Source organism: Eleutherodactylus coqui, chromosome 4, assembly GCF_035609145.1.
Source record: "Eleutherodactylus coqui strain aEleCoq1 chromosome 4, aEleCoq1.hap1, whole genome shotgun sequence".
Classification (NCBI taxonomy): domain Eukaryota; kingdom Metazoa; phylum Chordata; class Amphibia; order Anura; family Eleutherodactylidae; genus Eleutherodactylus; species Eleutherodactylus coqui.
Genome location: NC_089840.1, coordinates 229,940,965 through 230,013,053, shown reverse-complemented (window position 1 = coordinate 230,013,053; position 72,089 = coordinate 229,940,965). Strand labels below are relative to the sequence as shown.

The following is a 72,089-nucleotide window of genomic DNA, read 5'->3' as shown; positions in this document are numbered from 1 at the left end:
GCAACGCCGCGGATTTCCGCCGTGTCATACGCGGCAGAAATCCGCCCGTGAGAATTAGGCCTAAAGATGTAATGGTAGTGTTGGAGAGATTGTATAGGCTGTATCTGATTATGTAATGCTATGTTGATGCATCATGGTATTGCTGTGAAAGGGAAAGCAACATTAACATGGAGCCTGCACTGCATGGAAGCAGAGGCATAACTTGAAGTTCCTGGGCCCCAATGCAAAACCTGGAACGGGGCCCCCAACTATAATGCTTTATTCATTGTACTGGGCTCCCTATATGGAGAAGAAAAGCCTCATGGGTCCCCCAAGGCTCCTGGGCCCGGGTGCAACCGCATCCCCTGCATCCTCTATAGTTACGCCCCTGCATGGAAGTCATTACAATATACATAGGAAATGACCAGAGTGTGACAAGCAATCTAGTGATGGGAGCAGAGATGGAAAAATATGCTTTAGCCAGAATGGCCCTTTAATTGTAGTAGATAATTGTTATGTAGCAGAAGTGCATCCTTTGTGCCTTAGAACTTATTTGACTTACGGCTTGATTCAGAGGCCACAGCTGGGGATTCCTGGTTTTCATCCATTCACCCCACCAATCGGGATTTGGCCTTCGATGTGTGGAACCCCAGACCGTTACTTTAGAACAGGGGTGTCAAACTGATTTGCATCGAGGGCCACATCAGGCTTATGGTGACCTTCAGGACTCAGTCACACGAGGCATCCGGGCGCCGATGAGTTCGTCGTCCTGCATGAAGAAGACGGCCGCACTGCAGGTGCGGACGACTCGCCGCAGTGCTGGAAGAAAGAACACATGACCGGCAATGGAGTCGGTCATGTGTTCTTTCTCCGAACCTGTGGTGTGGCCGTCTTATCCTGCAGGAAGACGGGCGCATCGGCGCCCTAATGCGCCCGTGTGACTGAGCCCTTAAAGGGCTGATTGTAAGTCAGTATAGTAATGGCCTGTTCACACAAGCGTATTTGCGCACAGAATATGCAGTGAATAGAAGCCATTGATTTCAATGAGTTAATTCACATGAATGTATCTTTCACACAGCATGACCTATTTTGTTGCATACTAAGCACTCCAATGGGCCATTGAAGTGAATGGGACGCACAAATATGCAGTGAATGTGCGGGAAACCTATGTATTCACTGCATATTTGTGCACTATTTCAGTGGGCCCATCTGCGTTCTTTTTTTGCGTGCCAAAATATGCAGGCATAAGCGATTTTCAATTGCGCAAATACACAGCGTATTTGTGCGACCAAAATACGATTACGCCTGTGTGAACGAGCCCTAATAGTGACCTCTATAGTGGTTTCAGTAGTAATAGTGACCACTATAGTGGTCGCAGTAGTAATAGTGACTCTCAAAGTGGCCCCAGTAAAAAATACTGATTCTCATAGTAGACCCAGTAAAAATAGTGACTCTCATAGTGGCTCCAGTAATAATAGTGACCCTCATAGTTGCCTCAGTAATAATATGGACACCCATAGTGGGCCAATTAGTAATAGCGACCCCCACAGTGGCCCAATTAGCAATAGCGACCCCCACAGTGGCCAAATTAGTAATAGTGACCCCCACAGTGGCCCCAGTAGTAATAACGACCCCCACAGTGGCCCCCGTAGTAATAGCGACCCCAAGAGTAATAATAATAACCCCCTCAGTAGTAATAACCCCATATTAATATTAACCCCCCTCAGTAATAGTATTATCCCCGTCAGTAATAATAACCCCATAGCAATAAGAACCCCCCTCGGTAATATTAACCTCCACAGTATTATTAACCCCCCTGAGTAATATTAACCCCACTCAGTAATATTAACCCCCTCTCAGTAATAATAGTTCCCCTCCAACCCATATACTTACCCCCTCCTTACTGTCAGCGCTGGTCCCCCTCTGCTCGTGCTGAGCCCGGATGCACTCTGACGTCAGAGTGTGCACCCAGCACGCTTCCTCCCTGAGTCCTCTTCTGCGGCACTGAGGAGCAAGGACCTCAGGGGAGGAGGATCCTGGCTGCACACTGACATCAAAGTGTGTGTCGGGATCAGCGTTGCCAGCGTGATTACCAGTGAGGAGCTGTGGCACCCCAGCTGGTAATCGCTACAGTGGTGGGCGTTGTCGGCACGCCACGGGCCACATAAAATGAGGCAGTAGGCCTGCGGGCCTTGTGTTTGACACAAGTGCTTTAGAAATAGTCTACGTCAAGGGCATAACTAAAGGCTCAGGGGCCCGGGTGCAAAAGTTCACCTCGCCCCCCCTCCACTCCTGTACAGGTGCTCATACCTAAATTGTGCTGCATACAGCTGCAAAATGAATTTACATACATGATCTAACCTCTTGGCACAAGCTTTCCAAACATGGCTCATTTCCTGGACTACATGAAAATTTGCTTGTAGCCCCTTAGGCTACGTTCATGCTTTTTGTTGTATTTTTGAACCACGATTAAAAAACACATTAAAAACTGCATACGATATTCAAAAACCACATTTGTTTATAAGAAACTGCATAAACTACTAACAAAAAAACCCCACATGTTTTTGATACGTTTTTTAATTGTTTGCATTTATATACAAGAGATACCCAGGTTATACCAGCATACTCCATATCACTATGTACAGGGAGATGTATAACTTACTGTATATCAACTGTATTTATATAATTATATACAGGAGATACCCAGGTTATACCTTCCAGTAAGGTCTCTATAATTATATACAGGGAGATGTATAACTTATACCAGCTGTATATTGTGAGGGCTTAGCGTTAGGATAGGTAGTGATCTGGGCGCTAACAGTCAGAGACAGTGACACTCTGGATAAAGTTCGTAGTCCAGGCTTCGCCTGGGTTTATTTCAGCACAAAACAAAGAAAAACAGGCTTTACCACCAGGCCAACATGAAGTAACTCCTGCTCGTCTGAGCACTTACTAGACATAGACCAACCCTGACTACTCACTTGCAAAAACAAACACTTGCTGCGCACAGCTAGCCTGGCTCTCAGAGCTGCAGACGTCTCAGCACACCTCTCAAAGGACCGGCAGGTCCAGGCTTTATAAGGCCTGGTACCAGCCTCACCTGGTACGTGGGAGTGGCCATCCCACCCTTCACTTTGACCACTCCAGGAAAAGCCGGCCCGGATTATGCGGCTTGGAGCCACTTACCAACTACAACGTGTCAGTAACTTAATGCTACTGACACACAACTGCCGGCTTCCTCCACCGAGCCCAGGCTGCTCGGTGGCACGTATCTGCCCACGTGCTCGCTAAAACCTCATAGGAGAGCATCCTAGGCGAAATATATCTGCCCTCCAGTACTTTGCTCGTCACTGTCTCACATACCCTCCCCCTCTGTTCGAGCCTGTGGGGTCGGACACCTTTAGCTGCCATACAAGGCGTCCTAGACAAGGCATCGGCATTGCCCTGTAGCTTTCCTGCCCTGTGTTCGACAGAGAAACTGAAGTTTTGAAGCGTCAGGAACCACCTAGTGACTCTGGCGTTTCTCTCTTTTGCCTGTGACATCCAGGTTAAAAGAAAGCGGTCTGTGATCAGCCTGAAGTGCCGACCTAGAAGGTAGTATTTTAGGGATTCAAGGGCCCACTTGATGGCTAGGCACTCCTGCTCAACAATACTGTAATTTTTTTCGGGTGGCGTGAGCTTCCTGCTCAGATAAATTACGGGATGTTCTTCTCCCTCTACTTCTTGGGACAGAACTGCTCCCAGTCCCACATCGGACACATCTGTTTGAACCATAAATTCCCTTTTAAAGTTGGGTGTGACCAACACAGGACGTCTACAGAGTGCCCGTTTTAACTCCTGAAACGCCTTTTCTGCGTCAGGGTTCCACTTGACCACGACTGACTTATTGTTCTTGGTCAAGTCTGTTAGGGGCGCTGCTACGCTAGCAAAGTTTTGCACGAACCGCCGATAGTACCCTACAATGCCTAAAAAGGCTCTCACCTGCCTTTTAGTTGTGGGTTGTGGCCAGTCCTGAACTGCTTCAATTTTATTAACCTGGGGTTTTATAATACCCCTGCCTATTATATACCCCAGGTATCGTGCTTCTTAGAGGCCTATGGCGCACTTCTTTGGGTTTGCTGTGAGCCCCACTTTTCTAAGGGAGTTGAGTACTGCCTGTACCTTAGGTAGATGGCTGTCCCAGTCCTCGCTAAAGATCATGATATCATCTAAATACGCTGACGCATACTGACGATGGGGTTTGAGTATGACATCCATCAATCTTTGGAAGGTTGCTGGAGCTCCATGCAAACCAAAGGGTAAGCAGATGTACTGAAACAGCCCGTCGGGTGTGGCAAACGCCGTCTTTTCTTTCGCCCCTTTCTGTAAGGGGAACCTGCCAGTAACCTTTAGTAAGGTTGAGAGTGGAAAAGTATCTGGCATGACCCAGTCTCTCAATTAACTCGTCCACTCTTGGCATTGGGTATGCATCAAATTTTGATACGTCATTTAACTTCTGGAAGTCATTACAGAAGCGCAGAGAGCCATCAGGTTTTGGTATCAGCATGATAGGGCTGGACCATTCACTTTTCGACTCTTCAATTACCCCAAGGTCTAGCATTTTCTTGACCTCCTTAGAAATGGCTCGTCTGTGGGCTTCTGGAATCCTGTACGGTTTCAAATGCACCTTTACCTCTGGCTCAGTTACAATGTTGTGTTTTATGACGCCAGTACGCCCTGGTATATCGCAGAACACGTCCGAATTATGTTGGATCAATTCCCTAGACACTTGCTGTTGAGATTTAGACAGGGACCCTGATACACACACCTCTGGGACCCCGCCATGGGGGGCGCTCACTGCAGTCAGGGTTTCTCTGTCCTTCCATGGCTTAATTAGATTTGCATGGTACAACTGTTCTGGCTTCCGCCTGCCCGGCTGGTACACCTTATAGTTTACCTCTCCGACTTTCTCGATTATTTCATAGGGCCCTTGCCATTTCACTAGGAACTTACTTTCTAGGGTGAGCACCAACACTAGTACCCGATCCCCAGGGTTGAAGCTTCTCACCTTGGCGGACCTGTTATATACCCTGCTTTGGGCTTCTTGAGCCTGCTGTAAATGTAACAATAGGCATGACCGCCACAATTCGATGTTGCATGAGTGAGATGTGTTCAATAACACTCCAGTATGGAGTGGATTCGTGCTCCAAGGTCTCCTTGGCTATATCAAGGAGCCCCCGTGGATGTCTACCATAAACTAACTCAAAGGGAGAGAACCCAGTAGAGGATTGTGGGACTTCCCGGATTGAAAACATTAAATATGGCAGCAGACAGTCCCAATCCTTCCCATCCCTATTGACTACCCTTTTTAGCATGCTTTTTAGGGTCTTATTGAATCTCTCAACAAGACCATCTGTCTGTGGGTGGTACACAGATGTCCGTAAGTGCTTAATATTCAGCAGCTTACACAGTTCCTTCATGACCTTTGACATAAAGGGGGTTCCTTGGTCCGTCAGGATCTCTTTTGGTATACCCGTGCGGGAGAACATATGAAGTAGTTCCTTTGCAATACCCTTTGATGAAGTATTGTGCAAAGGAACTGCTTCAGGGTAGCGGGTGGCATAATCTACAACCACTAACATATGTTGGTGACCCCGGGCAGACCTCACCAAGGGACCGACTAGGTCCATAGAGATCTGCTCAAACGGCACCTTTATAATGGGCAGGGGCACTAAGGGACTCCGGTAATGGGGCATAGGAGCTGTTATTTGACACTCCTGGCATGACTCGCAGTAACATTTTACATCCCCATCTACCCCGGGCCAGTAAAACCGCTGAAGGACGCGTTCCCTAGTTTTTTCGCTCCCGAGATGACCTCCTAGCACATGCTTGTGCGCCAGGTCTAAGACCATCCTACGATAAGACTGAGGTACCACCAGCTGTTCTACCATCTCCCCACGGACCTTGTCAACCTGATACAACAAGTCTTGATTGACTGCCATGTGTGGGAACTCTGCCTCAGCCCCTGGGAATTGAGGCTCCCCATTGATCACTTTAACACTTTCCCTGGCTTTTACTAAGGTGGGGTCTCGGAGCTGCTCCGTTCCGAAATTGGCACGTGAGACCTCTAAGTCAGGCATGGCAACCACTTCGTCCTGCACCTCCGTCTCACCTGCCAGTACCGTTAAGGGAAAGTTATCCCCATTCTCTTGGGTAACAGCGACTGCTGGAACCGTACCCTCAGGGTCAAATGGTTCGGGACACACATCATACATATTTGCATCATCATGAACCTTACTTGTAGACGACCCTTGGCTTTGCCACAAGTCCCAAAATAGGGGAAAGTCTCTCCCGAAGATCACGGTGTGCAATAAGGACCTTACGACGCCCACCTCATGAGTGGCAAGTCCACACGGAATCTCAAGTCTTACAGGGGCAATAGGAAACTCCTTGGTGTCCCAATGCACACACACAACGCTCATGCGATGGCTGGTGACGGTTGTGGGATCGACCAAGCTGGAGTGCACCAGCGTAACCAAGCTCCCCGAGTCCAATAGAGTTGTTCACCTTTATGTGGCATAAGGGGCGATCAATCTCTGACACCGTTCCTGCAGAGCATACTGGCCGTGCGAACATCGGCCTCCGCCGGGCAGAGTCACAGTCCATTGGCTCCACGGTGAGTGGACAGTTGGCGGCAATATGCCCGGGCTCATGACAGCGCCAACACAGTATGGGGGCTCGGTCACCTTGGGGTTCTACCCGGGACCAGACTGTCCATTTGGGACTCCTCTTTTGTCCCAAACGATCCCCCTCTGAGCCGCCTCCCCTGGGACACTTTTGACACCCTTTACATAGGGAACAGTCTTACCAGGTGCTCCGGTCGACTTGCTGTTCCCAGGGTTGGAGCTTCCAGGAGGCACGGCTTGCAATAAGTCCTCCGTGGCTTTATACCTCTCGACGAGGCTCACGAGTTGTTCCATGTCCTGGGGGCCCCCTTGTCCCACCCAGCGCTGAATGGCGGGGGGCAACGAGCGGATAAATTTGCATGATCTCTGCCGGGGTCGACTCCTCCGGTTGCAGCAACTTTCTCAACAGGTGGAACAGGTTGTACATCTGGGAGTGAACTGGCAGGTTGTCAGCGAAAGTCCAGGCGTGTACACGTCGGGCCCGCACATTGGTGTCCACGCCCAAGCGTGCCAGGATCTCACCCTTGAGCTTAGTATAGTCCTTGGCATCCTGCTCACCGAAGTCAAAATAGGCCTTTTGGGGTTCCCCCGTCAGGAAAGGCGCTACTACCTCAGCCCACTGATGCGCCGGTAACTTCTCCCTTTCTGTCGCTCTTTCAAGGACAGGCCTGAATGTCATCGGTGGGCGTCATCTTTTGTAAGGACGCCTGTACCGCGGTACGGGTGGTGGAGAGTGAACCAGACGACCTCTGCACACTTTGCGCCACCGCCAGGACTTGCTCTTACAGCTGCTGGTTAACCCGTTGTTGCTCCTGCAAGGCTACACGATTGGCTTCCGCCAGGAGAGCATTAGTTTCGGCCTGAGCTCTCATGACCTCCTCATGGACCTTTTGCTGGGTCGCCGTCATCAGCGTCAACTGTTTCATTAGGTCCTCCATCTTGGCCGTATCTGCTTGCTGCGCCATGCAGCTTTCACCCAGGACATGGGGGGTTACAGCACTCTCCAGTAAATCCCTTGGGCAGTTGCCCTTAGCAACGGTTCTCCAGCTGCTGCAGCATAATGTCCATTAATAGGTGTATGTCTCTTTAAGACCGTTTGCCCGCATCCAAACACCATATGTGAGGGCTTAGAATTAGGATAGGTAGTGATCTGGGCATTAACAGTCAGAGACAGTGACACTCTGGATAAAGTTCGTAGTCCAGGCTTCGCCTGGGTTTATTTCAGCACAAAACAAAGAAAAACAGGCCTTACCACCAGGCAAACATAAAGTAACTCCTGCTCGTCTGAGCACTTACTAGACATAGACCGACCCTGACTACTCACTTGCAAAAACAAACGCTTGCTGCCCACAGCCAGCCTGGCTCTCAGAGCTGCAGAGGTCTCAGCACACCTCTCCTAGGACCGGCAGGTCCAGGCTTTATAAGGCCTGGTACTAGCCTCACCTGGTACATGGGAGTGGCCATCCCACCCTTCACTTTTACCACTCCAGGAAAAGCCGGCCAGGATTATGCGGCTTGGAGCCACTTACCAACTACAACGTGTCAGTAACTTAATGCTACTGACACACAACTGCCGGCTTCCTCCACTGAGCCCAGCCTGCTCGGTGGCACGTATCTGCCCACGTGCTCCCTAAAACCTCATAGGAGAGCATCCTAGGCGAAATATATCTGCCCTCCAGTACTTTGCTCGTCACTGTCTCACAATATATATAATACAACTGCTGTATACAGTGATATCGATCTTGCTGGTGTAAGGCCTGTTTCAAATCTGTGTCGGAACCTCTGATTGAAGGCCCATAAGCCTCCTCTCTGCAGGCCAGAACCACGGCCAGGGAGAGGAGACACAGTTCAGGTGCAGGTTGCCTTGTTAGAGTGCCCTGGGTGGCACCATTATGCCTGAGCTTTAATGAGGCACCCCCAGTGATGATGCAGGCAGTGATGCCCAGTAGTTTCATCCCCAACGATAGGGGATGTGAAGAGGGCTACCCCTCTACTTGCCCAGAGAGCTTAGGAAATGATTCAGCGTGCCTAACATTCTTTCATGTGAACTTTTCTATAGGAACATATTGGTTCCTATTAGAAGACTAATAGCGCGAAAACAGCACTCGTCTGAACGAGTCCTAAGGGAAAAGTACCATGGCAGTTCGTTAGCTGTGATCAAGAAAGAAGTGTCTTTTGAAACATGTATGAAGGTAGACATGGCGTTACACGGTACCTACCATTTGTGATTTATAGATTTTTTAAGTCGGCTTTTCTTGTAGAACAGTCTTACGGTCTCATTCCCATAAACTTATAGCTTGGGTACCAGGTCTTTTTCAGAGTCTCTGATGGAAGAGTTTGGCCTACCTGCAATGGACAATCTTCCCCCCTGAACGATTAAGGGAAACTGGGGTGAACCTACGGAGTTGACCAACTCTGATCTTTATGCAGTAGTAGTACAGCAACAACTTCTGCTATGCCCGTAAGGCAATCGGACCTTCCTTGCAGAGCCGCTCCGCATACGTCTCACTCTCTCAACAACCTTGCTCACTCTGCCCACTTTCCAAATTCTGGTCCATGGTTGCAGGCCAGAACAGCCATTGCTTGGGTCTCCGTGACTCTTAAGGATACAGGAACAAACATAACATGTAAAAGCAAAAACATTGCCCTGACTGGCTACCCTTTACATACCGTAAATATTATTGCAGACCAAGTATGTGACCTCCATTTGCAACCTTTGGACTGCCTATGAATCCTGTACAGTTGCTTTTTTTAATGGACTACAAGTTTACTGAGGAACTACTCAGATAGTCATTAGTTGTGCCATGTAGATCTACCCCTGTATGTTGTGTGGAACAGCAAGTTGGCTGGATGACAGGCCTAGTGCCCTGCAATGTCATAGTATATATTGTGCTTTAGCTGGACTAGGAATGAGAGCCTTCTGAGGACCAGTTACATGAGAGGTATGGAGGAATCACTAAGCTAGGGGATAAGTATTTGATTGGTGGGGGTCCGATCACTTGGACCCCCACCGATCATAAGAACAGTGATCCTATGTACCTACAAATGACTGTAGTGGCAGTCTAGTATATGTGCTGCCCCCTATTAATTTAAATTAGACTACTGGAGATAGAATTGGCTGAATGTGTCTAGAGATTTTAGCTCTTCCAGACACACCCATGCAGCTGTCCCTGCTGATTAGCATTCAGTATACAGATGGCCTGTTTACAGCCCCCTTCAGGTCATTCTATGCACAATCTTGCCAATTTCTCTTCCCAAACTCTAAATGGATAAAAATGAGTTCATCATCTTTCCCTACATTGCTCCCTGTCCTTCAAACCATACTTACAAGCTATCACCACTTCCTGCCGCCTTCAACTCAAAAACATCTCTTGGATGTGATTAGAGATGAGCGAGCACACTCATCTGAGCTTGATGCTCGATCGAGTATTAGGCTACTCAAGATGCTCGCTACTCGAGTCGAGCACAACGCAGTACTCAAATACATTTCATTTCCCCTCCCCGCATGTTTACTGCCATTTTTTAGCCACTAAGCATGCAGGGAAGGCATTACCACTTCCTGCTGTGACGTGCCAACCCTGTGCACGTCTACAGCAGTGAGTGGCTAGCGGGATCATGTGACCACCAAATACTTAAAATGGTGCCGCCAGCGGCTCGCCTCAGACGCATGCTGGCAGAGGTTAGGGAAAGAGCTGCTGAGATAGGGAAAGTGTTAGTGTAGTCCTTCTTAGGACTACTCCTCATTTTGTGAATTATCATTTTAGCTGGCTGGGACCAGTAGTGCATCAATTTTTTTTTCAAGCATCCCGGCTGTATTCTGCCCACTGGTAGAGGTTTTATGCAGTGTACTGCCAGGGGTGTACACACAGAACGTAGGAATTTACCATTTTTAATTTACATTTTTTCTGGCCTTGCTCAGAGTCTATAAAAGCTAACAGTCTCTGTGTGCAGAGAATTAGCCATAGTTCTCATTGCTAAACAGTGGGTTCATTTTTCTGGCCTTGCTCACAGTCTGAAAAAGCTAACAGTCTCTGCATGCGGTGAATTAGCCGAAGTTCTCATCACTATACAGTGAGTTGATTTTTTCTGGCCTTGCTCACAGTCAATAAAAGCTAAGAGTCTCTGTGTGCGGTGAATTAGCCATAGTTCTCATCGCTATACAGTGGATTAATTTTTTATGGCCCTGTGCAGAGTCTGTCACATCTACCATTCTCTGTATGCAGTGAATTAGCCGTAGTTTTCATCGCTATACAGTGGGTTAATTTTTTCTGGTCTTGCTCAAAGTTTATAAAAGCTAACAGTCTCTGTGTGTGGTAAATTAGCCATAGCGCTCATCGCTATACAGTGGGTTAACTTTTTCTGGTCTTGCTCAGAGTCTGTAAAAGCTAACAGTCTCTGTGTGCGGTGAATTAGCCGCAGTTCTCATCGCTATACAGTGGGTTAATTTTTTCTGGCCTTACTCACAGTCTATAAAAGCTACCATTCCCTGTTTGCGGTGAATTAGCCGTAGTTTGCATTGCTATACAGTGGGTTAATTTTTTCTGGCCTTGCTCAGAGTCTATAAAAGCGACCATTTTCTCTGTGCGGTGAATTAGCCGTAGTTCTGATCACTATATAGTGGGTTAATTTTTTCTGGCCTTGCTCAGAGTCTATAAAAGCGACCATTTTCTCTGTGCGGTGAATTAGCCATAGTTCTCATCGCTATACAGTGGGTTAATTTTTTCTGGCCTTGCTCAGAGTCTCTCAAATCTACCAGTCTCTGTGGACGGTGATTTAGGCCTAGGTCTCAGCGTTATAAACTGGTTAAATTTATTCTGGCCCTGATCAGAGTCTCTCAAATCTACCAGTCTTTGTAGATGGTGAATTAGCCCCAGGGATCAGCGGTATCCACTGGTTAAATTTTTTCTGGCCCTGCTCTATGCTTTATTCTTCATGATGAAGAATAGGGGTAAGGGTCGAGGCCGAGGACGTGGGCCTCCCAATGAGCGTGTGGGCAGAGACCGAGGTCCTTGGCGGGGTGAAACAGTGCCCTGCTGCAGAGAGATTAGTAGAGCACCGAGTATCTCCACTCCCCAGCTTCATGTCACATTTTGCAGGTCCGCGTGGTAGACCATTCATTATTAAAAGCACAGCAGTGCAATCAGCTGCTGACGTGGATAGCGGATAACACCTCCACTACTTTATCCAACACCCAGTCTTCCACGCAGTCCACTCACGCCACCCAAGGGAATGCATCTCTGAATCCTCAGGCTGCTCCTCCTTCCTCCCAGCCTGGTCACTCTAGGAAAAGGAGAGATTATGATGAACAGGCATGCACCCAAGAATTCTTCTCGGGTCCCTGCCCTGAGTGTAAAAAAACAGTTCAACAGCCACGTGAGGAGTTTTCCATGACCGATGCCGAAAATGTGGAACTTTCACAGACTCGGGGTGATGAGGGTGGGGACTTCGAATTACTTTCTCAAGATCTATTTGTGGATGATGAGGATGAGACACAGTTGTCTGTCAGCGAGGTGGTTGTTAGGGTAGTAAGTCTAAGGGAGGAGCAGACTGAGGAGTCAGAGGAAGAGCTGGTGGACGATGAGATGACTGACCCCACCTGGCTTGCAAAGCTTCCTGAAGACAGGGCTTCAGAGGGGGAGGCAAGTGCTGCAACAGAACAGGTTGAAAGAGGCAGTGGGGTGGCCAGGGGGAGAAGCAGGGCCAGAGCAAATATTCCACCAACTGTTTCCCAGAGCAATCCCTCGCGGCAAGCCTCCGTGCAGAGGGCTAGGTGTTCGAAGGTCTGGTGGTTTATTAGTGAGAACACGGAAGACCGACAAACAGTGTTGTGCAACGTGTGCCGCACCAAGATCAGCCGGGGAGCCACCACTACCAGCTTGACCACCACCAGCATGCACAGGCATATGATGGCTAAGCACCCCATGAGGTGGAACGAAAGCCATTCACCGCCTGCGGGTCACACCACTGCCACTTCCCCCGTGTCACAACCTGGCACAGAGGTACATTCCCCCTCCCAGGATGCAGGCACGAGCGCCTCCCAGCCTACACCCACACCCTCACCTCTACGGTCCTCCACTGCCTCTACCAATGTGTCCCAGCGCAGCGCTCCACTGTCGCTAACCCAATCGTTGGAACAAAAGCAGAAATACACGGCCACCAACCCGCATGCACAATTTTTAAACGTGCATATCGCTAAACTACTCAGCCTGGAGATGCTGACATACAGGCTATTACAAATGGAGGCTTTCCGCAACATGATGGCGGCAGCTGTCCCTCGGTACTCGGTCCCCAGTTGCCACTATTTTTCCCGCAGTACTGTCCCTGCCCTACACCAGCACGTCTCACACAACATAAACCGTTTCATCACCTATGTGGTTACAGGGAAGGTCCACTTAACAACAGACACGTGGACAAGTGCTGGCGGGCAGGGACACTAAATCTCCCTGACGGCACATTGGGTGAACTTGGTGGAGGCTGGGACCGAGTCTGACCCTGGGTCTGCTCACAAGCTACCCACACCGAGGATTGCGGGTTCTACCTCAGTGAAGGTTTCACCGGAGAATTATGCCACCTCCTCCAAACACCCTCCCTCCTCCTCCACACCCTCCACCTTTCTATTACCACGTGTGAGCACATCGCCGGCAGTCGGTAGCTCGAGGTGCTGTAGCACTGCGGTGGGCAAGCATCAGCAGGCCATGCTGAAACTACTCAGCTTGGGAGAGAAGAGGCACACCGCCCAAGAGCTGTTACAGGGTTTGACAGAGCAGACCGAGCAGTGGCTTTCGCCGCTGAACCTCCAACCAGGCATGGTCGTGTGTGATAATGGGCGTAACCTGGTGGCAGCTCTGCATCTTGGCAGGCTAACACACGTGCCATGCCTGGCCCACATGTTCAATCTGGTGGTTCACTTTCTGAAAAACTACCCCCCATTTGTCTGACCTGCTTACCAAGGTGCGTTGTGTGTGCGCCCATTTCAGGAAGTCCACCACAGGTGCTGCCACCCTCAGGACACTGCAAAAGCGCTTCCAGCTGACAGTGCACTGACTGCTGTGTGACGTGCCCACGCACTGGAATTCTACATTGCACATGTTGGCCAGGCTGTACGAGCAGTGTAAAGCCATTGTAGAATACCAGCTGCAACATGGCCAGCGAAGTGGTAGTCAGCCTCCACAGTTCTTCACAGAGGAGTGAGTATAGATAGCAGACATCTGTCAGGTCCTAGGAAACTTTGAGGAGTCTACACAAATGGTGAGTGATGACGCGGCCATTATCTGCATAACCATCCCGCTGCTTTGACTGCTGAGAAGTTTGCTGCTAAGCATAAAGGCTGACGCTTTGCGGTTAGAATAGGAGATGGGGATGACAGTATGTCGCTTGATAGCCAGACCACCTCCACGCCTGTTTCTCAGTGTGTATGGGAAGAGGAGGAGGGGGATGAGGAGGAGGAGGGGGAAGAGACTGCTTCCCACACTGCAAAGGGTACCTATACTACTTCCCTCACATTTGTTTAGCGTGTATGGGCTGAAGAGGAGGAGAAGGATTATGAAAGTCATCCTCCTAGTGGGGACAGCGATGTGTTGCATACTGGGACTCTGGCACACATTGCTAACTTCATGTTAAGCTGCCTTTCCCCTGACCCTCAAGTTAGACGCATTCTGGTTAACAAGGATTACTGGGTGTTCATCCTTCTCAACCCACGGTATAAGGAGAACCTTTCCACTCTCATTCCCGAAGAGGAAAGGAGTATGAAAGTGATGCAATACCACAAGACCCTGGTGGGAAAGCTGAGGCTAAGGTTCCCATCTGACAACGCTGACAACGCTAGTGGTACAGGACGTACGTCAGTGGGCCAACTAGCAGGGCACACGCAGGAATCAGGCAGCATGTCCAGCGCAGGCAAGGGAACACTCTCCAAGGCCTTTGCCAGTTTTATGGCTCCCCAGCCAGACTGTGTCATCACTCCCCAGTCTAGGCTGAGTCGGAGGGAACAGTGTAAAAAGATGGTGAGGGAGTACATAGCCTACCGTACCAACGTCCTCCATAATCCCTCTGCTCCATACAATTATTGGGTGTCAAAGCTGGACACGTGGCACGAACTTGCGCTGTATGCCTTGGAGGTGCTAGCCTGCCCTGTCACTAGCGTCTTATCAGAGAGGGTGTTTAGTGCTGCTGGGGGGATCATCACGGATAAGCGTACCCGCCTGTCAACTGTCAGCGCCGACAGGCTTACACTTATTAAGATGAACAAAGGCTGGATTTCCCCAGACTTCTCTTCTCCACCGGTGGAATGCAGCGGAACATAAAGGTTCTTTCAGCTGGAACAAGAGAACCATTCATCCTATATCACCCAAGAAAGGGGAGAAATTGCTTGGTCTATCCCTTTCTGATCTTCCTCCTCCTCCTCTTCTTAAACCAGCATGTCATCATGCTGAACAGCCAATTTTTCTGAGGGCCAAAAGGCTCCGTTAAAACAATTTTTTTTCCGAGGGCTGCCTCCAGGTATTGTTAGCAAATTAAGCAACTATGAGTTGTATCTTTAAAATATGTTTCTGGGTTTCACCTGCACCATGGGTAAACCAATTTTTCAGGGGTACACCTGTACTCTTGGTACACACATTTTTACGCGCTTCGTCTATACTCAGAGCAAAACAATTTTTTCTGGGCTTTGTCCAAACTCATAGCAAACCAACTTTTCCGGGCTTCGCCTATACTGTTAGTAAATAAATGTTGGAGGTGTTTGCCTATACTCTTGGTACAACAATTCTTCAGGGGTTCACCTATACTCTTGGTACAGGAATTTTTCCGGGCTTCGTCCAAACTCATAGCAAACTAATTGTTCTGGGCTTCGCCTATACTCACAGCAAACCAATTTTTTAGGCCTTCGCCTATACCCTTAGTAAATAAATGTTTGAGGTGTTTGCCTATACTCTTGGTACACCAATTTTAGAGGGGTTCACCTATACTCTTGCTACACCAATTTTTCCGGGAGTCAGCTATACTCTTTGTACAGAAATGTTTCAGGGGCTCGCCTATACTCTTGGTATAGAAAGGTTTCAGGGGTTCGCCTTTAATCTTGCTACTGAAAGGTTTCAGGGGTTCACCTATACTCTTGGTACAGAAATGTTTCAGAGGGTTACCTATACTCTTGCTATAGAAATGTTTCAAGGGTTCGCCTATACTCTTGCAACAGAAAGGTTGCAGGGGTACGCCTACACTCTTTCTACAGAAATGTTTCAGGGGTTCGCCTATACTCTTGCTTCAGAATGGTTTCAGGGGTTTGCCAATACTCTTGCTACAGAAAAGTTTCAGGGGTTTGCCTATACTCTTGCTACAGAAAGGTTTCAGGGGTTCGCCTATGCTCTTGCTACAGAAAGGTTTCAGGGGTTTGCCTATACTCTTGCTACAGAAAGGTTTCAGGGGTTCGCCTATACTCTTGCTACAGAAATATTTCAGGGGTTTGCCTATACTCTTGCTTCAGAAAGGTTCAGGGGTTCGCCTATACTCTTGCTACAGAAAGGTTTCAGGAGTTCGTCTATACTCTTGCTACAGAAATGTTTTAGGGGTTTGCCTATACTCTTGCTGCAGAAAGGTTTCAGGGGTTTGCCTATACTCTTGCTACAGAAATGTTTTAGGGGTTCACCTATACTCTTGCTACAGAAAGGTTTCAGGGGTTCGCCTATACTCTTGCTACAGAAAGGTTTCAGGGGTTCGCCTATACTCTTGCTACAGAAAGGTTTCAGGGGTTCGTCTATACTGTGGGTACACAAGGGTTTCCCATAGCAGTGTTCAACTATCTGACACATACACAGAATAAATTGTATGGGTACACAAGGGTTTCCCATTGCTGTGTTCAGCTATCTGACACATACACAGAATTAATTGTCTGGGTACAGAAGGGTTTCCCATTGAGATGTTCAGATATCAGACACATACACAGAATGAATTGTGTGGGTACACAAGGGTTTTCCATTACAGTGTTCAGCTATCTGACACATACACAGAATGAATTGTGTGTGTACACAAGGGTTTTCCATAGTGGTGTTCAGCTATCTGACACATACACAGAATGAATTGTGTGGGTACACAAGGGTTTCCTAGCGCGGTGTTCAGCTATCTGACACATACACAGAATTGTGTGGGTACACAAGGGTTTCCCATTGCGGTGTTCAAATATCTGACACATACACAGAAGGAATTGTGTGGGTACACCAGAGTTTCACATTGCGGTGTTCAGCTATCTGACACATACACAGAATGAATTGTGTGGGTACACAAGGATTTCCCATAGCGGTGTTCAGCTATCTGACACATACACAGAATGAATTGCCCTGCTTTGTCCACGCCAACTTCTTCACGGTTCATACAGTCTTTGGAGCGATCAAAGGAACCATAATTGATTTAATGAGACTTTTACAGGGTCACTGTATTGCTGTGGTGACAACTTTGGAATACCTCCTGCCTAAAAGAAATCTTCCATTTTCGAAAGGATTGCTGAATTTTGCTGATGCTTGGAAGTACTAGCATTCGAGTCTGCTTTATGCCCACGATTGTTGGAGATGTGGGCAGAGGCCGAGGTCCTGGGTGAGGTACAACTGTGCCAGGTGTGACCAGTGGAATTTCTTTGTGGTTGATCCAGTCTTTGGAGCAATGAAAGGAACCGTAACTGATTTAATGAGACATTCACAGCAGTACTAGCATCCGAGTCCGCTTTATGCCCACGATTGTTGAGTATGTGGGCAGAGGCCGAGGTCCTGGGGAGGTGGGGGTGCAACTGTGCCAGGTTTGGCCGTAACTGACGGCACATTGGGTCAACCAGGTGGAGGCTGGGACCAAGTCTGACCCTGGGCCTGCTCACATGCTTCTCACACAGAGGATTGCGGGTCCTACCTCGGTCACAGTTTCTCGGGCTTATTATGCAACCTCCTCCTCCAGCTTGGGGTCTGGGGATCAGCGCTGGTCGACATGTATTTGCTCTCGTGTTACCACAGTTATCCGAGACACTGGTTTGGACCAATCAAAAGAAGCGTATCTGAATTAATGAGATGTTCACAGCAGTACTATCATCCGAGTTTGCTTCATGCCCACGCTTGTTGTGTCTAGTAGTGCGCACTAGGCTTTTGCAAGCATTCCGGCTGTTTAACAGGTCAACTCATTGTACATTGCCTGTCCCTGACAAGCCTGTTTTTGGGTGTCCGCTGACGTATAATGCCATGAGTTGTAAACTGCCGGATTGGTTTAGGTGTGATAAACGCACGCATCCCTAGGAGTCAGCATTGGTCGGCATGTATTATCTCTCGTGTTACAACTTACCACAGTTATCTGAGATACTGGATTGGAGCGTTCACAGGAAGCGTAACTGATTTAACTCTTTGCAATCCAATTTTGGATTCAGGGTTTCCTAGGGGGCTTTCTCTTTTTGCCATTATACAATGGCACCATCTGCTGGCTAAAGCCAGTACTGCGGTATGGGACATGCTGGAGAGGCCCCCGACAACAGAGCGGCCAGTAATATACAGTAAGAATACACTGCCGGATATCTTTTGACATCGGAGCTGTACAGCCTTCAATCAGAATGTCTTCAGACATCAGACAGGGGATTGGAAAGGGGTAATGAGACATTTACAGGGTCACAGTATACCTGTGGTGGCTACTTTTGTGACACCTCCTGTTTCAAACCAATCTTTGGTCTTAGTATGCGCTGCCAGGCACTGCCAACCCTCTGCATTGTGTGTCTCCGGTTCCTCCTCATCCAAGACGCACTTACAAATAGACATGAGGGTAGTGTGGCTATCAAGCGAGCATGTGGCATGAGGCTGAGCCCTGGCTGCTGAAGGCAGGTGGGTATCATTTTTTTTATTTTTTAAACTGTTCTTCATGGTTTTTCAGGGAAGGGCTTATATTTAAAACCCTTCGCTGAAAAACCATCAACTGCCGGGGCTCAGCCACGTCTTAGCCGCGCTGACCCCGGCTCTGTAGCGCCGTTGATCTTTCAGCAGGTGGGGATTCGAAATCCCCGCCTGCTGATAGATCAGGACTACAGAGCTGGGGACAGGGTGGAGAAGATGTGACTGAGCCCCAGCAGCTGAAGGGAGGTGAGTATCATTTAAAGCCCTTCCCTGAAATCCAATAACGGGTGCAGGCAGCAGAATCCTCTACCGCAGCTGTCATGTGTGACAGCTGTGGTAGGGAATTGAAGAATTCATCTGCTGCATCTGTCACAGATGTGGCAGATATAGCAGCAGGGAATTGTTCTTACTAGCAGGGATGAAGGAAACATCTGATGCATGCGATAGATGTGTTCTTCATTCCAGCGGGGGACGCGGCGGCGGGTTCATTTTTAAAATTTTTTTTCTCTTTTTACACTAAAACTATTGCTTTTCAGGGAAGGGCTTATATGAAAATCCCTTCCGTGAAAAACAATTTAGGGGTGCCAGCAGACCATTGTTTTCAATGGAGCCACTGGCAGCAGCCGCGGCTCCTTTGAAAATAATGCACGCTCCGCCCGGATCATCGGTCACCCTGAAAAGTGCTCGACTCTCCCATTGACTTCAATGGGGTTCGTTACTCGAAACGAGCTCTCGAGCATTACAAAAAGCTTGTCTCGAGTAACAAGCACCCGAGCATTTTGGTGCTCACTCATCTCTACCCAGGTGTAATAGCATCCAACACAGTAACTCAGTAGCAATAGTGACCCCCACAGTTTCCCCAGTAGTAATATTATCCCCCACAGTTGTCGCAGTACTAACAGTGACCCCCTCATTAGACTCAATAGTAATAGTGTCCCTTCACAGTAGTATCAGTAGCAATAGTGACACCCACAGTGGCCCCAGTAGTAATAGTATCCCCTACAGTTGCATCAGTTGTAAGAATGACCCGCACATTGGCCTCAAAAGCAAAAGTGTCCCCCACAGTAGCCTCAGTAGCAATAATGACACCCACAGTGGCCCCAGTAGTAATAGTATCCCCCACAGTTGCATCACTTGTAAGAATGACCCGCACAGTGGCCTCAAAAGCAAAAGTGTCCCCCACAGTAGCCTCAGTAGCAATAATGACACCCACAGTGGCCCCAGTAGTAATAGTATCCCCAACAGTTCCCTTAGTAGTAATAGTGACCCCCACAGTGGCCTCAAAAGCAATAGTAACTCCCACAGTGGCCCCACTAGCAATAGTGACCTCAAAGTAGACACAGTAGCAAGTGTCCCCCACAGTGGCCCCAGTAGCAATCGTGACCCACACAGTAGACCCAGTAGTAATAGTATCCCCCAGAGTTGCCTCAATAGTAATAGTGACCCCCACAATAGCCTCAGTAGTAATAGTGACCACACATATCAGCCCCAGTAGTAATAGTATCCCCTATATCAACCCCAGAAGTAATAGTGCCCCTACAGTGGCCTCATTAGCAATAGTGTCCCCCACAGTGGCCTCAGTAGTAATAGTGACCCCCATAGTAGCCTAAATAGTAGTAGTGACCTCCTATAATGGCTCTAGTAATAATAGTGTCCCTTATATCGACTGCAGTAGTAATAGTGACTCCCCACAGTTGCCTCAGCAATAGTGACTCCCACAGTGGCCTCAGTAATATTAGTGACTCCATATATCGACCCCAGTAGTAACAGTGAACCCTAAAGTGGCCATAGTAGCAATAGTGTCCCCCACAGTTGCATCAGTAGTAATAGTGACCCCCCCATAGTAGCCTCAGCAATAGTGACTCCCACAGTGGCCCTCAGTAGTAATAGTGACCTCCACAGTGGCCTCAGTAGTAATAGTTACCTCCACAGTAGCCTCAGTAGTAATAATGACCCCCTATACTGATCCCAGTAGTAATAGTGAGCCTCACAGTGGCCTCAGTAGCAATAGTGGCTCCCACGGTGGCCCCAGTAGTATTAGGGACCCCCACAGTGGCCCCAGTAGTAATAGTGTCCCCCACAGTAGCCTCAGTAGAAATAGTGACACCCACAGTAGCCTCTGTAGAAATAGTGACCCCCTATATTGACCATAGTAGTAATATTGCCCCCTATATTAACCGTAGTTGTAATAGTGACCTCCACAGTGGCCTTAGTAAAAATAGTGAGTCTCACGGTGGCCCTAATAGTGACTCCAACAGTGGCTCCAGTAGTAATAGTGTCCTGCAGTAGCCCCAGTAGCAATAGTGACCCCCACAGGGGACCTAGTAATAATAGTGTCCCCTACAGTGGCCTCAGTAGTAATAGTGACCCCAACAGTTGCCTCAGTGGTAATAGTGACCCCCACACTGGCCTCAGATGCAAAAGGGACTCACACAGTGGCCCCAGTAGCAATAGTGAGCCTCACAGTAGACCCAGTAGTCATAGTGCCCCCACAGTGGCCCCAGTAGTAATAGCAACCCACACAGTAGCGTTTCAGTAATAATATCTGCCACAGTGGTCTCATTAGCAATTGTGACCCCCATAGTTGCCACAGTAGTAATATTATCCCCCACAGTTGTTGCAGTAGTAATAATGACCCTCATGATAGCCTCAGTAGTAACAGTGTCCCCTACCGTAGACTCAGCAGCAATAGTGACACCCATAGTGGCTCCAGTAGTAAAAGTATCCCCCACAGTTTCCTAAGTAGTAATAGTGACCCTCACAGTGGCCTCAAAAGCAGTAGTGTCCCCACAGTGGCCCTAGTAGCAATAGTGACCCCTACAGTAGACCCAGTAGTAATAGTGTCCTCTACATTGGCCCCAGTAGTAATAGTGACCCCCGCAGTGGCCTCAAAAGCAAAAGCAACTCTCACAGTTGCCCCAGTAGTAATAGTGTCCCCCAGAGTGACTCTAGTAGCAATCGTGACCCCCATAGCAGACGCAGGTGCAATAGGGTCCACCACAGTGGCCCCCGTAGTAACAGTATCCCCCACAGTTGCCTCAATAATAATACTTACCTCCACAGTAGCCTCAGTAGTAATAGTGACCCTCTATATCAGCCCCAGTAGTAATAGTGTCCCTAATATTGACCCCAGTAGTAATAATGTTCCCCACAGTGGCCCTAGTAGCAATAGTGACCCCCCCACAGTAGACTCAGTAGCAAGTTTCCCCAACAGTGGCCCCAGTACTAATGGTGACCCCCACAGTTGTTGCAGTACTAACAGTGACCCCCTCATTAGACTCAATAGTAATAGTGTCCCTTCACAGTAGTATCAGTAGCAATAATGACACCCACAGTGGCCCCAGTAGTAATAGTATCCCCCACAGTTGCATCAGTTGTAAGAATGACCCGCACAGTGGCCTCAAAAGCAAAAGTGCCCCCACAGTAGCCTCAGTAGCAATAATGACACCCACAGTGGCCCCAGTAGTAATAGTATCCCCAACAGTTCCCTTAGTAGTAATAGTGACCCCCACAGTGGCCTCAAAAGCAATAGTAACTCCCACAGTGGCCCCAGTAGCAATAGTGACCCCAAAGTAGACACTGTAGCAAGTGTCCCCCACAGTGGCCCCAGTAGCAATCGTGACCCACACAGTAGACCCAGTAGTAATAGTATCCCCCAGAGTTGCCTCAATAGTAATAGTGACCCCCACAATAGCCTCAGTAGTAATAGTGACCCCACATATCGGCCCCAGTAGTAATAGTATCCCCTATATCAACCCCAGAAGTAATAGTGACCCCTACAGTGGCCTCATTAGCAATAGTGTCCCCCACAGTGGCCTCAGTAGTAATAGTGACCCCCACAGTAGCCTAAATAGTAGTAGTGACCTCCTATAATGGCTCTAGTAATAATAGTGTCCCTTATATCGACTGCAGTAGTAATAGTGACTCCCCACAGTTGCCTCAGCAATAGTGACTCCCACAGTGGCCTCAGTAATATTAGTGACTCCATATATCGACCCCAGTAGTAACAGTGACCCCCAAAGTGGCCATAGTAGCAATAGTGTCCCCCACAGTTGCATCAGTAGTAATAGTGACCCCCCCATAGTAGCCTCAGCAATAGTGACTCCCACAGTGGCCCTCAGTAGTAATAGTGACCTCCACAGTGGCCTCAGTAGTAATAGTTACCTCCACAGTAGCCTCAGTAGTAATAATGACCCCCTATACCGATCCCAGTAGTAATAGTGAGCCTCACAGTGGCCTCAGTAGCAATAGTGGCTCCCACGGTGGCCCCAGTAGTATTAGGGACCCCCACAGTGGCTCCAGTAGTATTAGGGACCCCCACAGTGGCCCCAGTAGTAATAGTGTCCCCCACAGTAGCCTCAGTAGAAATAGTGACACCCACAGTAGCCTCAGTAGTAATAGTGAGCCCCTATATTGACCATAGTAGTAATAGTGCCCCCTATATTGACCATAGTAGTAATAGTGACCTCCACAGTGGCCTTAGTAAAAATAGTGAGTCTCACGGTGGCCCTAATAGTGACTCCAACAGTGGCTCCAGTAGTAATAGTGTCCTGCAGTAGCCCCAGTAGCAATAGTGACCCCCACAGTGGACCTAGTAATAATAGTGTCCCCTACAGTGGCCTCAGTAGTAATAGTGACCCCAACAGTTGCCTCAGTGGTAATAGTGACCCCCCACACTGGCCTCAGATGCAAAAGGGACTCACACAGTGGCCCCAGTAGCAATAGTGAGCCTCACAGTAGACCCAGTAGTCATAGTGCCCCCACAGTGGCCCCAGTAGTAATAGCAACCCACACAGTAGCGTTTCAGTAATAATATCTGCCACAGTGGTCTCATTAGCAATTGTGACCCCCACAGTTGCCACAGTAGTAATATTATCCCCCACAGTTGTTGCAGTAGTAATAATGACCCTCATGATAGCCTCAAAAGCAGTAGTGTCCCCACAGTGGCCCTAGTAGCAATAGTGACCCCTACAGTAGACCCAGTAGTAATAGTGTCCTCTACATTGGCCCCAGTAGTAATAGTGACCCCCACAGTGGCCGCAAAAGCAACTCTCACAGTTGCCCCAGTAGTAATAGTGTCCCCCAGAGTGACTCTAGTAGCAATCATGTACCCCATAGCAGACGCAGGTGTAATAGGGTCCACCACAGTGGCCCCAGTAGTAATAGTATCCCCCACAGTTGCCTCAATAATAATACTTACCTCCACAGTAGCCTCAGTAGTAATGGTGACCCCCTATATCAGCCCCAGTAGTAATAGTGTCCCTAATATTGACCCCAGCAGTAATAATGTTCCCCACAATGGCCCTAGTAGCAATAGTGACCCCCCCACAGTACTCTCAGTAGCAAGTGTCCCCAACAGTGGCCCCAGTACTAATGGTGACCCCCACAGTAGACGCAGTAGTAATAGTGACCCCCACAGTGGCCTCAAAAGCAATAGTGACTCTTACAATGGACCCAGTAGTAATAGTGTCCCCTGAAGTGACCCTAGAAGCAATAGTGACGCCCACAGTAGACCAAGGTGTAGTAGAGTCCACTACAGTGGCCTCAGCAGCAATAGTGATCCCCACATTGGCCCCAGTAATAATAATATGCCCACAGTTGCCTCAGCCTTAATAGTGACCCCATATATTGGCCTCAGTAGTAATAGTGTGCACTATATCGACCCCAGAAGTAATCGTGACCCCCACAGTGGCGTCAGTAGCAATAGTGTCCCCCACAGTGGCCTCAGTAGTAATAGTGACCCCCACAGTAGCCACGGTAGTAATAGTGACCTCCTATATCAGCCCCAGTAGTAATAGTGTCCCCTATATCAACCTCAGTAATAATAGTGACCCCCACAGTGGCCTCAGCAATAGTGACTCCTACAGTGATCCCAGTAGTAATAGTGTCTCTTACAGTGGCTTAGTAGTAATAGTGATCCACACATTAGCCCCAGTAATAACCTCCTCAGTAGCAATATTAACCCGAAAGTAGCCACAGTTATAAAAATAACCCCCTAAGTAGTATTAACCCCACGTTAGCATCAGTAGTAATATGAACCCCTCGCAGTAGCCCCAGTCAGAGGCGTAACTTGAAGCTCCCGGGCCCCAATGCAAAACCTGTAACAGGGCCCCAACTATAATGGTTTAATAATAGTACTGGGCTCCCTATATGGAGAAGAGAGGCCCTTTGGGCCCCCCAAGGCTCCTGGGCCCGGGTGCAACCGCATCCCCTGCACCCCCTATAGTTACACCCCTGGCCCCAGTAATAGTAGTAACACCACAGTACATTGTTACGCCTGTCAGCTCATAGTTTATTTTGCCAGCACACCTCGTTCTGTCCAGACAAGCCAGGGTTAACATCTCCCGTGCCTCCCAGTCAGGTTAATTATCCTGCTATGTGTCTGAGGAGTGTGCTGGTGATTGACAGGTCTATTTACCTATCTGCTCCTCCTGCCTTCCTATAACATCCAGTTTATGCTGCCTGGAAGTTGCCAATTATTGTTCTGTTGTTCTAATTTTCTTGTCTGTTGGACCTTGCTATTGTCTGCTTTACTTTCTGTTATCTGCCAGGCCTGTCTGCTAGACCTTGCTTTTATTTTCAGTTTTCAGTGTCTGCTGTGTAGTTCAGCTACTCTGACCTGCTGGCAATCTGGCCCTGGTACTTTGTGTCCTTCCCTCAGTCTGCTTGCTAGTCTGCCTCGTTTTGGTATCCTGCTTCCGTCACCTTGTCCGCTAGACCTCACTGTTATCAGCCACTGTTTTCCAGTCCACCTCTGTTTGTATCTTGCTTCTGTCAGTTTGTCTGCTAAGCCTCGCTGTTATCAGCCACACCTTACCATCTGCCTTTCCTGTCGGTGCTAGTGGGTAGTAGTCTCTTGCATAGGTACTGCGGTCCCTGTCTGTCCCCCCTAGTAAGCGCAGGGTTAGAGTTGGCGGCCTGGACGAGTTCACCATCAGGGATATCTCCAGGAAGGGACAGTGGCGTGGGTGTAGATCAGGGAGCCCCGCACCTTGCGTACCTAAGCACCCCACTAGTACCGTAACATACATTGAGTAATAGTAACCCCCTCAGCAACCCAAGTAATAATATTACCCCTTCCAGTAGCCCCAGTAATTAACTCCCTCAGTAGTAATATTATTTCCCACTGTAGCCCCAGTATTAATAGTACTCACCCAACCCATATACTTACCTCCTCCTTACAGTCAGCGCCGCTTCTTCTCTTCGAGAAGTAACAGTCGGCTCCCACTGTGGGATAGCATTGGCTCAGCTTCTGAACCACCGCCATGCACAGGACTTAATTTATGTCCTGTTCCGTTAAGTATATGACAGCTAGGACATAAACTTACGTACTCTAGAGTTAAGAGGTTAAAGGGCCATTCCAGGGATTTTTTTATCCATTCATTATATAGCTGTCCCTCCAGTATATAAAAGTGAGCTAGTGTAAGTTGATCAGATTTTTCCAAGGGTCAAACCAGGACAAAGGGGTGTGGTCAGGGGGTGGGGCTTATCCGATGTATGATTCTCATCACAATTGTTACAAAACGTACAGGGCCCCCACAGCAGCCCCAGTAGTAATAGCGACCCCCACAGTGGCCTCAAAATAAATAGTGACTCCCAAAGTGGCCCCAGTAGATAAAGTGTCCCCCACTGGCCCCAGTAGTAATAGTGACCCCCACAGCAGACCCAGTAGTAATAGTGACGCCAAAATCAATAGTAACTCCAACAGTGGCCCCAGTGGATAAAGTGTCCCCCACTGGCCCCAGTAATAATAGTGACCCCACAGTAGACCCAGTAGTAATAGTGACTCCCACAATGGCCCCAGTAGTAATGGTGTCCCCTATATCGGCCCCAGTAGTAATAGCGACCCACACAGTAGCCGTAGCAGTAATAGTGTCCCCCACAGTGGCCTCAGTAGTAATAGTGACCCCCACAGTTGCCCCAGTAGTAATATTATCCCCACAGTTGTCACAGTAGTAATCGTGACCCCCACAGTATCCTCAGTAGCAATAGTGACACCCATAGTGGCCCCAATAGTAATAGTATCCCCCACAGTAGCCTCAAATGCAATAGTGTCCCCACAGTAGCCTCAGTAGTAACAGTGACACCCATAGTGGTGCCAATAGTAATAGTACCCCCACAGTTGCCTAAGTAGTAATAATGTGCCCCACAGTGGCCTCAAAAGCAGTAGTGACTCCCACAGTGGCCATAGTAGTAGTAGTGTCCCCCACAGTGGCCCTAGTAGCAAGTGACCCCCACAGTGGCCCAAGTAGTAATAGTGACCCCCACAGTAGAACCAGTGGTAATAGTGACCCCCACACTTGCCTCAGTAGTAATAGTGACCCCCTATACCGATCCCAGTAGTAATAGTGAGCCTCACAGTGGCCTCAGTAGCAATAGTGGCTCCCACGGTGGCCCCAGTAGTATTAGGGACCCCCACAGTGGCCCCAGTGGTTATAGCATCCCCCACACTTGCCTCAGTAGTAATAGTTACCTCCACAGTAGCCTCAGTAGTAATAATGACCCCCTATACCGATCCCAGTAGTAATAATGACCCCCACAGTGGCCTCAGTATCAATAGTGGCTCCCACGGTGGCCCCACTAGTAATAGTGTCCCCCACAGTGACCTGAGTAGCAATAGTGATTCCCACAGTAGACCCATGTGTAATAGAGTCCACCACAGTGGCCTCAGAAGCAATATTAACCCCCACAGTGGCCCCAGTAGTAATAGTATCGCGCACAGTTGCCTAAGTAGTAATAGTTACCTCTACAGTAGCCTCAGTAGTAATAGCGAACCCCTATATCGGTCCCAGTAGTTATAGTCCCCCCAACGCAAATATACTTACCTCCTCCTTGCAGTCAGCGCAGCTCCTCCTCTTCTTGGCGTTGATCCCGGGTACACACTGACAGCAGTGCAAGTGCCCGGAACATTTTTTCCCTTGTCCTCTCCTGCGGAATGAAGGACAGGACTTAGGGGAGGAGGATCCCGGATGCACACGTTTACATCAGAACATGCGCCGTGATCAGCGCTGCCAGCGGCACAACTATGAAGGGCTCTGCATGCCACCTCTAGTACGCGTGACCTACCCACTGACCTAGGTGTGTGTGAAGACTTATAAGACGATCGATACTCTTTTGGAAATATGCAAAAAGGGAACATGGAACAATACCTCTGCAGCACCACCTATTGGAAGACAACATTCATGCAAGTCATTGTTATAAAGACTTACATAAAGAGTCAGACAATGCCTTGCAGGAATGCTGGTCTCCTCACTGACCTTCTAGGTTATAACTTATAACCTTAAGGAGAAACGATACACTTTCTGAGGGTGCCTTCCCACTTGCAAACGCGATATTGCTGCATTTTTTTAACGCGAATGTCAATGGGACTTTGTAATGTTAAAAATGCATTGCACAAAAATCGCAAGTTTATGCTTTGTGATTTTTGTGCAATGCCTTAACATTAGAAAGTCCCGTTGACATGCACGTTAAGAAAGCGCAGCGATATCGCGATCGCAAGTGTGATGGCACCCTGACCGCCATTCCTATATAAAACACTGACTGGGGAGTGTTTAAATCCACCGAGAAGTGAGCGAGCCAAAGATGATCATTGTGCTGGCTGAAACTGAACAATGAACGATAGGTTAGTCGTTGGCTCGCATTTAAACTGAGCGATTTGTTCACTTTCATTAGGCCTCCTTCACATGGGCGACAAAGTCGCGCGATTTTGTAGCGATGCTACAAATCGCATGTATGAGAAGCCCATGCTTTCCTATGGGTTCCTTCACACATGAGATGTTTTGTAGCATGCTACAAAATGGCACACAAACCTCACAGGTCCGGCGATATGCCCGCGACACGCTAGGTTTTGTAGCCCATGTTTCTCTATGGAGCCTTCCTCTCTGTTGCATCGCATCACACGAAAACGCGGTTTGCATGCGATGCGGTGCGACTTTGACAGTAGCAGATGCTACAAAGTCGCGTGATTTTGTAGCGTCACTTGCGACTTTGTAGCGCTACAAAATCGCGGTATTGCTGCGAGAAAATAGCAGCTATATCATACAGTGCAGCGATGCGATATCGCTGCGGTTTTCTCGCAGCGATGCGGTGTCGCCCGTGTGAAGGAGGCCTTAGGCTTAACAATTGTTTGAACGATAATTGTTGCGTCTTAACGCACCTTTAAGCGTACAAGGAGAGCGGTGTGCAATGCATATTCTAACATTTCCTCCCTTATGAAACAAAACTGCTCATATTCCTTGTTAATAGATTTTATTACTCTTTTGTATTGTTATAAAACACCTAGAAAAAAATTAAAGAAAGAAACCCCAATACATTTAGGTCAGTTTCACGCGACCAAGAAACTCACATGAGATTTGTGCGTTGCACACAAATCCCGCATGAATATGATCCCTATTCTTTGGAGTCATACGCATAAGCAATGTAAAACGCGCTGCATGTTCTATCTTTTCACGTTCCTTGGAACGCATTGCCATTGTTTCCAGTTGGACAGTAAACCACAGTGCACTTGTCGATCCTCCGACACGGCTGAAAGCTGCGCCGGAGGATCGCTACTTTACTGAAGTGATTTGAGGCATTTTTGCCGTGGATATCGCGTTCGCCCCTGTGTATAGGTAGCCTCACTGATTAGCTATAAAATTAATTAAAATGAAAAGTCCACTGGAGCTCTGTTTAATAAATCTATCTAGTTCACCACAGAGGGCTCTGTTACTTCCTAGTACATCCTACGGACCTCACCAGTCCACACACCTACACATGTCCATCCCTAGGCAGTCACATTTGGCACTATACGGGTCACCCTGAGCGCAGGAGTCATCCTCTTTTTCTCTTTACTTAACCCCTTAGTGACCAAGCCTGTTTGTGTCTTAATGACCAGGCCAAATTTTGCAAATCTGACATGTGTCACTTTAACATGGAAAAACACCAGAAAGGTTTTGCATATCCAAGCGATTCTGACATTGTTTTTTCGCCACATGTTGTACTTCATTTAAGCGGAAAAAAAAGACCGATAGAATTTGTGTTTATTTATTAAAAGCGCCAAAATTGGGAAAATTTTGAAAAAATCATCATTTTTTCACATTTCCAACTGCAATATCTCAAATAATCTGCAAAAATTATCCAGAAATTTTTGCTGAGATATATATTTCCACCCGTTTACTTTATTTTGAGCGCACATTGGAAAAACTTTTGTTTTTTTTAACCATTTAGGAGACGTATAAATTTAACATTACTTTTCAGCATTTTGAGGAACACTTTGTTTTCCTACACAAAGCCAAGATTGGAAAGGCTCATAGGAGTCAAAATGATAGATACCCCCACAAGTGACCCCATTTTAAAAACTACACCCCTTAACATATTCACTGAGGGGTGTCATGAGTATCTTAACCCCACAGTTTTTTCTCACGAGTCAATGCAATTTAGAAGGGAAAAACAAAAATTTCATATTTTTGCAAATATGTTATTTTAAAGACAGGACTAAGGATGAGCGAGTATACTCGCTAAGGCACTACTCGTCCGAGTAATGTGCCTTAGACGAGTATCTGCCTGCTCGTCCATAAAGATTCGGAGACCGCTGCGGCTGACAGGTGAGTCGCGGCGGGGAGCAGGGGAGAGCGGGCGGGAGAGAGAGATCTCCCCTTCGTTCCTCCCCGCTCTCCCCCGCAGCTCCCCACTCCGCGGCGGCCCCTGAATCTTTAAGGACGAGCAGGGAGATACTCGTCTAAGGCACATTACTCGGACGAGTAGTGCCTTAGCGAGTATACTCGCTCATCCTTAGACAGGACGTTTTTCCATAGTACACATGAAAATGAGGATTTGCACCCCAGAATGGATACCCCTGTTTGTCCCGTGCTCAGAAACATACCCATTGTGGCCCTAGTATTACGTTTGTATGCACAATGGGGCCCAAAATGAAAGGAGCAACCGGTGGCTTTCGAAAACAGAAATTTTGCTTGAAGGAGATTTAGGCCCTATTGCACACTTGTAGAGCCATTGAGTGACCAAAACAATGGAGAACCCCCACAAGTGACCCCATTTTGAAAAGTAGACCCCTTAACAAATTTATCTAGGGGTACGATGACTTTTTTGACTTCACAGTTTTTGAATGAATCTAAGCGAAGCAGAAGGAAAAAAATTACGATTTTCATTTTTTTGATAATTCTGTCATTTTAAAAGCAGTTTTTTTTGTACAGCACATATATGAATGAAGATGTTCACCCCAAAATGGGTACCCCTGTTTGTCCTGTGCTCAGAAACATACCCATTGTGGCCCTAGTATTACGTCTGTATGCACAATGGGGCCCAAAATGAAAGGAGCAACCGGTGGCTTTCGGAACAGAAATTTTGCTTGAAGGAGATTTAGTCCCCATTGCACACTTGTAGAGCCCTTGAGTGACCAAAACGATGGAGAACCCGCACAAGTGACCCCATTTTGAAAAGTAGACCCCTTAACGAATTTATCTAGGGGTACGATGATTTTTTTGACTTCACAATTTTTGAATGAATCTAAGCCAAGCAGAAGGAAAAAATTATGATTTTCATTTTTTTGGCAATTGTGTCAATTTAAAAACAGGTTTTTTTTGTACAGTGTACATAGGAATGAAGACATTCACCCCAAAAATGGATACCCCTGTTTGTCCCGTGTTCAGAAATATACCCATTGTGGCCCTAATCTACTTAAAGGAAACATAGCTAGGCCTATAATGGAAGGAGCACCTGTTGGATTTCAGGGTACAACTGAATAAATTCCAGGCCCCATTGCCCACTTGTAGAGACACTGAGCGGCCAAAACATTAGAGAACCCCCACAAATGACCCCATTTTGAAAACTAGACCCCTTAAAGAATTTATCTAGGGGTACGATGATTTTTTTGACTTCACAATTTTTGAATGAATCTAAGCCAAGCAGAAGGAAAAAATTATGATTTTCATTTTTTTGGCAATTGTGTCAATTTAAAAACAGGCTTTTTTTGTACAGTGTACATAGGAATGAAGACGTTCACCACAAAAATGGATACCCCTGTTTGTCCCGTGTTCAGAAATATACCCATTGTGGCCCTAATCTACTTAAAGGAAACATAGCTAGGCCTATAATGGAAGGAGCACCTGTTGGATTTCAGGGTACAACTGAATAAATTCCAGGCCCCATTGCCCACTTGTAGAGACATTGAGCGGCCAAAACATTAGAGAACCCCCACAAATGACCCCATTTTGAAAACTAGACCCCTTAACGAATTTATCTAGGGGTGTACTGCGTATTTCGATCCCACGGTATTTGAATGAATTTAAGCAAAGCAGAAGGAAAAAATTACGATTTTCATTTTTTTGGCAATTTTGTCAATTTAAAAATTGTTTTTTTTTTGTACAGTATACATAGGAATGAAGACGGTCACCCCAAAATGGATACCCCCATTTGTCCCGTGTTCAGAAACATACCCATTGTGGCCCTAATCTACTTACAGGACACATGGCTAGGCCCATAATGGAGGGAATGCCAGCTGGATTTCAGGGTACAACTGAATAAATTCAAGGCTCCATTGCCCACTTATACGGAAAAAAAATTGACTTCCTAAAAATAATCCCCCCCGCCATCCCCATTTTTTTGGCATTCCCTAAATATTAGATAAAAGTAATAATATAAACTGTGTTTTATGTCCGAAGACAGGGGTAATTACAGTGGCTGGTTGGGATGGGCACATGGGGCAAGAAAACCGGGTATCCCCCCTTCTCTCTCGCTTGGGGGTATTTCGTGACCTCAGCGGCAGGGATGGGGGTGTAAAAAGTGGCGCTCTGTGAAGCTTCGTAAGCTTGCTGTGGTGCGGCGGTCTCACACAGAAGGCGCTCAACAAGCTGCTCCTGGAACTGCAGGTAGTCGAGCGTTCCCGGGGCTTCTTGTAAATTACGGATTACAGGTAGCGATCTGAATAACGCCGGGCTCTCACGGCCGTATGCAGAATCCGCTTGCGGAGGCCCGCAGCGGATCCCAGCTGTGAGCCCGGACGTGACCCTGCGTATGGCTGCGTAATGTACTGCGCATAACTGCCTACTCACACAGGCGGTCATGCGCAGTACACCGTTTTTTGTTTATATTTCCCGTGCTGTTGCTTAGAGATGACCCGGGTACCCACAGCCCGTACACAATGTATTTGCACATGGGCTGCAAGTATATCCGCGGTCATAGAGCACAATGGGCTCTAGGTCACGGATATCCGCGGTAAAATATAGCATGCAGTGTTCTGTTTCTGCGAGTGGATTACGTAATTCCAACCCGCTAATTGGGGGAAATTGTGTAATCCAATGCATGTGATTGATCCGTGGATTACCGCTGATCAAGCGCATGCAGAACCCAGAATTCCTCTCCAGTCATGCGTGACCGGCCTAATGTTATATCGCTAATTTATCACGTGACCGGGGACCGCTCAACGAGGCCTCCGATCACTGCTGCAAGCACTCAGCGACCAACGCAAGGAGATTTAAAATTTCCTGGGCTCCCCGGCTCCTGTGAATGTGTCCGGCATTTTGCCGGCGGGTGCATACCCAGTAGCCGGCAGGATCCATGGAGGATAATCGCATCTGGATTCAAATGCGGAAGCCTCTGAGAAGATGTTTCATCTCCTCTCACCGATCGCATTGGTGAGGGAAGATGAAACTTCCACTTTTTTAAGAACTTTTACGTGATCGCCATTATGCATTGGATAACGGCGATCACGTGATCAGTGACCGCATACCGCAGTTCCCCGTGACATCTCCAGGCTCTTGGCTACGTTTGGTAGCCAGGAGCAGGGAGATTTTAAATTTCTTGGGCAATCTTTCACTTTTGCGCATGCATCCGCCATCATGGTGACGGGCGCATGCGCCGAAGCTGTGGTAAGGTCCGCGGATCAACATCCCACCAGGGAACAAATCCGGGGATCTTGGGTACGTAATTTCATCCCCCCTTACAGATACGATCCGTAAGCGGAGATGAAACTTTAACTTTATAAACTTTTAACTTTTTTTTAAAAACTTTTTAACGTTATATGATCACCGTTATACAATTGATAACGGTGATCATATGACTAGAAACCGCATACAGCGGTCCCCAGTCATATCTCCCTGCACTCGGCTATCTGTGACAGCCGGGTGCAGGGAGATTTTGAATTTGACGGACGGGCTCACCGGCCTTCTGCGCATGCGCGCCACATCGGTGCATGCGCAGAAGCCAGCGGAGGGTCCTGAGACTGACCGGAGGACATGGAGAAAGCAGGGTGAGTATTTTCACCTTCCCTCATGGATCCGATCCATGAGGGGAGGTGAAGCTTTTCTTTTTTTTACATCTTACTTCACTTTTCCGCGATCGCCGTTATCCATTGGATAACGGCGATCGCTCACCGCGGTCCCCGCTGACATTTCCTGCCTCCCGGCGACCTACAGGAGTCGGGAGCCAGGAGATTTTAAATTTCCCGGGCCGCCGGGGCATGCGGCTGACGTAATGCCGCCTGGCGCGCATGTGCAGAAGGCCGGCTTCAGGGCCCGGAGGACCAGGAGAGCGGGGAGCAGTGCGGCGGACTCGGGTGAGTAATTTCAGCATGGAGCTGTCACGTCCAGAGCCCGAGGGGCTTTATTCTCTGCAGGACACATGTTTTTACATCCTCAGAGAATAAAGCCCACTTGGGCAGGACGTAAAAACACTATGGGCTGGTCGTTAAGGGGTTAAAATTAAAACCTGTCACACGTAAAGTGTGAAGTGAAAAACATTTTCTTGTTATAATCTCACCTGTCAAGGGGTGGGATATATTAACCCCTTAAGGACATGACCTATTTGGGGTTTAGAGACGCAACGATTTTCTGGGGATTTTCGTTTCCGCTTTTCAAGAGACATAACTTTTTTTTATTTTTCCATCGACACGGCCAAATAAGGGCTTGTTTTTTGCATGGCGAACTGTAGTTTTTATTGGTATCATTTTTGGGTGCATATAATATATTGTAAAACTTTTATAATGTTTTTTGAGAGCAGGGAGAGAAAACATCAATTCTGCCATTCTTTTTTAATTCTCATCAAACAGCATAAATGACACAATATATATTTTTTGCGAAACAGTACGATTACAACAATACCGAAAACATAATTTTTTAATGTTTTCCACTTTGCATAATAAAACCCTTTTTTGGAATTGATGATTATTTTTGCATAATTGCATTCAAAGTCGCATAACTTTTTTATTTTTCTATGGACGGAGCTCTGTGAGGGCTTGTTTTTTTGCGTCACAAGCTGTAGTGCTTTATATACCATTTTGGGGTACATATGGCTTTTTTGATTGCTTTTATTTTGCTTTTTTGGAGGTAAAGGCCGCCTGCAGACAGGCGGAAATTCTGCGGCGGGATTTCTGCCGCTGGAAGCCTGCATAGGATTGCGTTAACAAACGCAATCCTATGCAGACGGCCGCAGTTAGGCTTTGTGAAATCTCGCGTGGCAAACAAACCGCGGCATGTTCTATTTCTGCGAGCCCCGCACAGAAACGTCACTCACCCGCTGCTGGCTCCGGTCTGCGCATGCGCCAGCTGCCGGTACATGAAAGATCCGGAGCTGCGGGGCATGGGTGAGTATGCGCTGCTCTCTGCAGGCGCTCGGGTCGGGTCCCGCGGCGAGAATTCTCGCTGCCGGATCTGATCCGGCCGTCTGCAGGCGACCAAAATAAATAAAATAAGCATTTTGCCTCCATTTTTTTTTACCATTTTTTGCTGTGCAGGATAATTAGTGTGCTCAAATTGGTGCTCAAACAGGTCATTAAAGACACGAGGATACCACATTTGCGGTTTTTTTTTTCTATAGAAATAGGGGAAAATGAGCAAGAAAGGGTTTTCTTTCTTTCTGTATTTCGGTATTTTTTTACACCATGTCTTTTGTTTTTTACACTGTTTATGTCCCTGAAGGGGACCTCATTCATAACAGCTATGATAGCAGTCCTCTAATGCCCTATGGCTTTTCGCTGGTTTTAGCGAACATAGGCAATGGCAAAGCAGGATGCCTGTATCTGGCGTCCTGTTGCCACGACAACCCGACGGTCCTCGCAATTACATTGCGTGGGTCCAGTAATGTCCAGAGGCAGCGCACTCCCTCTGTGAACCCTTTAAACGCAGCGATCTACATAGATTGCAGCATGTAAAGGGTTAACAGCGGGGATCACTGTCCCAATGCACCCCCGCTGTTGCAGGCTATCGGTATAAGCCAGCTCCTGCTGCCAGATGGCGCAGGATTGTTTTAGATCCCGCGAGATCCACATGACGTAAGGTTATGTAATGTTGCCTTAAGTACCACCCTGCCATGACATAACCCTATGTCCTATGGCGGGAAGGGGTTAAAGGTGTTGTACCAGGATATAAAGTTATTCCCCTATCCACAATATATGATTGGTTAGGGTCCTAGTGGTTGGACCCTGACCAATCGCAAAAATGGGGGTCCCAATGGTCTCCACGTGAATGGAGCAAAGGACACACGAGCATGCCACAGCTACGTTTATTTCAATGACAGTGCCTGAAATTGTCGAGTATGAGCGCCAGAGATTGCTGAGCGCTGTCACTGAAGTTAATGGAGCTGCAGCACGCATCACACTCATCCTCACATCCAGCCATGAGGGGTTCATCGGAACACCCATTATTGTAATCGGTGGTCGGATCATAATGTTATCCCCTATCCTGTAGGCAGGGGAATAACTTTATATCTTGGTACAACCCTTTAAGCATCAAGTGAAGAGTCAGCTCTTGATGTGTTGGAAGCAGGTAAAATGGGCAAGTGTAGGAAACTGAGTAACTTTGGCGAAATAGTAATGACTAGACGACTGGAACAGAGCCCTCCAGAATACCAGGGAGGGCGGTTCCCAAGATGCAATGGTTAGTACCTACCAAAAGCGGTTCGAAGAAGGACAACTGGTGACAGGGTCATGGGCACCATAGGCTCATGTATGCATGTTGAGAGAGACTTTTGTTAAATGTAAATGAGCAAATTAAAGAAGTATAGGGATCATCGCACTGTAAGAGGTCATTAGATACCTCTACACCCTGGACAGTGGATTTCTAAATTACACTTTAGTTTTTTCTTGCTGGCACAACATTACATCTTTCCTCACAATTAAAACACTAATAAAAATGTAACTACAATACTCATCTTTATTTTAGAAAATAAAAACATTTAGCAAAAATGTAACATTATAGACAAGTTTTCACTGTATACAAATCTGAAAACAATCGTCCCTGTTCATTCCCAGTGAAGGTACAATGGTAAACGGCTTTATGGGTCCGGATAGTCACAAATGGTAGAAGACTTCAACGTGTAGCGATTTGTAGACTCATTCTATGGAGCGGCAACGACTGCAGTATAAGATGCTGGTTTTAGAAGAACAACTGAAGACATGGTAGAGGATGTTGAGCCCTGGTAGTACCTTCTCATGCTTGCACACAACAGTTTAATCGTTTAGTATGGTCCGGCTCAGGGGTGGAAGTGGGCTAGGGGTCATCTGCTTCCAACTCTTCCACTAATCCGGCCAACTTCTCCATCCGGGATACTTGTTGATCTGAAAAGATTAGACCTAAACAAATGTTACTGCAATTAGAACAGGATTCTCTCCAGTCTCTCCAGGTTGCTCCATGATGTCGGGTAATCACTGAGAAGGATCATAAGAAATCACTGCTTTTGACAGGAACATAGTCTTATAACAGTGTACATTGACACTTACAAGGTGCTCTCAAGCTGGTGACAGACTGTCTGAGCAGTTAGAAGACTTAGAAGGTTCTTTAGGGATGCTTCTTTACCCAATTAGTGTAGGCACAGGTTAGACTGTTCATATCTGTGCAAGCGTCTTCGGCACACAGCTGACATAGATTCCCGAGCAGCCTGGCGGAAGCCCGGAGGACACCATGCTAGTCAACTGGGTCCTATGGACATCATTCATGTCAGTTAAGCATGGGGTCCAGCACTTCCAATGTTTAGCTCCTATGATGGAGCCAAACAATGGAAATAATAGTGCAAATGTGAATCCAGCCTAGTTTTTGGCTGTGGATGGAGGGTTTATTATACTATCAGGATCAAATATGGCTGGATATTCAGAGGAAGTGGATAGTTTGATTGAGAAAAGAGGTCCATCCAAGTGTAAAATACCCCATTTTTAATTTTGCATAAAATGCCTTTATCAAAAATAGAAATAGTGGGTGCCTTACTTGACTTATGGTCAGTAAATTACGGTGTAGCATAAGCAGAGGCAGTCAACGATAGCAAAGTACAACTCAAATGGTGCATTTCCTTGAAAGCCAACAAAATCTTGGAGATTTTCTACAGTGTAATTGGCTGTGAAAATCAAGACTTCTAGACCAGCTTTTCTCAACTCCAGTCCTCAGAGACCCCTGACAGGTCATATAGGGGGGTCCCTGAGGACTAGAGTTGAGAAACACTGTTCTAGACCAGTCAACGCCTTGATGGGCTGCGCCAGCTGTCTTGGCAATGCTGATTGGAGGACCGTCTCTGACTGATGCATATCCCAAGATATGGTGCATATTTCAAAATGTTGGTGCAGAAAATGAACATGGCATGGGGTGGAGGGGGAAGGGGAAGGAAATATACTGCAAATGTTCTGCTAATGTAAGCCTTTAAAAAGCTAAGTTGATATTTCTGTTGCCAAATTTTGTGCCTTCTGAAGTGTCTCTCGTTTTGATTGGAAAAATAGCTCTGCATACAACGCTGTTTTTCCAGTCAGAATTAGTGATGAAGGCTCCAAATGTAGCCCAACCTTTGCAGAAGTCCTTACCACCTCATGACATTAGCACAGTCTAGTCTTACAGTTTTCTTAAATCATAAGTCATAGGAGTACAAAAGTAACCAGTCATTTGTAGTAACTCATACCTCTTGTTATAGTTGTATATCTCAAGATCTGTAAGTTATAGCATTAACCTCTTCAGTGGCACGCCCGGAAATTTTCCAGGACTAGCTGCGCTGCCCATAGTGACATAGCCCAGAAGATTTCCTGGCTATGTTTCACTATAGGACCATGCAGAACACAATGCCATAAGCTGTGGCATTGTGCTCTGCCTGCACAGTCCCACAAAGAACCAGTACAGGACTTTAAAAAAAGAAGCGGGAAGATATAACCGATCTACCGGCAACTTCCCGATTCTTCCCTGCACTGTTTACATCTGGCCACGGAAACCATCGGCTTTTCAGACGCCGGCTGATGGTCCGCGTGCAGGGAGAGCTGGTGACCAACTGTCAGATGATAGCCGGGCACCAGCTCTTACAGCAGAGAACAAAGAAAACCTCCAATCTCCGCTGTTTAACCCTTTACATACCGCAATCTCTGTGACCGTAGCATGTAAAGTGCTGACAGCTGAGAACGGAGAAAACCTCTGATCTCCGCTGTTTAACCCTTTAACATGTTGTGGTCTGTGCGACTGCAGCATGTAAAGGGCTGACAGAAGCAGAGGGCACCCTCTGTCACCATTGGACAGCTCTCCCTGCCACGTGGACCATCGGCTCGTCAGAAGCCGGCCGATGGTCTCCATGGCAGGGAGAGCTGGTGATCGGCTGTCAAATGAAAGCCGTGTCACCATCAGAACCCTTGCAATGTGATCAGGCGGTTCTGAAGGGTCTCAGTTGCATCCGGAGGCTTGAATATAGCCTCCGGGTCTGCCAGCTAAATTAGGCTATGGCGCTAAGACTCTTTCTGAGCTTCATAGCCTGTCTAATACCCTACTATGCCTCAGCATTCCAGAGTATTAGAAGAATAAAAAAAAGGATTATGCAAGTTCCCTAAAAAAGACAAAAACGTAAAAAAAATGAAAAAGTTAAAAAATTATAAAAAAAACAACAATAAAAATGCCGAAACCCCACCATTCTCCCTTTAGGGCTTATTTAGACAGGCATATATCGGTCAGGTTTTCACGCCCGGCTGATATACGCTGCCCCTTTCTGCAAGGGGAGGAGCTAGTGCATTGAACTCCCGCCCCCTCTCTGCCTCTTGCTACTGTTTGCAATGGAGGGTTGGGTCAGGGGCGGAGCTATGTTCCATCCTGTTCTGCCCCCTCCATTGCAAGCAATGGCGAGGGTCAGAGAGGGGACGGGATCTCAGTTCACCAGCTCCCCGTCCCATCTCACCTGTTTCTGGGCTGGTGCACTGAGCTGATTTCTGCAGGAAGCAGACAGCTCCATAATCACTGCAGTGGCAGGGCTCGGTATTGCATCAAATTTTCCATTCATTTCAATGACTGCAATGCCAGGGCTGGCCACCGCACTGAGAAGGAAGCTGTCTGCTTCCTGCAGATTTAAACTTAGTGCATTGGCCCTACAAACAGCTGATCGGTGGGGTTCCTGGTAACGGACTTCCACCAAGCTACTATTGATGATCTATCTTCAGGATAGGTCACCAATAGTTTACAAACTCTTTAATTCACTTCCCTCAGCCATAAAACAGGCATGCATTACTTAATACAGTTTGATAGAAGAGAAATCTGTAGGATGAGTTTCTGTTTGCTGGTGTAGACTGGATTATGGTCATGATTTGCACTCGTTACTTACCATGTTTCACCTGCTTCAGCGCTGATGCGACTTGATAACTGAACACGGATTCACAAAGGAATCCCTCTGAGCCATCTGCAAACAGAAGGATAGAAAAACGCATAAGCAACGTTCTTGACCAGACTGCACTATTGTATGTCCTGCCTACAAGTTGTAGAACATCTACTGACACTGGCCAGGATTCCAATCATTTCCACCTACTTTTACTGACATGTGCATATTATGGCCCCCCGTGAACGCTTATGGACTACTAGCGCCAAACACATGTCTAGGTTAAATGGCCGTTGATGAAACTGTCCCGCATCTGCAGGCGCGTGTAGTGTGTGTTTGCGATAGAAACATTACATTGTGAGCGTTACCGGCGACCATGACAGATATTAGGGACGACAATCTCTGTACATTGCTGCAGAATATGTTGGAGCTATAGAGGTAACAAGAAAATGAAGACCAGCACAAGTAACCATTTCTCCGCATTCACATGGGCGCTTGCGTATTTCGGTCTGTAAATACGCTGTTGCCTTGTGCTTTGCGGCGTATTGGTATTCTTTTACTTCACATAAATATGCAGCGTATTTCCGCATGTAATAGAAACGTGCGAAATCTTCTTGATTTTGTGGGTAAATACGTAGCGATTACGCAGGTTTCCTGTGTATTTTGTGTGCATTTGCGCATGCACATTGATTTCAATAGGCTTCTACAGTGCGTAATAGACACTAAGATACCGTGCTTCCTTAAAAAGAAGACCCTGTCTTATATTAACCCCTTAAGGACACGGCCTATTTTGGGCTTAAGGATGCAGCTATTTTTGGCAGATTTTTATATCCATTTTTCAAAAGCCACTTTTTGTCGCCGCGGCCATATAAGGGCTTGTTTTTTGCATGGCGAACTATAGTTTTTAATCGGTGCCATTTTTTTTTACTCTAAATCATCACTGTTATCTATTGGATAACAGTGATCACGTCCCCGGTGACATCTCTCTGCACATGGTACCCAGGAGCAGAGGGATTTAAAATTTCCCGGGGCACGAGCCCCTCTGCGCAGAAGGATACTTCAGGTCCCAGAAGATTGGGACATCGCGGAGGACCCGGAGTGAGTATTTTCACCTCTCCTTATGGATCCGATCCATGAGAGGAGATGGAACAAACTTCTTTCCAACCTTTTAAAACTTTTTCGTAATCGCCGCTTTCCATTGGATAGTGGCAATCACGTGCACAGGGGACCGGTCACCTCGGTCTCCAGTGACATCTCCTGGTTCCCGGCTACCTTCAGGAGTCGGCATCCAGGAGACTTTAAATTTGCCGGGGCTCCTGGCCTTCTGCGCATGCGCGTGACGTCATACATCTGGCACACATATGCAGAAGAGCAGTGACGGGTCCCAGAGAACCAATTCCCCGTGGGACACCACGGACAAGGCGGGTGAGTAATCTCAGCTGCCCTGATGGATCGGATCCATCAGGGCAGCTGAATCTTAATCTTTTTTTAACTATTTATTCATTTAATTGCGATCGGCGCTATACACCGGATCACATTGCCGGGGAGGGGGGGGGAGGGCAATAGGGCTTTAATTCTAAGAGGATGCATGTTTTTATGTCCTCCAGGATTAAAGCCCACTTAGCTAGGACGTAAAAAGGCAATGGGGCCGTCACTAAGAGGTTAAAGTTGAAAGTGTAAATTGTTACAGATGCCCATAATCCCACTGACAGATGATGTCACAGGAAATCAGGTGACCGCTGCAGCCAATGAGAAGCTGCAGTGTCACCATCCATTCTCCTGGCATCGGCGCTCAGACCCTGCTAGCCGCGATGCCAGGAGTTCAAGAACATGATGCTGCATTTATCATTGGCTACAGAGGTCACGTGACTTCCTATGCCCCTCCCCCTGAGTCTGCAGCAGGCTGCAGTGCTGAGTCCTGGCGTACGCGTGTATTATATTATTTTCACACAGGGCGTCCTACTGAAAAGGGGTTGTCCGGTAACCGGAGAGTCCTTAAACATAGACACATACCTTATATTTACTATCTACAATGCAGTAACAATAAAGCAATATGACCGTTGTTCTCAAACAGCTGAGCGATCTCTCCGAATATAAGTGCGAGATTTACTAAACTGAATAAGGCAAAATTCTGGCTCAATCTTAGGCTGAAGCGGTGCGCCCCCTGTGTACGTATGATGTAACTACACGCTATGCCTCACACTCACTCATCATCACCATAGCATCTACAGGGTGGTCCACGGAAAAGGACGGCAGCCCACACTGTCTATAAGAAAGTCTATCAATGTTGTCCATAGCAACCAATCACAGTGCAGCTTTCATTTCTTATACTGCTGAGATAAGATGAAAGCTGCGCTGTGATTGGTTGCTATGGCAACAAAGATTTTCTTTTAGACAGCTTTGATGAGAGTGTGGTGATGGGCTAATATTCCGTGGCCCATCCTGTACAAGAAGCTTCATTAGAATATTGCTTACTGGGAAATATTGTAATTAGATGCGCCAAGAATATAACAAAAGTCTGGAAGCTGCTGAACAGTCCCCCCGTGGCTACAGAAATATGGCGGAGGGGGCATGCAGAGGGACCTCCATGTTGGTTCACCCCGAGTACTTTGTGGATTAGGAACAGAGGACGCCTTTACATTATAACTATTATTCCTAAGGGCTCGTGTCCTCGGGTGGTCTTTCACCGCCTATTACACATGCGTTGCACGGCCACGTAATGCGTGCTGAATGGACCTAATGAGAGTAAATGGACCTTCATTAGTCCTTGCACATGAGCGTATAGACACTGCATGTAGATACCAGCGAGAACTAGATCGCAGCATGCTCTATTATCCGGCGTACCACGCAGAGTGAGCCGTATACGTTTGTATAAGCAGCGTATGCAAACCTGTCCATACACAATACATTATGTACGGGCGGCGATGCATACGCAACGCAGATATGACACAGCGGGGGATTAAAAAAAAGACAGCCACACTGCGCATGACCGCGGCCGTGAGATACGCAGATATGCGCAGTACACTAGCTGCCCGTACGCGGTATCACAAACACTGGTAAAACGCTGCGAGGGCACCTGTGGACATGAGCCCTAAGGCCGCTGAGGAATTCTCCTGAGCATGGATATATATATATAGATTGCAGTCGCCGTCGGGACGGGCTTCCCAATAATACACCATATCCCTGCAGCACATCATATATTTTGTCACACAAGTACCACGTCCGCTGCCGGATATCCATACTAATAGTATACATGCTAAAGTAAGGCCCAATGTCCACAGGCGGATTCGATTTGTGGAACCCGCGCTGGAGAACCGCAAATCAAGCCGTCCATAGGGATGCATGGATGTCCGCAAAGCAATGACAAGCATGCAGATGTGATTTTTCCCACACACCGCATACAGGGCTCAGGCAGGCAGATCAGCTGGAAGGTCAGTTTCTTACTTTGATATCTGATGTTCAAAGCAGCTTTCAAAGATGGCGCCGTTGTGCTGACTTCCCACAATGCCCTGCGCTCTCCCCCCTCGGTGTGCGAGCTCCCAATGACTGGCCTCGCTCAGCTCCCGTCCTGGCCACGCCCACCTCTAGTGAACTCATCTAAGTCTCTTCCCACCCAGGCCCCGCCCCCTCTAAGTCCCTCCACAGGACAGCATGTTCTCCTGCTGTACAGTGTACTTATAGGGGGCGGGGTCAGGAGAGACTGTCTATACTGAACGACGAGAGTTCAGTGTAAACAGCAGCCGTTCAGTACTGAACATCCGCTGTGCAAAGTGAATGGAGAGGGGCGGGGGAGAGCGGGGAGAGAAATCTCCTGCAGCCGCCCCACTGTGAAACAAGGATACCCGCTTGACAGGCACCTCCCCCCCGACCGTGACAAGTTATGGTGACAGCCCCCTCCCACCGTGCAACAAGTTATAGCAATAGCCCCTTCCCCCCTGCGACAAGTTATGGTGAGAACACCCCTCCGCCTCTCCCAGTGCGACAAGTTATAGCGACAGCTCCCCTCCTCCCGACAAGTTATGGTGACAGCCCCCCTCCCGTGCAACAAGTTACGGAGACAGTCCTCCCGCGCGACAAGTACACTGACAGCCCCCTTTCCCCCCACATGACAAGTAACACTGACAGCCCCCCCTCTTCCCCGCGGCGACAAGTTGTCAGCACCCCAACTCCCGTGGCGACTAGTTGTCAGCACCTGAACCCCCACGGCGACAAGATGTCAGCACCCAAACCCCATGGCGACAAGTTGTCAGCACCCCAACCCCTGCGGCGACTAGTTGTCAGCACCCCAACCCTCGAGGCAACTAGTTGTCAGCATCCCAACCCCCGCGGCGACAAGTTATCAGCACCCCAACCCCTGCGGCGACTGGTTGTCAGCACCCCAACTCCCGCGGCGACTGGTTGTCAGCACGCCAGCCCTCGAGGCAACTACTTGTCAGCACCCCAAGCCCCATGGCGATAAGTTGTCAGCACCCCACACAGCGACTAGTTGTCAGCATCCCAACCCCCGCGGCAACTAGTTGTCAGCCCCCCAACCCCCGCGTCGACAAGTTGTCAGCCCCCCAACTCCCGCGGCGACTAGTTGTCAGCACCCCAACCCCCGCGGCAACAAGATGTCAGCACCCAAACCCCCATGGCGATAAGTTGTCAGCACCCCAAACCCCACAGCGACTAGTTGTCAGCATCCCAACCCCCGCAGCAACTAGTTGTCAGCACCCCAACCCCCGCGTCGACAAGTTGTCAGCCCCCCAACTCCCGCGGTGACTAGTTGTCAGCACCCCAACCCTCGCGGCAACAAGATGTCAGCACCCAAACCCCCGCGGCGACTAGTTGTCAGCACCCCAACCCCCGAGGCAACTAGTTGTCAGCATCCCAACCCCCGCGGCAACAAGTTGTCACCACCCCAACCCCCGCGTCGACAAGTTGTCAGCCCCCCAACTCCCGCGGCGCCTAGTTGTCAGCACCCCAACCCCCGCGGCAACAAGATGTCAGCACCCAAACCCCGTGGCGACTAGTTGTCAGCACCCCAAACCCCGAGGCAACTAGTTGTCAGCACCCCAACCCCCGCGGCGACCAGTTGTCAGCATCCTAACTCCCGCGGCGACTAGTTGTCAGCTTTTAACCCGCGTGGGGACTAGTTGTCACCCCCCAACTCCTGCGTCCACTATTTGTCACCACCCCAACTCCTGTGTCGAAAAGTTGTCAGCACCTGAACCCCCGCGGCGACAAGTTGTCAGCACCCCAACTCCTGCGGCAACTAGTTGTCAGCACCCCAACCCCCGCGTCGACAAGTTGTCAGCACCCTAACCCACACAGCAACTAGTTGTCCGCACCTCAACCATTCAAAATAGTCATGGCTCTCCTCCCTGCACAAACAGGATTGTGTCTGAGATGAGACACGTCTGTATAGATAACACAGGACCACTATTCACAATACTCACAGCTCACCTCCTCTCCTCCCTGCACATACAGGATTACAGTGAGAGGTGACACCTATTTGTAGAGAACACAGGACCCACCATTAACAATAGTCACAGCTCACCTCCTCCCATCCCTGCACAGACAGGATTGCACTGAGAGGTGACACCTATATATAGATAACACAGCAGCCACCATTCACAATAGTCACAGCTCACCTCCTCCCCTCCCTGCACAGACAGGATTATACTGAGAGGTGACACCTATATATAGATAACACAGGACCACCATTCACAATAGTCACAGCTCACCTCTCCTCTCCCTGGACAGACAGGATTACACTGAGAGGTCGCACCTATATATAGATAACACAGGACCACCATTCACAATAGTCACAGCTCACCTCCTCTCCTCCCTTGACAGGCAGGATTATAGTGGGTGGGTTGTTGGCTCGCTGGGCAGGTCGGTGGCAGGGGCAGTTATACAACCCACTCCCCTCCCCCCCTGCAATAAGTTATGGCAGCCCCCTCCCCCACTCCCATGAGAGAAGTTATGACAGCCGCCGCTCCCAGTAGTAATACTTACCCTCCAGCTGATGACCGGTTGACACTCCGGTCCGAATCGTCCCTAGTACGGACTGCGCATGCGCAAATAATCTGACGCGTGTTCCTGAGCCGGCAGGCGCTGCTGCGCATGCGCAAAAAAACAGGCGCGCACCCCTGGCCCGAGGAGTGCTACTACGTATGCCCGAAAAAAAGAGAAGTGCGTTTACGGCCCGACAAGAGGAGAAGACTGAAGATAGGGAGCACTCCTGTAGGTAAGTATATATCTTCTGTATGGCTGATTTACAAAGCACAAAGTATATTACAAAGTGCTTTGTAATGGCCATACAGAAGTGCATACATACATTTGTCAGGGCCAGACAACGCCATAAAGTGCGGTGGAGCGGAGTGCACATCATAAGCTAGGCCTCCACAAACGGGCAGACACCTGAGGGCAGACGTCGTTGCCGCACGTATGTGATTATTAGGCTAGCAGGGGTACCAGCGTTGCCCTGGATTAAGGGTGGGTTCACACAGGGCGGATTCCCTTTGGAAATCTCGCGGTTTGGCCGCAGCAAAAACCGCGAGATTTCCGCCGGGAGAACCGCCGGTTTAAGCTGCGGAGGCTTTGAAGCAGCTCGGCCGCATGCTTTTCCGTTGCGGCCGGCGCTCCCATAGAGGAGAGCGCGCCCGCGGTTTCAACCGGATTTAATGCAGCGGATTAGCCGTCCCGTGTGGACGAGGTTTCTGAGAAATCTCATCCACATGGCTGGCTAATCCCGAGATTAGCGGACGCGGGCAGATCTGCTGCGGCAAATCCGCCCTGTGTGAACCCAGCCTAAAACTTGAATGAATGCCACATTAACATGGATTGAGATTTTAAAGAAAATCTGGGTTTCCCATAGCAACCAATCACAGCGCAGCTTTTATTTTACCTCAGTAGTATAATACATACCAACCAATCACAGCACAGCTTTTACTTTACGTCAGTAGTATAATACATACCAACCAATCACAGCACAGCTTTTACTTTACGTCAGTAGTATAATACATACCAACCAATCACAGCACAGCTTTTACTTTACGTCAGTAGTATAATACATACCAACCAATCACAGCACAGCTTTTACTTTACGTCAGTAGTATAATACATACCAACCAATCACAGCACAGCTTTTATTTTACCCTAGCTGTGTAAGAAATGATTTTGACAATTGTATTTCCCATCCATTTTTTGCTGTTCCTGTAATTCGCCTCACAAGGACAAGTCAATCACAGAACATGGCCGTTACTTACTGAGTGAGGAGTGCATATAGACAAGTCAGCTCTAGCGCATCTGATGACCAGAGCATTTGTAATGACCATCAATAAGGCTCAAGGGCAAACACTGAGGCCCAATGTCCCCAACCGAAAGATACACAAAGGGAAACATGGCCGTCCGCAATGAAATAAAGCATGTGGATTTGATTTGCGGACCTTTCGGTCCAGAAACAAGTTGCAGCATGCTCCATTTCAGTGCGGATCCCTCATGGGTGACTTCCATTGCAGTCAATGGAAGCAGTCTGACCCGCGGCCCACGCGTATCTAACTGTGCCGCCGGGCAGCGGATCCCGCGGGAAAGCAGGAGACTTGAAAAAAATCCTCCACTGCGCATGTACGGCGGCACGCCAGCCGGCACTGCCGCACACATACGTAGTGAAGAAAATAGAAGACCCGGACGGGTAAGCAGTGTCCTCGGCCACGGACAGAGTGGGAATCCACTGCGGGCTACTGCCACGGAATCCGACCCGCCCGTGGACATGAGGCCTTATGGTAGGTGGTGTACATTTTCTCATGGGCACCTATGCGCCGCGCTCACATGTATACAGGCCACAAAACCTTTATATCCTAGCAAAAGATGACAAGACCAGAAACGTACAGAACTGCGCTGACAGCAGATCGCGGCTACATTCCTTTCACTATTTCATAAAAAACACAAATTCCACGCAGATGGAAATATGCTATAGCCCCCCCTTGGCTCAAGTGCTGGGATAGCGCTGCCGCCGCACACGGCTGGGGTCAGGGGTTGGCCACGGCAGTCATGTGTGTATATGAACATGTCACCCCAGCAGCATGTCAACAAAAGCCAGCGAAGAAGCCTGGAGCAGTGGAGAAGACTAACCACTTTACCCCTCATCCGCTCCATCCATGGCAGGGCGGCTGTCTCTGACAGCTGACACCCGCCTGTAACAGCCGCCATCAGCGTTCACATTGATCGCAGCTGTTAATCCTTTAAATCGATCTGACAGCGGCATTTAAATGCCCCAATCGGCATTTAGTGGTCCAAAACAGCCCCCTCGCGATGAGATTGCAAGGTGCGGTTTGGTTGCCATGACACCCTGGGCCTCCTGAAGATTCCCAAGGCTACCATGAAGAGACTGACTGTCAGCATACAGCATAATGCAATACTATGGTACTGCATTACACAGTATGGCCTCATGCCCATGGCCGGGTCCATTTCCACCTGTGAAATATCGCAGCAGAATCAGACCTGGCGTCCCCCAGACACCCTATAGCAGTGATGACGAACCTTTTAGAGACCGAGTGCCCAAACTGGAACCCAAAACCCACTTATTTATCGCCCCAGCGGTAATAGTGACTGCGCACAGCGACCTCAGTGTTCATAGTGACATCCCACAGCGGATTTATTTAGCTTCACAATACATTATATGGTGCATTAAAGAGAACCATAAAAAACTACAATTCGCCCCACAAGAAGCAACAAGCCCTCAGACAGCTGCGTTATCGGAAAAATAAAACGGTTAGGATTTTCTGAATGTGGGGAAGAGAAACGAATCTTATATAAAACCGCCTGCAGGCTTTTCTTGCACCGCACTTTGACCCCTTTGTGTGACCTTTGGTGGATGATTTTGGTGTCATTAGATTTGTGACATCCTCACCACCGCCGTAAAATCATGAAATTAGAGTTTGATGCATTGAGTGACTCTCAGGCCGGGTCAAAGCTCCTATGTTAAGTCTAGCGGCGCTGTTGTGCTTCACCCATTGATTATGAGCGCTATAACCAGCGATAAGGTATTGCTGTACAGAAGTCATGGAATGCCTTACCATAGCAATCACTGCTGCTATGGAGCAGGTCCGCTTCAGGGCTTATTCACATCTGTCCGATATACGGTGTCCCTTTCTGCAGGTGGAGGAGGTGGGCTGGTCCAGGAGCAGTGCACTGAGCTCCCACCCCATCTCTGCCCCTCGCCACTATATGCAATCGGAGGGGGCAGGATGAGGTGGAACTTATCTCTGCCATCCCCACCCTCCTGCCCCTCCCATTGTAAACAGTGGCGAGGGGCGTAGAGGGGGCAGGAGCTCAGTGCACTGCTCCCGGCCCGCCTCCTCCCCCTGCAGAAAGGGACACCGTATATTGGGCGGGTGTAAAAACCAGGACAATATACGGACGTCTGAATAAGCCCTCCGGGAAATAAACAGTGTAAATAAACTAAAGAAATAATGTAAAGAAATAAAATAAAATACCTTGGTTTCTTACTTGTTTACCGCTATTTGCAAGAAAAAAAATTACTAATTTCAGAAAAACCTCACATATGTGGTATCATTGTGTCCGTAATGAGCACACGAATTATCCTGCGCAGCAAATACCTCCAAAAAAGAGCAATAAAGGCAATCCAAAGAGCCATATGTACCCCGAAATGGTACAAATAAAAACTACAGTTCGTGACGCAAAAAACAAGCCCTGACAAAGCTCTGTCCATGAAAAAATCAAAAACGTTATGTGACTTTGAATGTGATGAAGTGGAAAAACCTAAAAAAAATTATGTTTTTGGCATCGTTGTAAACGTTTAGAACCGCAGAAAAAATGTATTGCGTCATTTATACTGTTAGGCCTCATGTCCACGCGCTTAGAATCCGCAGCGTTTCTCCTGCACGCGGATCCGCGCCTCATAGGGATGCATTGCACACCCGCAGGTAGTTAAATACCTTTGGATGTCATTTCCCGCGTCAGGCGCGGATCCGTGTGCAGGAAAAAAAACGGACATGCTCCATTTTCATGCGGGTCTCCCGCGGAGACGGCTCCCGCAGGCTTCTATTGAGGCCTATCGAAGCCGTCCAGATCCGCGGGAGACCCGTACCAGAATTAAACTCACCTGCTCCGGACGATGCAGTTCTTTCCTTCTTCGCGGCCGGATCTTCTTTCTTTGGCCCGGCAGATGTGCCCGGCGCATATGCGCGGCACGCCGCCGGCGTGTCGAGCACATCCGCCGGGTCGGAGAATGAAGATCCGGCCGCGAAGGAAGGAAGATCCGCATCCTCCGGAGCAGGTGAGTTTATTCTGATTTTTAGGCATCATGTCCGCGGGGCAGGAGGGACCCGCTGCAAGATTCTACATGAAGAAACCGCGGCGGGCCTGATTTTCCCCGTGGACATGAGGCCTTAGATTGTCGCTGTAAAAAAAAAAAAATTAAAAACAATGGCAGAATTAATTAATAAAAACTATAGTTGACCACGCAAAACATAAGACCTTATACGACTGTGTCGACTGGAAAATTAAAAGTTGTGGCTCTTGAAAACTGTAAATGAAAATCCCTCAGAAATCGTTGCGTTCTTAAGCCCAAAATAGGCCATGTCCATAAGGGGTTAACCGCTTAACATCACAGGACCACAGATCGCGGTATGATGTAATGCTATACATTAGATCATACTGTAGGAGCGATCAACGCATCACAAGTTGTTGTCCCCTCTGGGGACTAAAGAAAAAGGTAAAATTACATTTTTACTGATTATTAAATTAAAAAAGCTAATAAAAGTAAAAAAAAAACCCTTTTGCCATATTTATAATAAAGGGATCTAAATAGTAATACAAAAATACATATTTAGTATCGCAGCGTCCGTAAAAGTCTGATCTATCAAAGTAATGCATTATTTACCCTGCATGGCGAACATCATCAGAACTAGAGATGAGCGAGCCTACTCGGCCAAGCCCCTTTTTTGCCTGAGTACCGCGATTTTCGAGTACTTCCGTACTCGGCCGAAAAGATTCGGGGGGCGCCGTGGGTGAGTGGGGGGTTGCAGCGGGGAGTGGGGGGTTGCAGCGGGGAGTGGGGGGGAGAGGGAGAGAGAGAGGGATCCCCCCTGTTCCCCGCTGCTACCCCCCGCTCCGCCACGCCGCCCCCCGGCGCCCCCCGAATCTTTTCACCCGAGTACAGAAGTACTCGAAAATCGCGGTGCTCGATTGAGTAATTACTCGAAACGAGTAGGTTCGCTCACCTCAGAACATAAAAATAAAGAACACCAGAATTGTGCTTTTTTGGTCACCCCTATATCCAAGAAAAAATTTAATAAAAAATGATCAAAAAGCCGTATATACGCCAGAATGGTAGCAATGGAAACAACGGGGCGTCCCGCACAAAATGAGATGTCACACAACTATGTCGAAAAAATGAAAAAGTTATAGTTGTCAGACGATGGCAGCAGGAAATAATTTTTAAAAATTACATATCTTCGAAAAACAAAAAAAAGGAGTACAGCCCCAAAAAAACCTATATAACTTTGGTATTATAAGTATTCGTACTGACCCATAGAATAAAGTGATCAGGTCATTCTTGTTGCAGTCTGTACGCCGTAAAAACAAGCCACACCCAAGATGGCGGAATTTAGGTTTTTTTTGCATTTCACTCCACTGAGAAGTTTTTCTGTACATTATATAAGTACATTATATAGTACCACTGAAAAACACAACTCGGCCCGCAAAATACAAGCCCTCATAGAGCGACGTCGATGAATAAATGAAGGAGTTATGATTTTTTAAAAGGGGAGAGGAAAAAGCGAAAATGGAAAAACAAGGGCCGTGTCATTAAGGGGTTAAAACACATATATACACTTCTGTACATCCCATATGCCCCTGTATATACAGATAACGACAGTTATCACACATTTTATATATAATGTGAGCCCTCACTGACCGACTCTGAGGCTGACTTCACACTGCGCTCGTCAACGTGCGATTTCACCGCGGATGCGAGGCGTCTTTTGTATTAAAAACATCTGGCATCACTTCGGAGAAGTAGCGATCCTCCGCCGCGGCTGATCACGGAGTTTCTCCCATCGTTCTCATTGGTGAGACGCCTCATTGCATCGCGTGCATCTAGCACATGGAGCGATGCTGCCGCCGGCCCCACTGACAACAATGGCCGCTGCGATGTGAAGGCGCGCCCAAAGACGGTACGTGTCGCGATTCTTTTCCTGTATCGCTTTGTGGTGCAATGTGGGTAAACAATCGCTCATGCGTATGACCCCGTTCAAAAGAATGGGGATCATATTCACATCCCGCAAGGCACAAGACTCGTGGGAGAATCTTGCCCGTGTGAAGCCGGCCTGACTCATCACTAATTCCCTAAGGCCGCTCTCACGCACGCATTAGCACATCATGGCGTTTTACTGCGATTTCGCGCGGCCTTTTCTAAGGCATTCCACTATTTGTCAGCGTTTTTTGAAGCGCCCCACTATGGGTGATGAGGTGCGTTAAAAAGTGCTAAAATGCGCGAAAATAGAGCAGACAGCGCTTGAAAATCACAGCGTTAGACATGCTGCGTCCGAGCGCTAGTCGGCAGAACATCACTGAAATCAATGGAGGCGTTGTGCCGCGATTAAGCATCGCAGTAAAAAGCGGGCTGCGTGAGAGCGGCCTTACTCCCCATGGCGGACAAACATGACATTTGGCGCAACTGTTCCTTAGATCCTAAGTAGGAAAAGTAACGGGGTCACAACTGGATTATACAATTCTAGCCAAGGAAGCACGCGGTCACCTCCACGCGGTGTTTCCTGGGTAACGTGAAGAACCAGGCAAAATGGGGAACATACTATAATCCTCGGTTCCTGTTCTCTGTACCAAACTAACTGGGGCGAAGCCGAGTATATCAGCCAGTATATATATATATATATATATACACACACACACAACACCCGTATGCGCATAGCGCTCACACCATACATACAGCACCATCATCCACCGGCCATACACGCCTTCTACACAGGAATATGGGGTTGGACACATATACTCTATCATATATATATATATATATATATATACAGAACAGAGATCAGAAGGCAGCGCCCCAGAGTGGGGGGGGGGGGGGGGATTTATATTTACCAATTTAATAAATATAATATTTTTATCTCACCCTGCGGTAACCGGGTTTCCCTGGGGAGCGCCGCTGGGTCAAAGATCCAGGCCGGCAGGAAGAACCAGATAATCGGGTGGTTGAGGTGATAGATATGCTGGTCGCCAGTCCTTACGACATCACATCATGGAGAGCATCGGAGGGAAATACGAATATATAAGTATAAACCGGAGAGAGATAGACAATAGCAGAAACTAAATAAAAATCCCCAGCAAGCGATCCGGACCATGCGGAAGGGGCGGGCCCAGGGGATTATACAACGCTTCTTTAGATGAGGGGTGCACTCGGTGTGAGGCACCCTGTGAAGTAGGTCCGGCACATTTATATGTCTGTTGGAGTCCGTTCACTGCAGCGCTGGGAATATTTATATAGAACACACATATACAAACGTTATACAACATCCAGAGCATCATATACAGACAGTATGCACACAAGGTATAATGTGCATTCACAGCATGCACACGGTGTATTATTTAGGCCGCCTGCAGACGGCTGGGTCGGAGAATTCTCGCAGCAGGATCCGATCCGCGCCCCGGCAGTGAGCAGTGCGGCTCACCTTCTTCCGCGTCTTCTCCACTCTGTGATGTGCAGGCTGCCACCCAGCGGGCACATGCGCAGAGCGGAGGCGGCGTGCCAGGGGTGACATCTCTGTGTGGGCCTCTGTGAGACCCGCACAGAAATAGAACATGTCATGATTTGTTTACCGCGTGTGATTTCACACGGACAAATCACGGCCGTCTGCATAGGATTGCGTTTTGCAATGCAATCCTATGCAGGCGGGCACGGGCGGAAATTCTGCGAGAAATCCCGCCGTGGAATTTCCGCCCGTGTGCAGGGGACCATAGTCATATACAATGTATACCAACTATACAGTGTAGTATACAGGCATATCTATATACAGTGTACTACATATAGAATATACACACTATGCCCACAGTGTATTATACTACCATATACACACACTGCACACTGTAGTATACAGCCATATATACACACTATACATACCGGTAGTATACAGCCATATAGACACACTATACATAGCATACAGCCATATACACACACATACATAGTATACAGCATATATACACACACTATACATAGTATACAGCCATATATACATACATACATAGTATACAGCCATATATACACACATACATAGTATACAGCCATATATACACACTATACATAGTATACAGGCATATCTATATACAGTGTACTACATATAGAATATACACACTATGCCCACAGTGTATTATACTACCATATATACACACACTGCACACTGTAGTATACAGCCATATATACACACTATACATACCGGTAGTATATAGCCATATACACACACATACATAGTATACAGCCATATACACACACACACACTGTAGTATACAGCCAAATATACACACATACATAGTATACAGCCATATATACACACTATACATACCAGTAGTATACAGCCATATATACACACTATACATAGTATACAGCATATATACACACTACACATACTATACAGCATATATACACACTATACATACCAGTAGTATACAGCCATATACACACACATACATAGTATACAGCCATATACACACACAAACATAGTATACAGCATATATACACACTATACATACCAGTAGTATACAGCCATATACACACACAAACATAGTATAGAGCATATATACACACACTATACATAGTATACAGCATATTAACACATACATAGTATACAGCAAATATACACACATATGAGCAGACTACATACACCAGACGTGCAGCAGAGTGAAGCTTCTCTCCTTCGGCAGTAGGAGCTCCGAGGCTCCGCAGAGCCGCTCACCATGATGTAATCCTGCGGAGGGCATATTAACTTTTTCTTCCCCAGTTCTGCCTAAACTCAGCAATTCAAGCAACCTTAGGGTTAGGGTTTAGGCTTGGGCTTAGTTGCCGACCCTCCTACGGCCGTGCTGCTGCTTGTTTAACTACCCGGCCACACGTGCACATCTCCAAAGGGGGTGTGTCCCCAACAACCAATCAGGTCGCTGGAATCGCTCACTGCTACTGAACTGCGGCTGAAATCCCAAATATGCCTCCCGGCTACTCTGTGTTGCAGTTCTGCAGGAAGAAGAGACAGTAGTCACGTGAGCTGTCAAACCCCGCTCGAGCTCCGCGGGTCACGTGTCCTCCCGCGCGCACCTGATGTCACAACAGACTGCACACGGCTCAACTGACAGTTGAGAGTCGCGCTCAACCCATATGGACGACGGATGGACGCAGCCAAGAAGAGGATCCAGCGCCTGCTGCACGAGGCCTCAGCCTACAGGGACTTGTCATCCGCCCTGGACCTTCGGGACAGCCCTGCTCTGTCAGGTAACTCCCCGGCTGATTACCCTCTGCAGGCCCCTCATCTGCTCGGTGTCGCCCCCACACTCCCGGTGGTCAGCGCTGTGCACACAGTGCCGCTTCCCCCGGAGATGTTAGATTATTTTAACCCCATGAAGAACACTCATTGCATGATGGGAGTGTTCCCTGAGATCAGCCAGGCTTGGCTGGCCATTAGCAGTGACCTCTTCCTGTGGGACTTCCGCACCGGCCGGAATGTCACTCGCTTTGGTGGCCTCAGGGACACAATCGTGTGTGCTGGACTGGTCAGACCTCAAGAAGGTGTCGTCCAGCCACAGACGTCCCATCTGCTGATCATTGCCACTCCGGTCACACTTGTTGTATTAGGAGTGAGCTGTCTGCAGCCTGAAGATCCCCATGACAACCCTTCTGGGCAGATCCAGCTGCTAGAAGAGCCCTTGTATTCTGCCGCTGCAGAAGATACCTACGTATCTGTCGCCGGCACACACAATGGGCGCATCTTTCTGTCTGGTACATCCGGCTGCTTGTATGAAGTGGTCTACCGGGCTGAAGCCGGCTGGCTTAGCCCCAAGTGGCAGATTATTAACTGTACGCGGAGCGCGGCCGGCGTGCTGCTCGCCTCCTGGCTTCTAAGCAGCCATGACCCCGTCGTTCAGATCGCTGTGGATGACAGCCGGAACATCTTGTATACCCGCTCTGAGAGCGGCGTACTACAGGTCTATGACTTGGGTCCAGATGGCAGCGGAATAACCAAAAAGGCGTCAGTATTCCAGGACGCCATTGTATCCGCTGCTGTAGGGATCGCCAAGACAGCCGACCCGTCACTCTTCAGGCCCATCATTCAGATTGCTGTCATTGAAGATTCAGAATCTGTGAATTGTGACTTGGTGGCTATTACTGGCGCCGGCGTCCGCCTTTACTTTACATCCGCCCCGTCAAAGCGGCCCGCAGCTCAGCCCTGGCGATTGGATTTAGTCCATATTCGCCTACCGCCCGGATTTATAGACTCTGCCACCGTGGACAAGCCATCAAACGTCCATCAAGTGCTTTATAGCGATGGCGTTTTCCTTATGGCAGCTGCTGAAAACGCCGTCTATGACCAACTATGGTGCATCAACCATAACTGCGTCCCATTTCAGAACCAATTAATGGAAACACATGCCGTAAAACATCTGCGGGGTCATTCCTGTGTAATTGCGTCTGTCAAGGACTCTTCCGTCCAACAACATATGGTTCCAGCCAAGATGTTTGTTGTGCTCTCCGCACATGGAAGCCATATCTTCTCTCTGGTCAGACCGGTGGAGCAGCTTCAGGATCCTCTCATCGACGCTTATGAAGATGAGCAGAAGACTGAACAACTTTTTAAGGTGTATCACCCGGACCAGGCCTGTGCAGCTAGTTTACACCTTGCGTGTTCTACTGCTGCCTCCGATCAGAAGCTGTCTACCTGGGCTACTGAGGTATTTTTCAGATATGGAGGAATAGCGCAGGTGAAGAATAACTCTTCACTTCCCGCACCCAATAACACCAGGGCAAATAACACCATATCTGTTGGGTCACCCTTACCCACACGTAGCCAGATACCAAATAAACGCTTCGAGGGTTCAACTCAACAACATTTTTCTGGAGGACACAATGGGATTTACATCTATTTTACCAGCATTATTCACCTCATCTGGGATAAAGACCTCATAGTCGAAAGAACATGCAAGAATGACAACGGTGACTTCATAAAAATGGATAGTGGCATCTCCGGAGAACTTCTGCAATCAGCTCTACGAGACCTCAGAGACTTACAAGAATTTCTGGAGAGAAATTTTAATTTTGGAACGGGCACCCTCAGAGATCTAAAGTCTAAATATGAGAGCACGATCCCTCGTGGCAACAGGGCGACCACCGACACAAGGCAGAAGCTGAAGAACAGTTCTGGAAAAGCCTTCAGTTTCCTAAAGCGTGATACCAACACCTGCCATCACCAAGAGGTACATGACGAGTGTCACACTGAGGCCCCGCTAACGGAGAAGACCTCCCTTCAAGGAATTCACCAGTTGGTGAAGAAGACCTGCCAAACCTTAGCGGTGTGGAACCAGTTCTGTGAGCCCCACTTTCACCAGGTAGTGTCTGGGCTTCGCAAGGAGTTGCAGAAGCAGCTGAAAAACATGACCTTTAAAGATCTAGTCATCCGGGGGAAGAAGCTGACCAAGACTCTCATCGCATCATTGATCGACTGCCATATCCGTCACAATGTAAATACGGATGAGGTGATCTCTTACCTGCAGCACATGTGCCCGATATTTTACAGCAGTGAAGATGCCATATTGTCCAAGGCTTATGTACTTATACAACGATCCCTTCAAGTCAACAACAAGTATGATAAAGAACAATTGCTGCGCGCGTCACTGCAGGAGTACCAGAAAGTATGTCACCTTCTTGACTTGGCTAGTGTTTGTGGCAAGTACAGACAGCAGTGTTTTTATGAGGGTGTAGTACAGCTGTGCCTTACATATGCTGGAAACAAGGATCCGCAAGGCCTTGGTTTGCGCTATCTGAAGAACGGTGAGCCCGAAGGCGATGAGTTGGGCTTACAAGCATTTGAAACCAAGATGCACAGCTACAAAATCATCATTGATTTACTGCAAGAGCTGGTCAACCAAAGGAAATCTGCTCCCCGAAGAGTAACCACAAAGCACGGCCCCTCTGGACTTCTTTTTCACCAGATACTGGAATTGCTTCCGCGCTCTGCAGATGAATTCTTCCATATTGTGTTATTCAACTGGCTCATCAAGGTTGATCTCACAGACGTCCTGCTGGAGCTGAAGTCACCTTTTCTGGAGTCTCATTTGGTGCGCATGTCCAACCATGAGGACAACGAAGTGCGCTACATGAATTTATTGTTCTGTTACTACCAGAAGAAGGGAAGTCCCATCAAAGCTGCCAGGGTGATGGCCAAACTAGCGGACTACGAGAGCCCCAACATCTCTCTGAAAGGAAGGATTGAATACTTATCTAGAGCCATCTTGTGTGCCAGAACCACCAATGGCCAGTATGGACGTGCTGAAGATTCAGAACTCATACATGAGCTGGAAGACTTAATGGATGTCGCTAAAGTACAGCTTGAAATCCAGAAAGTGCTACTCAGGAAATACTCCCAACATCCTCCAGCACAGACTGCTGCGGCGCAGCTTGATTCACAGGTAATGGACCTTACAGCTCTGTATGAGAAATTTGCAGACCCATTCCAGCTTTCAGAGTGCAAGCTTGCAATCCTTAGATGTGCTTCTTTTTCTAATGCTTTCTTGGTGCAGCAGATATGGAAGGAAATCATACAAACAGAGTTGAAGGACAGCGTAGAGATGGATGCTGCCGACAGGATGCAACTGCTGAACCTGAAGTTGGTCTCACTGGGCAAGAGCTATGCCAGCACTCCCATGTATCTTCCTCTTCAGTTTTTGGCTCAGTACCTGGAACAACAAGTCTGCTCCTTGGATTGGCCGGCAGACTTTGGGTTAAAGACAATATTGGAGATGAATGTGCCGTTTCCCACGTGATTTCAGAATTGGGAATCCCTTCTGGACGGAGGTGAAGAAGCCTTTCCTTCTGCCGCAATGTATTCATGGGCTGCTCCCCGCATATGGAAATGACCATAATATCGTCCAGAGCCTTGACAGACAGCAATTTAACACAACCTGTGTTCCAATGCATCAGATCACACGGGCGTATTTCCAAGCCAATATAGCTCCGGGCGTTTTTACATTGGGCCCAAAAGATAGTCCAGGAACATCGGCCGCTGCATGGGCTCCTATGCTTAGCTCCGCCCCTTCCATTGCACAGAACCAGCGGGGAGGAACAAGAGGTAAGCCTGCGATTGGAAGGGAGGGGAAATGGGCAATGATAAAACATCAATCTATTTTATGTTGATCCAGGGATTATTTTGGATCAGCCGCCATTCTCCATGCTCCATATCTTACTCTACTGCGAGAAATATTGGGCATCTTGTCCTGCTGCATAGACAACATCGATCTGCCGTACCAACTTTCAAAATGTTGATCCAGGGATTATTCTGACTGCCATTATGGAGTCAGGAAGGATTTTTTTCCCCCAATGGGCTAAATTGGCTTCTGCCTCATTGGGGGTTTTTTGCCTTCCTCTGGATCAACAAGATAAGGTGGTACAGCAGAATGATGGTATTCATGCATCAGGACAACATGTGCCACATTTAGAGCAGTAGGGAAAGATTTTGAGCATGGAGAACATGGACTTAAATGACAAGCCGAGGGAGAATGTGTAGAAGTTGGGAAAACATCAATCTAATTTACTCCCTTTTCTCAACAACCACTCATTCCACATTCACCATTGGCTTATCAGTTCAGCCGACATTCTCCATGCTCCACATCTTACTCTACTGCTAGAAATATTGGGCATCTTGTCTTGCTGCATAGATAACATCGATCTGCCGTACCAACTTTCAAAATGTTGATCCAGGGATTATTCTGACTGCCATTATGGAGTCGGGAAGGAATTTTTTCCCCCAATGGGCTAATTTGGCTTCTGCCTCATTGGGGTTTTTTTGCCTTCCTCTGGATCAACAAGATAAGGTGGTACAGCAGAATGATGGTATTTATGCATCAGGACAACATGTGCCTCATTTAGAGCAGTAGAGAAAGATTTTAATCATGGGGACTGTGGACTTAAATGATAAGCCAAGGGAGAATGTGTAGAAGTTGGGAAAACATCAATCTATTTTACCACCTTTTCTCCACTTCCACTTATTCCACATTCTACATCGGCTTATCAGTTCAGCTGACATTCTCCATGCTCCACATCTTACTCTACTGCTAGAAATATTGGGCATCTTGTCCTCCTGCATAGATAACATCGATCTGCTATACCAACTTTCAAAATGTTGATCCAGGGATTATTCTGACTGCCATTATGGAGTCGGGAAGGAATTTTTTCCCCCAATGGGCTAAATTGGCTTCTGCCTCATTGGGGTTTTTTTGCCTTCCTCTGGATTAACATGATAAGGTGGTACAGCAGAATGATGGTATTTATGCATCAGGACAACATGTGCCACATTTAGAGCAGTAGAGAATGATTTTGAGCATATAGAACATGGACTTAAATGACAAGCCGAGGGAGAATGTAGAATGTGTGGAAAGTGACAAAAGGTGGTTCAGCACATTGATGTTTTCTATACAGCAGGAGAAGATGCCCCATGTTGGGAGCAGAAGGGAAAGATATTGACCGTGGAGAATGTGGGCTTAATTGATAAGTCGATGGAGAATGTGTAGAAGTTGAGAAAACATCAATCTAATTTACTACCTTTTCTCAACAACCACTCATTCCACATTCACCATTGGCTTATCAGTTCAGCTGACATTCTCCATGCTTCAACTCTTCCTCTACTGCTAGAAATATTGGCCATCTTGTCTTGCTGCATAGATAACATCAATCTGCTGTACCAACTTTCAAAATGTTGATCCAGGGATTATTCTGACTGTCATTATGGAGTCGGGAAGGAATTTTTTCCTCCAATGGGCTAAATTGGCTTCTGCTTCATTGGGGGTTTTTTGCCTTCCTCTGGATCAACAGGGGGGGGGGGGCAGGCTGAACTAGATGGACATTGTCTCTCTTCAGCCTGTGTTATTATGTATTTGTGGGCAGCATGGTGTCTTAGAGATTATCACTGCTGCCTTGTAGGGCCATAATTAAAAGGGGTTGTCCATTTGCAAATGATTGATAGCCTATCTTTAGAATAGGCCATCGCTAGCATATCCGCCAGGGTGTATTCACAGACATAGGTTAATGTAGTCAAGCACTCAGCTGATTTCTGCAGAAAGAAGACAGCTCTATTCCCAGGGCAGTTTTCAAAGGGAATTTGGACTGCACCACAAAGCAAGGCCGCTACAATGTGAAAGGAGCTATATGCTTCCTACAGAAATCAGCTCAGTGTACAATCACCCTGGCCTGGTAAACAGCTAATTGGTAAGGGTATTGTGTGATGGATCCACATCACTCTACTATTGATGACCTAAACTGATGATAGGCCACCAAAAGTTCACAACTAAACAACCCCTAGAAATTTGGCTATGGCAACATCTGCTGTGCATGGAGCTTGTTTTCCGTGTGTTTGCCTGGTTTTTTTTTTGTTGTTTTTTTTTTAGGATAGGGAACTCGCAAGGTAATGAGGACCCTTGACGTGGGTTGCGAGCTTACATATCTTGGCCAAAAGCGGTGGAAACTAACACCTCTGTATTGCATTCTACTTTGTCCATACACTTTGATTTTATATTGGCATAGCGTGGTGTTAGTACGTTTGGTGCACTTGGGGTGTTGGAGTATCTGCCAGGTCATATATTCATGCCACTGCATTGTCAGTACATGACTTTTTTTTACTGGCAGACCATACCCAGTGCATATATAAACACACTGAGCAGTCACTGGCATCTCCTCAATATATTATTTATTGTTCATTTGCATCCACACAATGAAGAATAAGTTTCAGTGATGAAAAAACGTGCACAAACACGGCCATGTGAAGAAGCCCTAAGACCTGGATAAGTTAACACAATGGTGGAACTTGACATGTTTGCGTATTTTGGCCAAGATATAAACCAATACCTCATGTTATTTAATGAAGGAAGATAGAACAATTACGAGATTGATATTTTCTTTATTTAAATGAGTAAAAAGGTTATGAGTTCATGGGTAAAATGAAAAGAGGAGCTTCTACATGAAGGTATTGTGAGGTGCAGATGGGTTCACATGGCAGCCCAGAATCAAGGGAAGGTTCCTGGGTCTGCCATGTATTGCAGTCTATTAAGCTCTGTCACAGTCAGCTCTCAATAAAGCATCGTTAATAATACTATATACTACTGTAGAAGTGACCAAACTGTTGCAAGGTCAAATCACCAATGGGGACCAAAAAAAATTAGGATTATTAATTTTTTTTTTAAATATTACAAAAATAAAATCTATTTAAATTAAAAAAAAACCTTAAAGGGGTTGTCTGGGCAAGACAAGTGTATGCATGCACTTCTGTATGGCAATTACAAAGCACTTTGTAATATACATTGTGCATTGTTAATGAGCCATACAGAAGATATATACTTACAGGAGTGCCCCCTTCTTGTGTTGACGGTCCTGTTGTCCCTGGTTCCGACAAATTTCTTGCTTCTGTCTTCTCCTCTAGTCGAACTGTGGACTCGCGTCCCGTTTGTTTGCACATGCGCAGTAGCGCTCCTTGGGCTGTGAGTGCGTGCCTGTGTCTTCGCGCATGCGCAGTAGCGCTTGCTGTCTCGGGTTCGCGCGGCAGTTCGCGGTGAGGGTCCGCCGGTCTCAGCTGGAGGGTAAGTATTATTACTAGGGGCGGGGGCTGTGTCGGTGTGGGGTCTGTCACCATAACTTGTCACACAGGGGGGTGGGCTGTCACCATAACTTGTCGCACGGGGGAAATTGGGTGGTGGGATGGGGGGCTGTCACAATTACTTGTTGCACAGGGGGTGTGTAGGGGAGGTGGGCTGTCACCATTACTTGTCGTTTGGGGGGTGGGGGTGTCACCATTACCCGTCGCACGGGGGTTGGGTGGGGGAAAGGGGTCTGTCACCATTACTTGTTGCATGGGGGGGATGTCACCATTTCTTGTCGCATGGGGCGTGGGTGAGTGTGGGGAGGGGGGCTGTCACTATTACTTGTCACACGGGGGAGGGGGCCTGTTACCCTAACTTGTCGCACGGGGTGTGGGGAGGGAGGGCTGTTACTATTACTTGTCACACAGGGGGTGGGGGGGCTGTCACATAAACTTGTCGCACGGGGGAGGGGGGCCTGTTACCCTAACTTGTCGCACGGGGTGTGGGGAGGGAGGGCTGTTACCATTACTTGTTGCACAGGGGCGGGTTGGTGGCTGGAGGGGGGGCTGTTGCTGTAACTTGTTGTGCCGAGGGCGGGGTGGTCGCTGTCGGGCTGTCACTGTTCGGTTCGGGTGCAGTACTGGGACAGGTTTGTAATTGCCCAAGCAGTGATAGTAATCCCCAATAATTGCTACAGCAGTGATGATCACTTGGTGTCATTATCACTGCTGGGTAATTACTGTGTGTCACAATTACTGCTGGAGCAATTATTAAGGGGTAACTGTCCCAGCAGTGATAGTGATCCCCAATGATTGCCCCAGCAGTGATAGTGAAGCCCCATATTATTACTGCTGGGGCAATTATTGGGGGTCACTATCACTTCTGGGGCAATTATTGGGGGTCACTATTATTGCTAGGGCAGTTGCCCCAGCAAAAATAGTGACTCCCCTAGCAGTGATAGTGACCCCCAATAATTGCCCCAGCAGTGAGTGACCCCTCAATAATTGTCCCAGCAGTGCTAATTACTGGGGGTCACTATCACTTCTGCAATTATTGGGGGGCACTGTTACCGCTGGGGCAATTATTGGGGGGCACTATTAGTGCTGAGGTAATTGCTGGGGGTCACTATTAGTGCTGGAGCAACTATTGGGGGTCACTATTACCGCTGGGGCAATTATTGAGGGTTACTATTACTGCTGGAGCAACTATTGGGGGAGCACTGATGCTGCTGCGGCTGCTATTGTCGGGGCAGTGATGTTGCTGAGGCTAATATGGAGGGGGCGCTGATGCTGCTGTGGCTATTATGGAGTGTTTCACTATGCTATGTGGGGGCACTATGTTAGTTGGGGGCACACTGCACGATCACCATGTTGGGGCACTGTGGGGGGGGGGGGGCACTGGTAGCACCATGTGGGGGCACTATGTGGGAGCACTATGGGGGCTCTATGTTATGTGGAGGCACTAGGTGAAGTCACTGTGGTAGCACCATGTGGGGGCACAATAAGAGTTGTGAGGGGTAGTATTACTGGCGCTGCCACTGACTGACCCAGCCAGCCTCCCATCCAGTGTAATCCTGCCTGTGCAGGGATGGGAGGAGGTGAGCAGTGACTATTGTGAATGTTGGGTGCTGTGTTATCTATATATAGGTGTCTCCTCTCAGTGTAATCCTGCCTGTGCAGGGAGGCGAGCACTGTGGGGATACTATGTTATGTGGGGGTGCACTGTGGGGGTACACTGTGGGAGCACTATGTGGGAGTAATATGGCAGCACTATGATATGTGGGCAGGCTCTATGGGAGCACCATGTGGCGGCACTGTATAGGCGGGCACTATATAGGTGCACCATGTAGAGGCACTGTGGGGGCACTATGTAGGTGCACCATCTAGAGGCACTGTGGGGGCACTATGTAGGTTCACCATGTGGGGGCACTGTGGGTACGCCGTGTGGGGGCACTATGTGGGAGCACCATGTTATGTGGGGGCACTGTGGTAGCACCATGTGGGAACACTATGTGGGAGCGCTATGGGGCTCCATGTTATGTGGGGGCGCACTATGCGGGAGCAGTATAGGGGTACTATGTTATGTTGGGGGTGCATTATGGGGGTACTATTTGGGAGCACCTCAGTGTAATCCTACCTGTGCAGGGAGGGGAGGAGGTGAGCTGTGACTATTGTAAATGGTAGGTCCTGTGTTATCTATATATAGGTGTTCTCGCTTAGTGTAATCCTGCCTGTGCAGGGAGGGGAGCTGTGCTTATTGTGAATAGTGGGTCTTGTGTTATCTATATCTAGATGTCACCTCTCAGTGTAATCCTGTCTGTGCAGGGAGGAGAGGAGGTGAGCTGTGATTATTGTGAATGGTGGCTCCTGTGTTATCTATATATAGATGTCACCTCTCAGTGTAATCCTGTCTGTGCAGGGATGGCAGGAGGTGAGCTGTGACTATTGTGAATGGTGCCTCCTATGTTTTTTACATATGGGTGTCTCCTCTCAGTGTAATCCTGTCTGTTCAGTGATGGGAGGAGGTGAGCAGTGACTATTGTGAATGTTGGGTCCTGTTTTATCTATATATAGGTGTCTCCTCTCAGTGTAATCCTGCCTGTGCAGGGAGGCGCGCACTGTGGGGGCACTATGTTATGTGGGGGCGCACTGTGCGAACAGCATGGGGGCACCGTGTTGTGCACCATATGGGGGCACCATGTAGGGGCACTTTGTAGGAGAACTGAGGGGAACACTATGCATGTGCACCATGTGGGGGCACCATATAGGGGCACTGTGTGGGGGCACTATAAAGGTGCACCATGTAGGGGCACTGTGTGTGCACCATGTGGGGGCACTGTGCAGGTGCTACTTGTGGGGCCACTATCTAAGTGCACCATGGGGGGCACTAACTAGGTGCACCATGTGGTGGCACTGTGGGTACACCTTGTAGGAGCACTGTGGGGGCACTATGTAGGTGCATCGTGGGGGCCACTGTGTGTTTGTGTGGGCCACTGTGGGAATACTCTCACTTTTAAATAGTTTCAATGGGAGAGCATTGCGATCTCCTGCTCCTGCTGGTGACAACTGTAGCAGGAGATTCCTTCATCTCCCCAGCATGTCTCCATATCACTGGACACTGTGACAATGATGTGACGATGATGTGATAATGATGTGACAATGATGTCACAGTGTTCAGTGATGAGGGGACATGCCGGGGAGTTGAAGGAATCTCCTGTCAGAGCTATCACCAGCAGTGGTAAGTGATCGCAATGCTCTCCCATTGAGGGCGGACACCCACTGGTGACATTTTCTATCTTGCGCTGCGAGAGCAAGTGAAAACGCTTGCCTCACAGCGCAAGAAAGAAGCCGCAATGAAACTGGGATATCGCCAGTCTTTTCAATGGGGCAAGCGGCAGCTACGCTAGCCTCATTGAAAAGATCAGGAGAATACCGTGGACTTCTGCCACAGCTGTGGCAGAAGTGCAGCATGCTATCCCATTGCTTTCAAGGGGATCGGCGCTGCTGCCGGTCCAATTGAAAGCAGTGGTTTTTGGCAAACCCTGCAGCATGATTTTCGGGGAAGGGCTTGAAATATAAGCCCTTCCTTCCCTGAAAATCATCAATAAGTGGTAAAAAAATGTAAAAAAAAAAAGTACTCACCTATCCGCCGCTCACACGCGTCCTCCGGCTGGCTCCCCGACACTGCTATCCAGCACTTTCAGCAGGCGGGGATTTAAAAATGCCTCCTGAAAGTGCTGTGCTGCTTGGCTGAGCGATTAGCCAATAGCAGCTAGTGCTTAGCTATTGGCTGAGCGCTCAGTCAATTACAAATAGTGCTTAGCTATTCATTAATGAATAGCACTATCTCAGCTATTCATGAATGAATAGCTAAGAACTATCTGTAATTGGCTGAGCGCTCAGCCAATAGCAGTGTCGGGGAGCCAGCTGGAGGACGCGTGTGAGCAGCGGATAGGTGAGTACTTTTAAAAAAAAATTTTTTACCACTTATTGATGATTTTCAGGGAAGGGCTTATATTTCAAGCCCTTCCCCGAAAATCATGCTGCAGGGTTTTCCAAAAACCACTGCTTTTAATGGGATCAGCAGCAACGCCGATCCCATTTAAAGCAATGGGATAGCATGCTGCACTTCTGCCACAGCTGTCACAGCTGTGGCAGAGGATTTCTTCATCCCCGCCGTGCCCGGGGCTGCCGCTGGCCGCATTGAAAAGACAGGCAATGTCCCGCACGGCTGCCGGCCCCGTTGAAAGCAGTAAAGGGATTCCCCGCAGGGGTACGTGGCTGTTTTCACATGAAACGCTGCGCATCCAGGAGACTCACATGGATGGAGAGAGCGATACCAGGCCGTCACTCACAGCTTGATATTGCTTTTCCCATCACAGCACGCGCCTCTCTTAATGACGCCAGTCTTTCAGTCATGTGACCGGCATCGTCAGGAGCACGCACGCTCAAGAGGAGAGAGAGCAGCGCATCATGGGAACTACCCTGGTGGCGCCATCTTTAGGTCAGCTTTACAAGGAGAAGATAAGGAATAAAAAGGTTAGCAGAATATCGTTTTTATGTGTAATGCTGCATAGTATGATCCTTTTAATCTACAGGGCATTAACCCCTTGAGTGGCGGGTTTCCTACCACCCTGTCGTGCCCACCAGGGCAGGTTTTTTAAAATGGTCTAATTGTCTGATCACATTCCGGGGGTCCGATGGTGACAGCCCTTTACATGATGCAGTGACAGCCCTTTACATGCTGCAGTCACATAGACTGCAGCATGTAAAGGGTTAACACAGCAGAGATCGGAGGTTTTCTCTGATCTCTGCTGTAAGAGCTAGTACCTAGCTGTCCTCTCACAGCCAAGCGCTAGCTCTCCCTGCCACAGAGACCATCGGCTTGCTTCTGACAAGCCGATGGTCTCTATGGCAACCTGTAAACAAAGCAGGAGATTGTTGACAGGACTGTCACAGTGTTCAGTGATGACGGGGCTGTAGCTGGGATGAAAGAATCCTGTCACTGCTATCCCATTACTTTCAATGGGGCCAGCGCTGCTGCCACCCCGTTGAAAGCAATGGGATGAAGGCAACCCCTGCAGTGATGATGTTCAGAAGGGGTGCTAGACATATAAGCCCTACCCTGAAAATCATCCCTAGCTGTGAAAAAAGAAAAAAAAATGTTCCCCCCCCCTTCCTGAACCGCTATTCGGCTCTTCTCCCCATCCCTGTCAGTCTGCATCTGTATCTGGGGGTCGGGGATTGAAAAGTCCTTGCCTCCTGAAAGCGCAGCCTCTGATTAGCTGAGCGCTGTGTCCAATCAGAGTGAGCGATCAGCTATTCATTGAATGACAGCTGAGCGCTGCCTCTGATTGGTCAGAGAACTCAGCCAATCAGAGGCAGTAGTCAGCCATTCATTAAATTCGTCTGAATGAGCCCTAGACCATTTTTCACTTAAAAGTTAACTAAATACAATAAACCTATTTGGTATTGTCACGTCTGTAAAAGTCCAAGCTATTAAAATATATAATTATTTGTCCTACACGGAGAACGTCTTAGGAAAAAAAACAATGCCAAAATTGCTTTTTTATTGTGCATCCCATCTCCTAAAGAAATTGGAATAGAAACACTGGTTAACAAACGTTTACAAAATTCATGTTATTGAAATAAAATGAGTCATTTCTTATCACTTCACATGTGTTCAACACAAAATGCAAAATTTTTTTTGTAATCTGCAATAGTCGTTTACATCACAAAATGCATGCCAATAGTAATAGGCCTCTGGTTAAAGGGGTTGTCCCGCGGCAGCAAGTGGGTCTATACACTTCTGTATGGCCATAATAATGCACTTTGTAATGTACATTGTGCATTAATTATGAGCCATACAGAAGTTATAAAAAGTTTTATACTTACCTGCTCCGTTGCTGGCGTCCTCGTTCCCATGGAGCCGACTAATTTTCGCCCTCCGATGGCCAAATTAGCTGCGCTTGCGCAGTCCAGGTCTTCTGCAGTCTTCTATGGGGCCGCTCGTGTAGAATGCCGGCTCCGTGTAGCTCCGCCCCGTCACGTGCCGATTCCAGCCAATCAGGAGGCTGGAATCGGCAATGGACCGCACAGAAGCCCTGCGGTCCACGGAGACAGAGGATCCCGGCGGCCATCTTCAGCAGGTAAGTATGAAGACGCCGGACCGCCGGGATTCAGGTAAGCGCTGTGCGGGTTGTTTTTTTAACCCCTGCATCGGGGTTGTCTCGCGCCGAACGGGGGGGGGGTTAAAAAAAAAAAAAAAACGTTTCGGCGCGGGACAACCCCTTTAACACCTGTAAGAACATCACGTCATAGACTACGTCTTAGATTTCCTTGCTTGTCTCTTGTCCAGCTGTTCGGGAGCATCTCTGTGGAGTGTCCAGCAAGAGTCTGCCAGCATGGGAATTCTTCATGAAGGTATCGGAAAGCTGGCGAAGTCCGGTCTCTGGCTTTTATGAAATTCTTCATCAAACCTAGTTTGATGTGAAGGGGTGGTAGCAGGATTTTGTGAGCCTTGACCAAAGCTGGGTGCTGGATATTCTACTCTCCAACTGCTATATTTTGTCTGTGAGTCCATTCCTTCCGCAAGTAGTGCAGTGCCCTTGCTCGGCTATCCTACTCACATAAGAAGCATATGTATCTTGTATATCCCTGCTGCAGTCCTATTAAAAGGGCAACTACCTTCCAATCACCACAGAGGTGTCAGCTGTACTTGGAATTCAGTAGCTGCTCTAAGTTATTGTACGTCTCTTTCATGTGGACACCATGCGCTGCTGGAATTGATAGAAGATGGTTTCCATTGTGCAAAAGCACAGCCCTAAGACTCAGTTTCCAAGAGTCTACAAATAGTCTCCATTCTTCTGGGTCATGAGTGATTTCTAAGGCATTCATGAGGCCCTCAATATCGGAACAGAACACCAGATTACCGTCCTTTCTGAAACGTCAAAACGAGAGCCAATAAAAAATGTTCACGGTCATATTCGTGTTCAGCACACCAAGATACTACAGATTAGGGCCTTTTAAAGTCAGTAACAATTTCAGTGTTGACCAGTGAAAGTGATCAAAAAGTCATACGTACCTTCAAATAGTACAAATAAAAACTACAAAGTCGCCCTGCAAAAAGCAAGCGCCCACACAGCATTACCAACGGAAAACTAAAAAAAGTTATGGGTCTTAGTATATTGCCATAGAAATAATTTTTTAATGGTGCAATGGTTAGCGGGCTCGGTCGCAAAGACCCAACGATCACTCTGAAATTGCTTCCTAATTGCAATGAGACAAACTATCCCCAGAAAATGGAGATTCCCCCACGCCTCCATGAGGTTGATGTGACTGGAGGCTATGGATAATCTTAAATACATGGAGACTTATGTGCGGGAGACGAAACAAACTTACTAAACACAATAGTAGCTGGGCGACTTGGATTCAGTTCCGTTCTTCTTCTAGAGTCCGGGCTTCATAATGGTGTTTAAACATCATAATCGGCGGTCTGGGTTTCTAAGCTTCATTCTAACTTAGTTGTTTGGAGATGGGTTCACATTGGGCAATTCCCATCATCCCCAGGATATAATTATCCTTTTTTAGTCACTTTCATCTGCTATTTTTTGTTTGTGTTTTGTTCTCGCCTTAGGTGTTTATTTTCCTTTTTGAAATACTCCCTCGTTTTTACGTAGGACCTTTTTTTCTTTGGTCCTTGTATTTCATGCGGAGGGATAGGGAACATTATTGGCGCCTGCAGACGGCCGGGTCGGATCCCACTGCGAGAATTCTCGCAGCCGGATGCGGACCCGTGCCCCTGCACAGCCCTGCGGCTTACCCGCCCCTGGCGTCTCTTCTCTGCCCTGTGTGCCGGCTGCAGGCCAGCCGGCGCATGCGCAGAGAGGAGCCGGGCAGTCACTACTGACATTTCTGTGTGCCTCTGCGAGACCCGCACAGAAGGAGAGCATGCCCCGATTTGTTTTCTGCGTGTATTTTCACGCTGACATATCACGGCCATCTGCCTAGGATTGCGTTATCTAATGCAATCCTATGGCAGCGGGCAAGGGCGGAAATTCTGTGGGAAATCCCGCCGCGGCCATTGACTAGATAAACACTGGATTTCTTCATTGTTATATCTCACTTGATTTTATGAGGATTTGTATTGCATTATGTTTCCACAAAATGTTTGCGACAGTTTATGATGGAACCACTTTTGGCGTTTGTTAATAAAAATAACAATAAAATATTTTTGAACCGTAATCGTTAACCCTTTCCAATCCAATTATTTTTTCTTATTCATTCTCCCCAGCTCCAAATAAATTGGAGCTGGTGAGAATAGATGAGAAAAAATACATTGCCCTGCACCCTCCTGAACTGACAGAGTTCAGGAGGGTGCAGGTGCTCACTGCACCGTGGGGGGGGGGGCTGCTTACCTGTCTGGCATCTTCCGCATTCTCCCTCTGCCTCCCAGCTCGGCGATCATGTGACCGCTGGGGTCAGGTGGCACCCAGCGGTCACATGATCGCCGAGCCGGGAGACAGAAGGGAGAATGCGGAAGACGCCGGACAGGTAAGCAGGCCCCCCCCCCACGGTGCAGGCTCCCGGCTCGGCATTCATGTGACCCCTGGGGATCAGATGACACCGGCGGTCACATGATCGCCGGCCGGAATCTCTGTGCATTACATAGCACTAATTGAGCGCTATGTAATGTGTAAAGGAGAAGGCAGAAAGGGTTAAAAACCCTTTCTGCCTTCTCCTCGGGGGTCCTCAATGAGGACCAGTGCAGGAGTGTATCTGTACCCGATGTGTCTGATGATCGGGTGCAGATGCACTCCTGCACTGCAGTGTCGGGCCTGCCCCGACATCGGAGCTGTGGAGGGAAATTATGATGTCGGGGCAGGCCCGACATTGGATTGGAAAGGGTTAAATGTGTATTTTTTTTCTATTTCATTCCACTTAAAAATGCTTAAAAGTTTTTCAATGCATCGTATGGCAAAATAAATAAAGCTTTTAAAAAATACAGCTTGTCCCACAAAAAACAAACCCTCATACAGCATGTTGACAGAAAAATTTTAAAAACAGTTCTAGCTCCTGAAAAACTTTGAGAGGTTTCTGTTCTTTAACGGGTTATCTGCAAGCCCTGATATTTATTCTCTTACCTCAAGTTTTTAAAAATTCTGTTTACCTGCAATAAAAAGAAACTTTTATAGATCTGAACCTCTAAATAAGATTCTAGATAA

General features: G+C 47.9%; 1 protein-coding gene and 1 pseudogene across 3 annotated transcripts; one reads left to right on the top strand and one right to left on the bottom strand.

Annotated features, from left to right (window-relative positions):
• Positions 1 to 36,612: 36,612 nt before the first annotated feature.
• On the bottom strand, positions 36,613 to 55,279 carry LOC136626089 (anaphase-promoting complex subunit 16-like). Of its 3 annotated transcripts, none has more exons than XM_066600824.1 (4): positions 54,903 to 55,279; positions 53,160 to 53,269; positions 40,025 to 40,099; positions 36,613 to 37,049 (listed from the first exon to the last, which is right to left on the bottom strand). In XM_066600824.1, coding segments are annotated over exons 1-4 (270 nt in total). In that variant the 5' UTR covers positions 54,905 to 55,279; the 3' UTR covers positions 36,613 to 36,966. The 3 variants fall into 3 exon arrangements, with proteins under 3 accessions (XP_066456921.1, XP_066456922.1, XP_066456923.1); XM_066600825.1 differs by having other exon boundaries at positions 36,613 to 37,034; XM_066600826.1 differs by lacking the exon at positions 53,160 to 53,269 and having other exon boundaries at positions 54,922 to 55,279.
• A 141-nt stretch (positions 55,280 to 55,420) lies between these two features.
• LOC136626629 (nuclear pore complex protein Nup155 pseudogene) lies at positions 55,421 to 59,065 on the top strand (annotated as a pseudogene).
• The last annotated feature ends 13,024 nt before the right edge of the window (positions 59,066 to 72,089 follow it).

What these genes read in the sequence shown, in the direction of transcription:
- LOC136626089 (XM_066600824.1), bottom strand. An exon ending in GGAAACCCGGTTACCGCAGG is followed by an intron (nt 40,100 to 53,159) that starts GTGAGATAAAAA and finishes TTCTGTTTGCAG; the next exon opens with ATGGCTCAGAGGGATTCCTT. An exon ending in GCTGAAGCAGGTGAAACATG is followed by an intron (nt 37,050 to 40,024) that starts GTAAGTAACGAG and finishes ACATTTGTTTAG; the next exon opens with GTCTAATCTTTTCAGATCAA.